Genomic DNA, 72,089 nt, shown 5'->3' with positions numbered 1-72,089 from the left:
CAGGTACTACCACAAAGAAGATTACTTGTAGAGATCTTCTTCTGTGCACGGAAATCCCAAACCCTTGGTTCTTCCATTGTTGCACTCTCCCCGTAGCCCCGGGTGGTACAAGGGACCACCTGTGTACCTTTCTGGGTTCTGCCGGTGTCATTCAGTGGTTCGCAGGGTCTTCCGACCTCTACTTTGGGTTTCTCTTCTCTTTTCTGTTCCCACGTCTGCTGCAGTGAAATTGCAGCAGTTGCTCCCTAGCGGGGTATCTGCCTTCTCTTGCCAGCACGATCTAGGCGCTCTGCTTGCCCCAAACCCCTACTCTTCCAGCTTCCCTGACAGCTTGCCAACATTGGACCGGGTAGAGCTGCCTGAGCATCCTTGCTCATGTCCTGGTCTGCAGCGCTCCCTTCTTTCCAGGATCCTCACGCTCACAGTTTTTATAGGAGGGTCTGACAAAAAGGTAAGTCTTTCCTCTCTTTGTATGTTGAATGAGCGATGACAGCTAGAATGATCATTCAAGTTCTTAGGAAGACTCTTCATTGTTCCACCCACCCCTCCTCCTCGTCTCAATACCTGTCAAGGAGATCGTCATTAAGTCCTCCCTACTCTTCCTCGTCTCAGTAACTGTACGGTATTCAGTCTCACATATACACATGGAAGTGTGTGGTTTGAAAGGGAGGGATGGTAAAATGGGCCCCATGGACTGAGGGCAGGCAAAGGAAGTGGGTGGAAGGTGAGTGTTGTTGTCTCGCGTTCTCTCTCGATAGTGCCTTGCCCATAGAGGTGGAATCTCTCCCCATGAGATCTGCCCACTGAGTACCACCCCCAGGGGGACTATCAGGTCATGGTTTAACCTCCTTGGCCTCATGGACAGGGGCTCCCCCTCAGGGAGAAGTGACGACATTTAAGGATTTGTCACAATACAAATAGATTCCGTCTCCTTATAACCTGAGCAGTATAGTCTGGGAAGATAATCAAATTTGCAGAGGCTCTTTGTACCCAACCCCCCTCATTGGAGAATTCTAAAATTTCCTCCCTGTGTCTAAAGTTCATCACTTTGGCAATCGATCTAGGAGGAGATCCCGGGGAGGAGGTTTCTTAACTAGTGACATGTGCGCTCTTTCGATCGTAAATCCATGCGACAGCTTGCTTGGGCCAATTGCCTGCAAGAGAAGGGTTTCAACATAGTTGGTGGGGTCTGTGCCTTCCTCTCGCTCCAGAAGGCCAAGCATTCTGATGTTATTTTAACGTGCCCTTCCCGCAGCATCTTCCACCTTACTCTCTGAGGCTGCCGTCCTTTTCTTCAAATCCCCCACCAGACTGCGCAATTACTTAGTAGTTTCCATCATTTCAACAATTTGAGTCTCTGAAATAACAACCCTCTCAGAGAGAGACCTGACATCCTGCCTCAGTAGGTTTACATCAATTTTCACCTCATCGATCTTAATTTCCAAGGAGGTTTGCAAAGCCGCCATTGCCACCACATTTTCCGTGTCCCCAGTGTGATCAAATGGCAGGGTTATTAGTTGTATGGGGTCACTCATACCCAGTTCCTCTACTTTATGCAATGGTCTCTAAGTGTATGACTACATTTTGGTTCGCTTGGCCCTGGCAGAGTGGTTAGTGTCTGGCACTGGTACCTATTCCAGTTTCCCAGATCCGGTTAGGATCAACTCGGAAATGTTTTCAAGCACTAACTCAAAATCTTTGTCTTGTACCCCGTGAATACTAGGCAGGCAAAGCTGCTTTAATTGTTACACCAAGAACAATCCAGTGTACGATTGCACAGCCCCAGGTCACAATAACTTTCCTGTGAAGGCTCTACGTGGGGACTCACAGCGATCTGCCTCCGCACTGATGTTACTTTCTTCCAGCTCACCATACCAGAGTGCCAGGGGCTACATGACTTCCCCAGTGCCATCGGCCATATTATCACGATGCAGGCTAGGCACCGCCCTCCTACTGCGACATCACCATAATCCACTGGTGACTAAGGTGCCACCCAGCACGGGTCATTGCAGGATCGGTGCCCAGTCGTTCTCCATACAGAGGATCCCCAGGACCAGTGAGTGTCTTATCTGGCTGGGAACACCGCCCGAAAGGACCAGAGAGATGGAGTCTGCTGGTTTGGAATCTCTGCAGCGTTGTGTCCCATCACCTCCATGTGCGCCGCGCTCCGTCAGCACATCGTAGGAGAAATCACCTTTCTTCCTGTCTGGCACGCCCCAGGGACTCGCCCATCTACCCTGGGCCACAGAGTAGATTTGTGGCTGCAGGCCAATTGGTGCATCTTGAAAGTACCTTGCGCTGTCCGCTGAGATTGGGTCTTCCTTGCGAATTCAGCTGCCGTTCTCATTCCTTATCGACCTGCAAACTAGGGGGCATCACCATATCATTATTGGAAGGATCCAGTGGGAGCTCTGGGATTCCAGATCCTCACACCATTGATGTTGGCATGGTCCCCTAAATAGCAATATCCTTATAATGTAAATTAGGGGATATTTTATAGGATCTATCAAGCTTATATAATATCTACATGCATCGCACTCTCAGCAGACACTGGAGGTAGATGATGGTAGAGGAATCTGTGGCAACATAGACATTTCAAAATCTTGACATTTTACAAGTGATAAAATAAAAACAATGTGAAAAAGCAAATGATCCTTCACCATTGAGTATAATGGCTACGGCTGATAGAAGTTGTAAATCAAAACATCCGGAGAGCCAAATGCTGCAGACCCCTACATTATAGCAACAAAAGGGCAACATAAAAGGTAGTTTTTCCCTTTATGTTACAAACCAAGTTCACTTCTTATCCAGCCTTATCAATAATATGAGTACCAACAGTTATTCCACTATTACCAGTAGCTGTACTATTAGTAATATCACTAGTACTACAAATACCAGTAATACTGGCAAACCTACTATGAACACCAGCAGCAGTGGCAGCACTATCACTTCAAATAGTAGTACTAACACTACTTCTACCAGTAACAACACTAGTCACAGTATTAAGTCTACTACTATTATTAGTGCCTCAACAGTACTAGTATAACTATTATAAGTACTCTACTATTACTAAATTACAATTAGAAATAATACTGTGAGCAGTAGCAGTAGTACTGCTAGAAGTCATACTAATGGACCACCAGTAGTGCTAATACTACTACTGGGTGTAGAATTGTTATTTCTAATAATGTTGTTGCTAGTAAAACTGGCATTTGTAATAGTGCTACTGATGACAGAGCTACTTCGATAGACCCTCAGGCCCAGGTAATCGAAGTCGCTTATCTCTTTCAAGTAGGTAAATAAGCTTGTTGGTGCAAAGTAAAGGAAAATGCAGGCTTTTACTTTGCCCCTTTGCTGCTGAAACAGATCCACAGACCATACTTCCTCTTCTCCTCTCAAGTCACTTTGTCTTAAAAACCTGAAAGCAGCTCATAAAATGACACCAATAGCATTCAAAATGATTTCAAACCCTAGCACTGTTAGGGCTACTAGCAGTACCAATAGCAGTACTACCAATAGAAGAAGTGCTACACGTATTTCTATTACATCTTTTGGAAAAATTGTTACCACATCTGATAGTAGTATGAAACCCACCACTACAAACAGCATTACTACTACCAGTAGTAGCTGCACCAGTATTAGCATTAAGTATTGATACGGTTATTACTGGTAGTAATACTAGTTGCAATAGTGCTACTAGTAGCATTACTACTGTCATTGCTACTGTAGCAGCACTGTTTCTGTCACTGGTTGTAGTGCTGCTACTGTTCATACTAGCGGCACTACCATTAGTGGCAGGAGTATTACTTCTATTCATTGTAGCACTATTACTCCTGGTACCTTTATTGGTGGGGTAAGTACATAATGTATGCTTTATTCAACGTTTAGTCATCGAAGCACACAATAGAACAAATACATACTTCAGATATGAGTTAAAACAGTCCATATTGGCATACCAAAGGTCCAAAGCTATAGTTTCCTAGAAAATAGTACAATTAATCAAAAAATAAATACATTTTCAAATGAAACACAATTTCTAAGGTAGCACAGTTACATTTTTGAAATACTGATCTAGCTTTGCAAAGTATACACCTTCTATGCCACCTAGTCTTTGTCAAAAAATCAAATGATGCAAATAAAACATCCAGGTTATATGGAGACTTGCAAACATGTTTCAGCAGAACAGATATTTTTCAGACCATATTTTTTCAGGCATGTCAGAGTAGCTTAGGCAGAGAAACACGATGGGCCTCATTACACGGTAGGCGGTAACCATGGTACTATTAGCGCCATGGTTGCCGCCGGTATTGTACTGTGTCCGCCTTGGTGGATGGCGGAATTACCGCCCTACTCCTAGGTGAGCGGGGGCGGAAATTCCCCATTCACCAAGGCACTTCCCCATTCCCATTTTTGCCCCAATAGGGCTCATTGTGAATGAGGAAGGAGGTAATTACGGTACTGCAAATTGCGGTACCGTAATTAGCACCAAGGTGCCTGTAAACCCTTACCGCCTTCCGTGTAATGAGGCCCGATATGTTGAACTGTCTGTCTGTGCAGGCAACACAAAAGATCTATAGCGGACAACTCTGGGTACCCACAATTGATCATAGTTCCAGCCAGTAGGTTTCCTAAATGGAGCTTCAAGTACAGAGCTCTTGATAAAGAGCTATCCATCATGGCAAGTTATTTTTCATAGCCAAAGGTTCCCCTGAGATCCAAATAACTGCTAATCATACAGCTCCTTCGACCCAATACACTCAGTTACAGAAGATACTGAAGACATTTTCCATTGACTAACAAAATGGAGTCTATGTCAACTTTACTTCTTTTTGTTTTGCTGGTGTCACTGTCACTTGGCATGTCCCAGTAACGTAACATATCTATTTCTTTTAGGGTTTCCCTACCAGGTCCAAACTAGAGTAAACCCATGCTTCCCACCCTATTCACGCGACCCTGAGGGCTCCCATGTAAGCTTCCAAGACATGGTGTGAACAAAGATTCATCCAGTAGAAAACTGGACACAATTGTAACACTGCTGACATTGGGGTCCATCCAAGCACCAGATATACCACCACTTTGTGAGAAGACGAAGAAAGACCGAGGTCCTGATTCATGGAACTATTTGCGTGTAAAACAGGGATTTGGGTGCCATTCTACCCTCACATCCCCATTCGTCAGACAGGGATTTGCGGGCACAAAGGCACGCAAATACCCGTTTTACACGCAAATAATTCCATGAATCAGGGCTCTAGTAACTACTTAAAAATCTAATCTCATTCCTAGTCAATGTACTCTGATGGCCGTAACCCCAAATCTCACCCCCGTATAAACCATCCATGCAGGCCTTGGTTTTGTAGATTCTTAAAGATGGACCAACAGCTTCACTGCCATAAATTCGTGAGGATCTCAGTACTGCACCTGCTGGGGCATTCAGGGAAGAGTCACGTTTTATAGTTTTCTGGCTCCAAGAGCCATTTTGATAGGACCTCAGGCCCAGTTAATCAAAGTCACTTACCTCTTCCAAGTAGGTAAATAAGCTTGTTGGTGCAAAGTAAAGTAAAATGTAATCTTTTAATTGTCCTTTGCTGCTGAAACGGATCCATAGACTGTACTTTTCTCCTCTCATGTCACTTCATCTTAAAGGCTTGAAAGCCACTCGCAAAATGGAGGACACCAATAGCAATCAAAATGATTACAAACATGTTGCAAATAACTAACTTGCAATTGAACTTGCAATTGACAAAACTGCCTTGGAACACTCTCGCACTTATCCTACTCCTCTATTTTGCTGAATTATGGTCCACCTATCATGGCTACCATGCACCCTGCAGCATCCATATCCCACTTTCCTATGCCCTGTTCTTCACCTTGTTCATTTTCTCTCCTCAGGTTGACTAAGGTCTAAATACCCCAGACAGGGGCAGAATGTTCCGTTCCATGAGCAAGCCTGGGTGTTCTGAGACATCTGCAGTTTTAATCAGATGCAGTATAAAAAAGTATTAACGTAACATAACACAACATAACATAGATAGAATATTTGTCTCTGGCCTCCACATGCATTGCCCAGTTGAGATCACCAGTGAGGACACATATGTGCTAGCAGTGACATGGTCCAGAGAAAAGCATTTAGGTGGTGAATGGGGCCCGAGCAGAATCTTTTGATGATTTGCCCCAGAATCTGCTTAAGTTCCACTGACTTGGAGCCAACATGTGGCACAAGCAGCGGCCTACCAAATCAAAATGCCTCTGTTCAAATGCCCACTGTATGCAAGAAGAGGGGGAGCAGCAAAGAGACTTTACTTTACAACATTTGTAATGCGCACATTGGACCCGGAGACATTTGGGATCGGACTTATGCAACCAACAGAGAACAGAAAGAGCCTTTATAAGGTCATGTGACCAGAGTAGGAAGTCAAGAGAGACCGTGTGCTTGCAGGAGTAAGGACCTTCCCACCAAAAGACCACGACTATAGGGACCTTCCTTTAAGAAGCATGGGCGCCGTGGACCAAACATGCTTTCCACCATTCCACACGCAGTCGCATGACCAGGAGCCCTTGTTCTTCCCATGTTTCCCAAAGTCTCTCCGAACATCTGGTATGGGGGCATTTCTTTTGTGAAATGTCTTCTCGTGTGGTGGTGGCCAGGGGAGCATGGATAGAAAGAAGGAAGTGAAAGAAGGTGGGGTTTGAAAAAAGCCTCAACTGTGTATCTCTTCATTCTTTTTTCTTATTTTCCTTTCGCTTTCGATACAGTATTCGAACAAATTGCTATGTTTTCATTATTTTAATGGGAAAATAACTGCTGCTGTATTATCACTTGGCAGTTGGCATTTAGCCATCAATGATGGTGCAAGGCAGTGTCCTAAGTAGTCTGATTTGCTACGCCGGCTTGGCAATTCTTATTCGCCTTCCTATGCACATTCCCTCTTGTCTTCTGCCACACCCTCCACAACCCACATGCCCATGCTAATTACGTCATCTGCCAGATTCCGGTGATTCGCCAAAGACACTGTCCTCTCTAGTACCGATTCCTTGGCTAATATGGAGATGGGAGACAGGCTCCCTAGCAGTGCCTGTCTGACAGTTCTGTTGTTGCCATCCATGATGCCGTTTTATTTAGAGAATACTTAGATCACTGATGCCGTGTGGGCTTTTTGTTGTGCAAAATAAGACTCTTTCCACCCCAGAGATGATACCGGGGTCACCTCCATATTAACCAACCAGGGGCCAGATTACAGAAACATTGCACTGGTGCAAGTGAAAAATGCACCGTATTAGCACTAGGGCAAAGTGTGCCCTCTTTTTAAAAACACTGGGACATATTAGAAAACTATTGCACTATGACAAGTGCAGTTTGGCATGGCGTAAGCACCAGGGTAAAAATCCACTCCATGGCCCGATCTCGTAAGTTGGCGTAGCGGTAAAATTGGTGGTAACTCAGTTCACTCAAAGTTTGTCATGCAATTTTATTGGTCGGAAAAGGTAAGTTAAGTGTAGGTTCTATATCTGTATATGGTAACAGAGTGTGAGGATTGGAAAACTCTTATCGGATAGGCGTCTAAGCCCATCCCTCTACATCGCTTGTGATAGACCCGGGAGGATAGCTCAGCAGCAACGTGCGCGCCTTGGAAGCAAGACGACACGAAGCAACACAGGTTCGATCCCCGGGTCCGTGCTTAGAAACCTCTGGGTGTTTAAGTGCGTTATAAATACGCAACTAAGACAAAAAAAACAAACAATTAGGCAACTAAAAAAAAAAACATTTCCTGTAACAGCGCCTCGATGCCCGCGGGCTGTGTGTGCGCTTTAAAAATGTAAATTAAATACAAATAAATAAATAAAAGTATGACGTCTCATTGGTTCGACTAGCTATAGGAGCCTAGATTATTTGGTCCATTGTGATTGGGTAGGTTACACCCCTAGACATAAATCTCCACTTTAATTAGCAGAATGGACACCCAGATGCGGTGTGCCCCACGATTCACCCTGCCTCCCTTCCATCAATCAGTACTTAAGGGCTATGTGTCAATTAGTTGGCTGAGGATGGCCTCGAAACTGTAGCTTCTTATCAGGAAAAGTTATGGCATCCTCTGGTTCTGGATGACATCAGACGTTGCTACCTCTTCGCGCTTGGCTGGTCACGCGTCAGTCCACCGTGAAACTGCTTCATTTTCCCTCCATTTGTGTATTTGATTCTTCCTTTACCCTTGCCACCTGCCTGGGCCCTCTTATCTCAACCTTCAGGGGCTGGCTGCTATGCTCTTAAGTTTCGTTTCTTCAGAGATGCTGCTCTCCTCCCTCTCTTGGGTGGCCTCTAATCCCCAGGCATGAGCTGCTTCTTGCTGAGTTTCGATTCCGCTCTTTCGTCCGGCTTTGTGCTGGTATATGAATCCTGGCCCGTTTGACCCCTACCTTTCTGGGTTTAATTCTGCTTTTGTAAAATGGAGTCGCACTTGTATAATGTGCTTCATTGAGGTAGATATATAGTTGGCACTTGCCGCTCTATTCTTCTACAAAGCATTGCAAGCCATACCATTTTCTTAGCTTCTTGCATTCCAAGCCTATTTACAGGCGTTTAGTCAGTTGCATATTTTCCTTCCTGCTTTATGGTCTATGTTTCTTTGCAGTTCAGCATTGTTTCTCTTTTTAGGTCCATTAAACATTATTCTTACCATTTCGTTTTTGTGTGACATCTTTTGATCAGCGTTTCGTTCGTCTGGACGTCTGTCCGGGCCCTTGTGTTGTTCACCATTCGCCTTCGATTAAGGCTCCTTGGCTCTCTTCGCGGACAGTTTGTAAACAGTCTTCATTTCGCGTCAGCTGCTGGTACGGTTGTCTTAATGGGTACCGTGCTGCCCAAGGTTGTCTGGTTATTGGCATTTCAACAGGTATTGCTCTTCTGATGGGAACTGGGCAGAGCCCCAGTGTTGCTCTCTGTTGGTTTATTTGCTCCTCATACGTCACGTATCTTGGCGAGTATGTTCCTGGTATCTCAAAATGGGGGGCTGTAGTGCAGGCCATATCTGGGACCTCCTCTACAACAGATACAAGAATTTTGAAAGGACCTTTGGGAGAAAAGACGGATCACATTTTGAAACAATTCTCTCAGGTAATTCCGTCAGCCAGAAGTGCAGATCTCCCCCAACCACCCGGTAGAAGTAATAGACAATAAAACACTGTTTTCAGGGCTAGCGATGTCCGAGTAATGGGACAATGACACCGATGCCAAGGTGGAAACCAGACAGAGCAATAGGGGTTGCTGGGAGAAAGCTTTAAATAAAAGACCCACCAGCACTTGTCCTGGCATTATGCTCTCCCTTGGATTTTGACCAGCTGCGACCCCTCGCAAACCCCAAATGACATCCCTGCTGCTCTCGAACCTCTTGCTAAATACGATTTCTGGCATATCAATCCAGGGACTATATTTCCAGTCTCTGGATGGGTAAGCATGTTGCACAGAGTACCTACAAGTAGTCAGTGGCAGTTGGTGAATTTGTGAAGTGGAGTGGCGTACATGTATGCGACTAATATGCGCGAGCAACCGAGCGCAGTATCTTTTAAAAATAATGGGTTAAAATGGTGCGTTTTACATTATTAGCTGTAATAAATTTGGTAAAATGCCACAGTTTGCAATCAATTCATATTGCAACACATTGAAAAACCCAATAGATGCAAGTCGATAAAAAAAGTGCACAGGACCATTTTCCAACACAAGCTCATTATGCTTTTGACCACAACATAACCAGTATATAAAAACATGTTCATGCTTGTTGTGCCCATACATGTCCATGCATGCACCAATATATGCCAGTATTTCCATTTAAGGACTCGTAGACGGTAAAAAATACCATGCCACAAAAAAAGGTATATCCAGACTGGCTGTACCAAGATAGGTCAGTGTAAATAAATTTTTGTTTGCTCTTATCCTTGATGCAAAGTACAAAAATGCCATGACACACAAATAATATATGGCTAGACTGCATCCACCGATGTAAGTAAGTCCAGCCACGTAATAACACTCATCATGTCTACTTTACCCTTGATGTCAAGTGAAAAGTAACAATGCCATGCCACAGTAAGAAAGTAAATCCACAGACACCGTAGACCAAGCTAGCCATGTAATAACACTTATCATGTTTACTTTACCCTTGATGCCAAGTAGAAAATGTCATGCCACATTAAGAAAGTAAATGTAGACTTGAACTACTAATGTAGGACACTAGTAGTGCCAGTCTTCATATACTTTCTCAATGTGGCATGGCATTTATTAGTTGACATCAAGGGTAAAGCAAACATGATAGGTGTTACTATGTGGCTAGACTGACCTACATTCAATGTGAGATGCTTTATCACTCACCCTCTATCAAATGCAGTGATCTGTCCCACACGCAATCTCTCTCTTAGCATGGCATGACATATGAGGTATAGCGCATCAATTACCTGGAAGTACCGTGGAAGACGGCGCATGTCAGGCAGGCTGAGAGCACAGCGCAGAGATTGGGGAGTCTTTTTCCTGGTCCAGTGAATGCAGGCGCTTAAGGAACAGTTCAGTGTAATGTTTCGTTTATTTTGGGTGACTAAGAATGCAGGGGGAAAGGCAGATCATTCGTCTTCTGTATTCAGGGGCAATGCGCTACTCCGTAGTGATAGCACCAAAACACTGATCCTCAGGCCTAGGATTCAGATGCCCTTCCTCTCGCATGTCTTTTGCTCTTGAGTGGAATTCTACCTCGTAGAATTCCACTCTTTCTCTGATGTCATGTTTACTTCTGTTCAGAGGGGAGATTCCATGAGGAGTCGTTAGAAGCTGTAGTGAAGAGGTGCTGTGTAGGCTGCGTACTGCTGGCTCAGGCTGGTTACCAATAAAGGATCTTCACTCACCTGCAGTGTATGCCTCCTTATTACACTGGCGACGAGAGTAACCAGCCTCCGACCCACGTTGCCTTGCAGCCGCCAGCAGTTGCCTACATTCCTCTTTTCGCCTTGGGAGAGTGCTTGCTCCGGAGGAGGAGCAGGGGGCTGTGTGGAGGTGAGCACGCCCGCCGATGCTGTCCGCGTCGAGTCACCTGTCCGGAATCAGCTGGGAGCAGCAGCATTTCCCAGCCCCAGCCTTCACAGTTCGTCCGTGGGCTGCAGCGCCCATTGTCCCGTGGAAGGGAGGCCCTCCCCGCATGTCGGCACCAGGACAGCCGACGTGCTTCCAGCCTGTGCTCCCCAGCCGGGGTTGAGCGCGGTGCGTCCTCGGACAGCAGGTGAGAGGGGAAGGGATCACTGTTTTCCGGCGTGTGTTCGCCCTGTGCGGCAAGCGGGACTGGGGACCAGGGCGAGTCCGTGTCTGCCGCCCCGTTCTCTTAGTGGATATTGACGCCTGCTGGAGGAGGGCGGGACTAAACGCAAGACGTCTCCCTTCTACTTCCTGTCTCAGGGGCGTTCCCTCTAGCCACTCAGAGGAGAATTAACCCTGTGAGGGTCTTCCAAGTATTTCGTGACTGTATCCTGGCCACATCTCTGTCCTTGCTCAAGGCACGTTGTATTGTACAGTGACACTCTAGCATTGTTTGCTCTGCCAGGCACGCGCGGAGGTTGCATAGAGGATACTAGTTCAGTACAAAGTTGCACTGTGCATATTGGTTCATTACAAGCCTGTCTGACTCCACCCTCCTCAACATGCAGCACAATAATGCATGTCCGCCACCTGCATTCTTGGCCAGTCCGGGGGAGCCGCCTATTGTGTGGGACTTGTGGGAGGACACCTTCAAAGTGCACCTCAGAGCCGCGGGTGGTGCCAAGTTCACGGATGATGAGAAGGAGGCGGCACTGCTCAATTGCCTGGGAACTGAGGGCCTCAGGGTATTCAGGCATCTACCCGGCCCCAATGTGCACGCTGCCCCCGCTGCCCAGGCAGAGGCAGTGAGGGTGGTGACGTGGTACCAGCAGTGGTGCTCGCTTATGAAACAGCTTTGGGCAAGTTGGAAGCGCGATTTGGTAAGAGAGCCAACGTTGTTCGCGAGAGGTACCATTTCTTCTCGAGGGCTCAAGGCTTCTGTGAGGGCCTACAGGATGCTTACGTGACTGCTCTACGCACTTTGATTGCAACATGCAAGTTCACTGGTACCGTTGATGAATACATCTGTGACCAAGTAATGATGCGCACGTGTGATGTACGTGTCAAGGAGAGACTATGGATTGAAAAGGACCCACCCCTAGAAAAAGTCATAGAGATTGCCCATGCAATCGAAGAATCTAGGAAGAGCGTGAGGGAAATGGCTGATAAAGGTGAAGCTGTACATGCTGTGATCCCCCGTAAGACTGTTGAGCCCAAAGTGAGGAACAAGGATGGCCGAGCAGGACCCTCATCGAAGGAACAGTGCAGGCGATGTGGTTGGCGAGGTCATGCAGCGGGTGCTAATGAATGTCCTGCTACCAATGTGGACTGCAGAAAATGCAAAGCCAGGGGACATTACGCCCGCATGTGCAGGGGCGTTGTCTCAACTAAAGAGTCTGTGAAAATGGTGGATGTGAATGATGAGGATGATGATGATGTGACAATAGTGGGATACATGGGTTGTTCTCACAGGGGTGAAGGAGGTGTGTCTGAAGGGACATTGCTGAGTGTGGGGAGCTGCAAGAAGAGAGCTTGGGCGACACTCATTGTCGATGGCGTTCCATTAGAGATGATGGTGGACACAGGTTCTCCGTACACTATGATATCCCCTGAACTATACGAGTCCAAGTTCCACAAGAAGGTGTCTCAACTCTCCCCTTCTGATATAAACCCGTGTGCCTATGGGCGAGTGCCCATCCAAGTTTTAGGGTTTGAATGGGTTCACATAGAGTTTGAAGGTAGAATGACTAGGGGTAAGTTGTATGTGGCCCACAAAGGTGACCCTGTACTGGGTTGGGACGAACAAGCTGCCCTGGAGCTGCAAATTAGACCGGAGAAACCTGTCCCTGTGATGAGTGTATGTGAAGGGAATGATTGTGCCATGTTGCCTGTGGGAATCACAGCAGAAGTTTTGCAGAGCAAGTTTCCCTCGGTTTTTACTTCAAAGTTGGGCAAATTGAAGGGTTTTGCACACAAGATAGTTCTCAAGAAAGGCTCTGTGTCTGTTGTACACAAAGTCATAAGGGTTCCGATCATGGCTCGTGATGCTTTAAACGAAGAGTTGCACAAACTCAAGGAGTCTGGGGTCATAGAGGAAGTAGAGTGTTCAGAATGGTTGGCCCCGGTAGTATTGGCACGCAAGGGTGATGGAGGAATGAGGATGTGCGTAGATCTCAGAGATCTAAACTCAAGTATTTGGGTTGACAGACACCCACTGCCCAACATCAATGAGATGCTTTCCCGGGTGTCCGGGGCTTCCTGTTTTTCTACTTTTGATCTTTCCTCTGCATATCATCAGATAGATCTGCATGTGGAATCTCGCCCGCTTACATCCTTTGTCACCCCTTTTGGCACCTTCCGTTTTTGTAGGATGCCCTTCGGCTTGGCCTCCGCAGCTGCGGTGTTCCAGAGGACAATGCAGAAACTTTTGGGGGGCATTCGGGGTGTAGAATGTTTCCAGGATGACATTTTAGTATGGGGTAAGTCACGAGCTGAACATGATGTGAGGGTTCTTGAGGTGATGTGTGTCTTGAGGGATTGTGGTCTCACCCTCAAACTTAGCAAGTGCAAGGTGGGCGTTCCCAGTGTGACATATTTGGGACATTCATTAGATGCCCAAGGTATTCATCCCAGGGCAGAGTTGGTAAAGCGTTGAAGGATGCACCGGCCCCAGTAAACAAAGATCAGTTGAGATCCTTAATGGGTCTCGCAGAGTACTACAGCAGATTTGTCCCGTTGTATGCCGACAAGACTGTTGGTATGAGGTCCTTGCTGAAGAAGGGTGTGCATTTTGCATGGTCAGACCAGTGCCAAACGGAATTTCTCAGGTTGAAGGAGGAGATTGAGCAAGCCCCGTCTTTGGGTTCCTTTTTACTGGCCAGGAAAACATATCTCACTGTGGATGCGAGTGAGTATGGCATAGGTGCTGTCTTGGAGCAGAGGGTGGAGGGCGAGCTTCGGCCCATCGCCTTTGCATTCATAGTGCTCAGAGAGGCTGAAAGCAGGTATGCGGTCATAGAGAGAGAGGCACTGGCTGCTGTGTGGGCCTCTAAATATTTTAGTACCTTCCTGTGGGGAATTGAATACACCTTGCGCACTGACCACAAACCTTTGGTGCATGTTTTGACGACCAAGGGCTTGTCCCATGCATCTTCAAGGATTATGAGGTGGATGGCTGATATGGCGGAGTTCAATTTCAAGGTTGAATATGTCCCGGGAGCGAGGAACGCGGTAGCAGATTGCCTGTCGCGGTTTCCGAGGTCTGATTATGTTGATGTAGTCCAAGATGTAGTGTGGGATGGTTGCACTTTAGTTGCGAGTGTGGTGCCGGCTGTGTCAGAGTTGGAATGGAGTGCAGGATGTTCTGCTGATCCTGAATTGATGGAAATAAAGACTGCGCTCAGCAGTGGGGTTGTTGGTACTGCGTTGTCCAAATTGTATGGTCACGTATGGGAGGAATTGTCTGTAGGTCCATGGGGTGTGGCCAGGGGCCTGAGGTTAATTCCTCCTTGTTCCCTTAGAGGGAAGCTCATTGATTTGGCCCACGAGGGGCATGTAGGAAGGTCCATGACCAAGAGGAGGCTCAGAGAAGAATATTGGTGGCCCCGAATGGACGCTGATGTGGAGGATGTAGTGAAGGATTGTGTGGCCTGCTCCATTAGTGACAAGAGCAAAGTTCCAACTCCCCAACCCATTTATTCTGTGGAAGTGACCCATGAAGTGTGGTCCAAAGTGGCACTAGACATAATGGGCCCCATAGATTAATTGGGGGGGGTCTAAGATTTATTGTGGTTTTGTTGGATTACACGTCCCGATGGGTTGAAGCCACAGCTTTGGCTACTGTTACTGCCCAGAAAGTGGTGGAGTTCCTCTCTGCGGTGTTCGACAGGGAAGGCGTGCCTGCGGGGCTGGTGACCGATAATGGCGCCCAGTTTGTGTCGGAGTACATGCAAAGGTTTTTGCATGATCTTGGTATACGTCATCATAGGGTTGCATTGTATAACCCACAGGCTAATGGTCTGGTAGAACGCATGAATCGTTTTGTCAAGGGTGCTGTTCAGTTGGCCCTTGCCAATGGTGATCCCTGGGGCAGAGTGGTATCAGAGTCACTGAAAGCATACAGCCTTACTCCTTCGGTTTACACTGGTCATTCTCCCTTCGAGTTGATGCGAGGGAGGAAACCTGGCTCCAAATTGAGAGTTCCTGCCCTGGGTGGTGGGGTTCAATCACAAATGGATATGCAAGAAGTCTTAGATCGAGTACGGTGCAGGCAGCAGCGGTTTCTGCAGGAACAACTGGCCCGCAGGAAGCCCTTGCTGGTCAAGGTGGGTGATTGGGTCCAGATTAAGAATCCCAGGTTTGCAGCGAAGGGATTTAGCAAGTATATGAAACCACGTTTAGTTGTCAAGTGTGGTCGTGGTTACGTCAAGCTTGAAGATGGCTCCAGATGGAGTCTCAGGCGTGTGGTTGTGGTGGACAAGGTCAAAATGGATTCTGCTGGTGGTGCGTGGGGGGAGCCTGATTGTGCTGCAGGCGATGCTGGGGCGATGGTTGAGTGTTCCTTGCCATGCCCTTCTACATATGGGGAGGCTGCTGATAAGGTGCCTCCTATGCTGGCCCCTTCTCGCAATTGTGAGAATGCTCCCGTTCCGGTGTGTGAACGTGATGAGGAGGCGTCCTCCCTTACTGGGCCGTCTGTCTCTGTCCAGGGTCATTCTCATCCTGTCAGGGTGAGGAAGGTTCCTTCTAAGTACAATGATTATGTTTTGGGTGCCAAAGTTCGTTAGCACTTTTCTAGTTCATAGGTTTTCCCTCCGTTGAGCTACATTAAGGTCCTTGTTCTGGTCCTTATCTTTCTTTCCCTCCACTAGCTGCATTCTGGCTCTCATTATGTGTTGTGTTGAATGTGTGCATTGGCTGTTGTGTGTGTTGCGGTAGCGTGTTTAGCTGTGTGTGTGTAGTTGTTTTGCCGTCAGTTGTGGGTAAAGGGAGGAGAAGTGTTGTAAAGTGTCTTTTGCTCTTGAGTGGAATTCTACCTCGTAGAATTCCACTCTTTCTCTGATGTCATGTTTACTTCTGTTCAGAGGGGAGATTCCATGAGGAGTCGTTAGAAGCTGTAGTGAAGAGGTGCTGTGTAGGCTGAGTACTGCTGGCTCAGGCTGGTTACCAATAAAGGATCTTCACTCACCTGCAGTGTATGCCTCCTTATTACAGACGGTGCATGTCAGGCAGGCTGAGAGCACAGCGCATAGATTGGGGAGTCTTTTTCCTGGTCCAGAGAATGCAGGCGCTTAAGGAACAGTTCAGTGTAATGTTTTGTTTATTTTGGTTGACTAAGAACGCAGGGGGAAAGGCAGATCATTCGTCTTCTGTATTCAGGGGCAATGCGCTACTCCGTAGTGATGTCACCAAAACACTGATCCTCAGGCCTCGGATTCAGATGCCCTTCCTCTCCCATGCATACCAGGGTCCCTTTATGCCTTACTGCATTCCCTCTAGATCCCACATTCCTGCTGAGGGTAAAAAGGTAGTTGGAAGTGCTGGAGATTGTTTATTTTTATTGTGGGATCCCACCAGCGACACAGGGGGAAGCAGGATTATAATTATAAGGTTGCAGCCACCTCCCAACCCCTGCTCCACATAACCATTTGCCTCTCAGAAGATGAATCACGAACGCATGGAAAATAACCCAAGGCAGGAGTGTTTTGCTATATTGTTGCAAAGTATAAAGAGTGCACATCGTTTAAAACCCTAAATATTTCCTGCAGAGTACAGTCTTAACAAGCGAGTTCACAAAGCTCTTCATCAGCTGCTGAAGTTGTATGGTGATTCAGTGTTTTCTCTCCTGATCCTACCGAACTCGAACAGGGCTTCGGTTGTGCCGCACAATTAAAAGCCGTCTGAACACACAAATAAATAAAGGGTGGAGATGGATTTCCTGGATTGGAGATCCAGGGAGACATTTTTGCCAGGCCCCGGATCCGGGAAAATCTGGCCCGCAAGCTAGCACTGGGATTGGGTATCCATGATTTTAGTACCACCACTCTAAATGAGGATGGCTTGTTCCAGCATGGGCACTCCGCTTGTTGCTTTCCCAGCGTCAAGGGCGCCTCGTCTCTGTGCCGACTTTCTATTGACAGTTTCAACCTTCAATGAATGGAATCAGTGCAACTTGGCATGTCAGAGACCCTAGACCTGGCAGTACAGAATTTACGGATGCATCCCCCTAAAGGATTATGCTAGGAAGTGGATTCTGGAATTTCTGAGAGAGAGATTTAACTTGGGTTGAGAGATCTCCACTCTTTGACATCATCTCGCAGCCATGAAGGCTGTTAGAGACCCGTGGGCTGGAACAGGTGAGGCGGGGAACCAGGCCACACACCTGCATATGTGTTTTCAGATTGTGAAACCTAATATGAACTCTACTTGTCCATCCTGGCACTTGACTTTGGTCCTAAGGGCTTTGGGGTCCGCTTCTTTATGAGTCTTTTGAGTCATTCTATTAGAGATATTCATTTCAAAAGACACTTCTACCGTCACCTCTACTAGGAGATTTTGTGAGTGCCTTACTGAGTTCACCTCGTTCTTTAGTTTCCTGCCTGGGGTTTGGTTCTTCAACTGTCACCAACTTTTCAACCTTAGGGTTCCTCCTTCCTCTGAGGACATTGTGCTACTTACTGCACGTCTGCCGGGCGTGCTGGATTCTAGAGCACAGGAACACCCATTGGTTACTGGTAGGACTGTCAGGGCATATGTTGGAAAGACTCGTTCTGTGCCGTTACATTGTCATTAGTGCCCGGACATTTTGGTTCCAACCCTACCACTTCCACTCTTAGTAGATATTTGTGAGTGACAATCTGCAGGGCATATGATACTGCGCTGGGGCCACTGCCCCAGGGGATTCAGGTGTTTTTGACTAGAGGGGTGTCCAGCTGTTGGACTGATTTTTGAGGTATCTCTTTGCCCAATATCTGCTGTACGGCCATGTGTGATTCTGCAGACACTTTTGTGAACCTCTGCAAGTGACATGTTGGTTTTGAGCGTCTTCTTTCTGTTCTGCGGTGATGCATTCTGTGAACCACTGAGGTGATGGTTGATTAAAGAGATTCTACTTGTGTGCTTTACACCTATCTTGGGTGTGACACTTCTTTGTTTCTGATATCCCCAACACTGCTTGAGATAGCCTCCTTTTTCCGGACTGGGGCGAGAAAGGTGTACAAAGGTGTAAGGCATGCGTTACTTACCAGTAATCTGCCTTACCGCTAGTCCAACTCTTCCTTCTCCATGTCCTGCTACCAATCTTTCCTACGCAAGGAGATTTTGTGGCAAGGGTTACTACCCGATAATGTATGGGTAGTAAGGCTGAGGATAAGACCATTTATCCCTTTCAATCATGGGGCAGAAGGGATTTTGAAAATAACACATTTGTTGTTGCCTGTCTCAGGGGTGTGGGTTACCACATTTTTAGGACTGTCAGTAAGATGTGTAGGTCTAGGAGGAATGAAGTGAGTAATCCAGGCAGTCTTTCCACAAGGGCCGTTCATCCCTCCCTCTCTCCGCTGTCATCTCTCTTTGTGCCTAATCACTTTATTTAGACTACATGTGGAAATATCTACCAATCCGGGGCCCACCGGGATTGAAGTGGATTACCGCACTGCGCCACTTGATAGAACATGTAACATCTCTTTATACTTCTCTTTCCACAACTCGACTGCCCGCCCCAACCTCACTTCCCATCCCACCCCGCTCCCCGGTCTCGCCCCCACCCAACACTTAACTCCCAACTTCCCTGATGCCACAAACCGCCCCACAATTTTAACATGCAGTACTTTACTCTAACCCATTTCTTCAACAAGTCACCTGGGCCTCATTCTCGCCCTCACCTCACACTGTCCACTCTGGGCACTGGTTCAGTGTCAACTCGCTCCGCCCAGTCTGACTCTTCTTCATCACCTTGAAAGGACTCATTTGAAGAGTACAGGATCTTAATCTCAAGAGACATGCTCCTCTGCTTGTGACCAACCATCGGCTGTCTCTTAAACTGTGAGGAGTTTGGAGTCTCTTGGTACTTATCCCCTTCTGTCTTCATCATAGAACCTTTCTTTCCCATTACGACCAGAGGATCTTCATGGAAGGTAGCAGTGTGCTTAATGACCTTCGGTTGTTTCAGGATAACCAAGTCACCAAGGACCAGTGATGATTCCTTGGCCTTTTTGTTTTTACTTTTTTTTTTAATTATTTGTATATGGTTATAAAATAAACCTTTACAAAATAAATTGAATTCCGTAAAATGTCCATGAAATAAATATGTTAAAAGACAAAACATGATATTCCGTACCAATCAATACAACTTAAAACGAAAAGTCTTGTTCAATAAAACAATTTTTAATATACAAATTATTATCAACAAATACAATCTACATTTAATCCCATTTCAAGGCATTTTACAATGTAATCATCATTATTTAATAATCAATGATATCTCTGCTTCGATCTTTTTTAGCAACTGTACCAATGCAAAAATTAGGGCTTTTTGATTACCTAACATCATCCTGTTGCAAAATGAGTCCAGGAGAGTCTCATCATCTTTATTAATAAATCACTTCAACAAATATTCTTTTGGTATTCGGAAATGTGGACATACCAAAACCAAATGTTTGAGAGTTTCTACGGATTCGCTACAATTTGGGAACCTACAATTCATCTCATTGTCCTCATCATTTTCTTTTCCCCAATCCCTAGTTCTTTCCAACGTATGGAATTGGTTCAATTTGAATCGCATATAATACATTCAAGTGACATTACATGGGAATATGATTAAATAAGAACAACAACCATCTCTTTTATGAACAAATGTGGCATAGCCTCTGTAAGTGTTATAGCTTTTCAAGGCTTCTTTTGTTAGGATCCATTCACGTTCAAACAATTTTTTTTAACAAACCCAGGGTGGAAACATAGGCCCTTAGGTAGAACTCCAAGCTCTACAAGTATGTTTTTCATCCTCTTTCATCCATACTTCACAAACTGATGGCATCTGTCACCTAGTGTCTTCGAAAAAGATCATGGTAGAGAGAATTTTGTAGCTGGACCTAAAATTCTCACATAGTTCGACAGCATTCTCCATTCCCATCTGCACGATAGTGAGATTAACCCCAACTCATGCCGAATAATGCAATTCAGAATGGAGAGTGCTAGTCGTAATGCAGATTTTAATAAACGACCCTGCAAAGTGTTATGATACATATTTATGTCAAACAAACACATATCTAAAGCATACAAAAGGATTGATTCCACTTTCAGACACATACATTCTAATAACGGGACCAGCGAGAATCTGCAATATTTTCAAAATATTATCCTCATTTGCCTAAGTTGAGGTCTTGCTTTTTCTTGAAGGTGATCTCTCCAAAGTTTCCTTGGCCTTTTTCCGGGTGTTAGCATTCTGCTTCATTTTCTCCTTTGCAGATTCATCGCAAGCCCTCATGACGTCATCATCAGCATATTTCTCAGCCTTTCGCTTGTGTTGTGGTAAACGCGTATGAACACTGCGGCCAAACATGACCTCTGCAGGGCATTTCCCTGTGGAGCTGGGGGAGTGCTCCTGTAGTCTCAAAGCAATTGGTGTAGCACTTGTTCATATGGTTGTCCAGTTAGGTGAGATATTTGAAGGGCTGTCTTCAAGTTGGCCATGAATCGCTCAACTGTCCCATTTGCCTTGGGCCATAAGGGAGTTACCTTACTGTGGCTGAACCCCATGTATTCTGAAAATGTCTTGAAACCCTGACTCGTAAGTGGAGAATTTAGAGGAGGCATGGTATCACAAGTATGACACTGACACAATGGGTACAATTTGAAAAACCTTTATTGAAGTTTCTGGGGTCGGAAAAACTCCTACTTTGCCCTATAACTAGGATGGAAGTAGTCATGACCATCAAACGATAAACAAAACAGTCCTAGTAGAGTCTGTCAAATCAAAATGGCCTATGCTAACAAAATCTAATACCTGCCCCCACTCTTGTACAAACAGTGTATAAAGTAAAAATGTATGTAAAACAGAAATCAGTGTTCAAAAGAATAAATGCAGCTGAATCAGCTCTCCTCCCCACGTTAGACAACACAGAGTAAGGCTGTCCTTGTAGAGCGTGTTTTCAGTACAATTAACAGTTCCAAAATGTGGGTCGAGGCACACCTGGCCTTCCACGTTAAAGTCTCTCTTTCATACCTCCAAATAATGTTTCAACGCAAAGTTCATGTAGGTCCCCCTCTGTCGGGTTCAGAAGTCTTTGAACACAGTTCAAGTGGGTCCTCCTCTGCCGGGCTCAGACCTCTTCAAACATAAAGTACACATAGGTCCCCCTCTGTAAGGCTCAGATCTCTTCAAACACAAAGTTCAACAAAAACTTCCCAGAGCTTATTATACTTTGGGTCTCCCTCAACCGGGGGTCAGACAACTTTTGGATGTCGAAGACTTTCAAATGTGTGTGGCTTTCTATACAGACCTCCGCAGGACCACTTCGACTCAAAGTTCAAGGTTCAACTCTCACTCTCCCCTTCTCTAGGAGTTCATTTTGCTTATTTCGCTTTTGCAGATCATTCATTTATCGTTCTAAACAATGCAGCTTTCATGGAGACTTTCAAGTGAGCTACTTCCTTTCGCCGGACCACTGTGTTACTCAGTATCGCTGATTTCACAGCTGTCCTTACTTCAAAGTTCATTCACAGGTCTGCCTTTCTTCACGTCTCATTGACACTCAATCAGCCTTCATTTGCAACAGCCTTCTGATGTGGGCTCTGGCCTACTCCATGTGTCTTTCACTGCTTGTCGGAGGCAACGACCTCCAGTAGGGTACTCTTGGGGTTTCCGATCCGCTGCTCTCATCCCTTGATCCGTTGCTTTGCTCCAGTGGGTTTGCCTTTCCCTCAGATGTCCTTCACATACTTGTGTTCTGCTTGCTCACAGTGTGTCTCTAGGTGCTGCCTTTTATCTGTGTGATGAGAGCTAACTGGTATCAGGTGTATGCATTTAATGTCAAGTGCCTGACTTTGCCTGATCTGATTAATGGGACATGTCCAGTATGATGTATGAGAGTTAGGGCCTCATTACGAGGTGGGCGCAAAGGGATCCCAGCACCGTTAAGGACATTGGTGCCAGTAATCCCTTTGTGCCCTATTCCGAGGTCCCTTAGCGGGTCCCTTCCTTAACGCATGGTTTTACCAGGCGTTATGGACGGGGCCCGTTAAGGGACTTCAGAGCTAATAACGGTACTGCTATTTGCGGTAACGTTATTAGCGCCTACCCCCTTCCCATTGAGCCCTATGGGGGCTGAAATGGGAATGGGGAATGGCTTTTTCAATGGGGACTCACCGGTCCCGCAAAGTTCGGAATAGACCGGTAAGTCCCCATTGAACGAGAGCGGACTCGGTACCGGTTTTGGAGGTAGTCATGGCGCTAATAGCGCCATGACTACCTCCAACCTCGTAATGAGGCCCTTAGTCTTGTTACTCTCAGTCACCATCTGTGCTTCAGGGAACCGTGAGTGTTTGTCCATCATGGCTAAGGCATATTTCCCCCTTTCAATAGGTCCAAAGAAGTCAACTGCCACTTGCTCCCACACCCCTTGTGGCAGCTCAGACATCTTCAGCGGTTCTGGATGCCTCACCAGGGCAATTAAACAGCATGTAGGCCATTCCTTAAGTAGGTCCTCCACCATCATGTCTAGTCTCGGAAACTACACCTTCTGCCACAGCATCCTCTTCATGGACATGATCCCATGGTGCCCTTCATGCGCCAGCTCCAGCACCTGCCTCTTTAAAGAAGTGAGCACCAACAGCTTGTTCCCTTTGAGTAAGGGTCTCATCCGACATAGCCAATCTTACCATCACCAGTAAGAATGCACCTCCTCCAACTCAAGACGACTTCTCTCCTTTACTCTCCTCGGTTCCATGTCATTTCATCATGGGATGAAATTTCAAATTTTTATTTATTTTTATTTTTGGGGGTTTCCCCCTCATAACACCCATCCTCTTTAATTTGTTATATATTCCCGGACACCCACCCCCCATATATATACTTTTCTTTCCCCCTTAAAAATTTTGATTTGTTTTTTTGTTAAAATATCCGCTGAGAAAAACCCAGTGAAATTATATCCCGTGATGAAAGGACGTCATACCCACTCCTCCACCTTCCCAATCAATAACAGTCCCTCAGTGATGATTTGTATAGCCACGTCATTTTTCACCTCCTGGCTGGGCGAGGTTCACCGGATCCACCCCTTGTGGTATCGCTTGCTGTACAATGTATCTGATGTAGCGATCTGCCACTGAGGGTTCCGGGGAGTCAGATTTCCTCATAGGTGGGACAGAAAGTCGGACGGATTCTCCTCTTTCCTTGGCCGTTAATGAAATCGAATGCATAGTCCTGTAGCCTCAGGCCCAACCGAGCTATGCAGGTGTCATTTTCCCTTGTGGATTGCCATAAATAAACAATAATGGCTGGTGATCTGTGATGATTGTAAATGACTTCCCGTATAAGAACAAATTAAAATATTCACAGGCCCATACAACGGGCAAACCTTTTTTTTCAGCCCGTAAGTATGTTTGTTTTGTCTTCGACAGGCACCTACTGGTTTATGATATGATGTGTCTCTGTTGCGAGTTGTCTTGCACCTCTGCACGAAGAAAGTGCCAAGGCCCACTGGGCTTGCATCCACTGTAAAATCTGCCTCTCCCGAGATATCAAAGTGTGCCATATTTTCAGTCTCTGCAATGTGATCACGAATGGCTATGAATGCTGTCTGGCACACCATCAACCAGTGAAGTGGCACCTGCTGTTTTGTGGGTGCTTTCAAAGGTTCACTAATGGTGGCAATGTCTTTAATGTATCTTGTGCAATAACTTGCTGAGCCCAAGAATGATCAAAGCTCTGTGACATTCGTTGGAGGGGACGTTTCGTTGGGTGCCGCCACCTTCTCGGGATCTGGTGTCATTCCCTTTTCCGCAGTGGTCAAGTCCTAATAATAAAAGTGGGGGGCTCATTAACATACGCTATCGGATGTGATGTCACTAGAAATTAGCCTACAAGGTTAAATATGCACATTTCATTCAATTGGCTTTGCATAAACATACACATTGCACAAGACGAATGTCATTTGCCTTTCATAAAATCAATGCACACAAAAAACGAAAAAAAGATATGTTCTTCCAATAGTGGTTTGAAAACTTGAGTTACTTGCTACCTTGTGTCAGCTTATCTGGTGCAGTGGTGAAGTGCCTGGCCTCTGAACCTGATGACCACGGTTTGAGTCCCGAGGATGTCATAAATTTACAAGTTTGAAAAAGAAAGGGAATTTTTGCTCATTTTATACACAGCCTCTAAAATACCCAGTCGGACGGCGTCCACCCTCTGGAAAAAGTGGGTGGACTCCATCCACTTTTGTGTACCGTCGACTTGAGCCCTGCTTTTCAGAGAAGATGTGCCCAGAAAACCGCAAGATGCCCTTCCTGAATTCACACATCTCCCTATTTAGGGTGAGATTTGCTGCCTCCAGTGCCATGCACACTCTTGAGAGCATGTCAATGTGCATCTCCACGATAGTGCCAAACACCAAAATGCCATCACTGTAGTTTATGCAATTTGGGAATGTGCTTTATTACGTTTTGTATCTCTGCCTGGAATTTCTCCACCACCGAAGAGACATCAAAGCTCAAAGCTCAATCGTTTGTATCTATATAGGCTCTTGGGATTTATGAACAACTGGTGATTGCCCTAGTTGAGATCCAGGTTTGAAAAGACCTTGGCACCATTTAGTAGATGTATCATTTCCGTGAAAAGGGGGGCCAGATGATGTTCTCTTTTGATGGCTTGATTTGGCCACCTCATTTCCACGCACTGCTGGATGGCATCTGAGCCTTTTTTGGCACTGGCACGATGGGTGACACCCAAGGAGTTGGTCCACGGCTGGCTCTATGATGTCCTGTTCTAACAGTTTTTGAAGCTCTTCCTCTACCTGTCTTTGTATAGACAGGGACGCTTCGGTAAAGTTGCGCCACTGGCGGGGCATCTTCATCACTGTGGAGCTGGATCTGTTAGTTTTTTAATTTCCCAATTCCTTTAAAGAGCCTGGAGAACAGTTGGTTTATCTTGTCCACCGTGTCTATGTACTTTTTGACTCAGTCTGTTTATCACATGCATAAGCCCCATGTCAATGGCCATTTTAAAACTCAGAATGCACCTTCACTCGGTTGCCATTAATATTACATGCAATGGAATCTTCCTTTCTTGTGTCTTGTATTGGCACATCGTTTCGAACTGGCCAATACATGTTAGCAGTGACTTGGACCCATATGGGTAGATATACACCTCTGATGGGTGAAGACTGGGTGTTTATGGAAGGGCCTTGTATGTTTGTTCACTGATAACATTCACTGTGGCACCTGCATCCGCCAAGAATTTCACCTGCTGCTCACTGGTGTGCATGAGCGATGTGGGACTGTGTTCTGTGGCCTGTTTGTTTCCTAAGGCATACAGGTACCCTTTCCATCATTGCTCTCCTTCTGAGGAGCTGAGCTCTGTTTCTGATGGAGACTGCTCAACCAAATATCTAACATGACGTCTTGACCTACTTACTGGCCTTAATGGTGAGATCCAGTAGCGTCTGTGATCCTTCAATTTCTTGTCTTCCTCCCATCGTCCCCCATCACTGGACCCGGGGTGCGACTTGCGAAGCCACCGAGGTGGAATTTGATGCACAATCCATGGGTCTGCTTACAGAGCCACCTTCACTGTCCCCTTTCACTGGGTTTCTGGACATTCTGCAGACAGATTTAAAATGTTTTTCACCACTGTCCTAGGGCCCGACATGTACACTTGCTGGGAAATTTGTACCAGCATCAGTAATAAAATGGCTCCACTTGGATCTTGCGTGAAGCTCCACAAGCTTCTGGACCGGTCATGGTGTGGTGTGGAACTTTTCGGGTTGCCCATGGCCTCCACCTGTGCTAACTCTGCTCTCGCCAGCATAAAGATCTCTTCCAGTGTCCTTGGTTTTTGCAGTAACTTCCTCCTGAAGTCCTGCGATCCGCACCCAGCGATAATCTGAGAGCGGAGGGCCTCAGTGTTTGAGTAGTTATTGAAATCACAATGTTTGAGCTTAACCCTCAGTCTCATCACAAATGTGTCCATTGTTTCACCCTTCTGCTGTTTGTTGGTGTGAAAGACATGGAGCTCATAGTCCACATTCGTGCGTGGAGAGCTGCCTTCAGTCCTTGGATGGTATCTATGGACTCAGCTGGCAGTTCATCAATAAAGTCTCCAGTTGTGGGACCTACTGCCAATTTCAGCAGGCACTGTTGTCTTTTGATTTCCATGGGCCCCATGGCAGCCACATGAAGGTCAAAATCCTTGACTCACCGGACCATCTGGGTTCCATGTTGCGGGTGTCTGTGAGATCGAATACCCCAGGTAGCTGCAGCGCCATGGACTCCTGAACTCTTTGTTGCACCTGTACGGGGGGCGTGACAGGGACGGTAGCTGGAATTTCAGGGTCAGACATTTTGTTTGGCAGGACAGACTGTATTTGTGATCAGGCTTTGGGACACCCACCTTGTTCCGGGGCCTTATCTTCTTGTGGCAGACCTTGCCACCAGCCACACCTTCCTCATAAGTGGTGGCCGGCTCTGCAGGCACAGGCACCGCTGTGCGGCAGACATTTGGATCTACTTTGTTGATCTGGGGCCTAACCCCAGTCAGCTTGACTCAGGAGGGCCTGTTCCCCCTCACTCCCTTGAGCCAACGCACTGAGGCCGCTGCCTGTGATCACCTCAGCCCTCCATCCGCTGTCAGACGCAGGAAGCATGCTTTCACTGCCGCACCTTTGGTGCACCTGCTCATCCGCGGAGCAGCCCGACATGAGCCACCGCCACCAGTAATTGCGCGGGTTCACCTGCAACATCATCAATGTAAATATCTACCAATCCAGGGCCCTCTCGGATTGAAGTGGATTCCCGCACTGTGCCACTTGATAGAAGATGTGGACTCCGGAGGAATGTTTAACACCTCTTCATTCTTCCCTTTCCACAACTTGACTGGCCGTCCGAATGTCACTTCCCTTCCAGCCCCGCTCCTCGGTCCTGCCTCCACCCAACACTAGACTCCCAACTTCCCCAATGCCACAGTGTGCTGTGTTGAAGTTGGTAATATTAATTTATGTGTTTATTTTTGTGCTTTAGAAAGCGCCAACGTGTCAGTTAAGGTCCACCTGATGGTGGGACAGTTGTAAACAGGACAGGTGTTTCCCTGCATGGTAATTGAGAGGCTTCATGGTAATTGAGAGGCATACGTGGCATATCTTGGAAAATGCAAAGGGTCTGTTTCTGCCTGAGGGGCTGATCCCCTGAGATAAAGGTGGATGGCCAAAACTAGAGTTCTCAGATTTTCAAAATGGAAAAACGAGGGCACCCACCAACATAAAAGCAGCACTCCACTTCAGAGGCGGTCATCAACAGGAAAGAAGGACCCTGCAAGGGTAAAGGTTGGAGAAATGCTACGTAAATGTTTCCTATTTGCAGATATTGAAACTCGTGCACATCAGAAGACCTGTACAGAGCTATTACTGCATTCTGACCTTAGAGAACAATTACCAAACTGCAGACTTTGAACGCTTAAACCTTTTGACTGAAGCATGTATTGCATACATATGAGATTATAAACAGCAGGAAAAGTCTGCAGTGTTGCAGGCCCTGCTCCAATGTTAGAGCGGCGCTGAAGAACCACAGGACACGCGAATGATGGTGTCGAGATCACTCCCTGTGCCCCGGCGTGTCACGTTCTTTTATTCCTCTGGTGACGCTTGACATTCTCTGTCACCATCATCCCATCCAACCTATCATAAACAAATAACTTAACACAACTGGATGGCCTGCGTTACATGCATAATACATCAATGGTGCTGTCCTTGCTATGGTCAGTCCATTACATAGTCATCGAACCGCACAGGTGGTTTCCCTCCTCAGACTTTGGGGGTACCTTTTTTTTCTGGTCATCATATCCTCTGATCCCTGCTTAACTTGAAGGTTTTCGTCCTCCAGCTCCCTCTCCGTATGTCCATCAGACCTTGGCAGCTCCACTTATTCCGGTCTTTCCTCACTTTCATTCGTGGTCCCACTCAATTGATGAAACAAGCTACAATTTCATGTACGCGATGCATTCCCTCTTTCAGCTTTGACCATCGACCCCTTCTTCAGAGTGACCATCAAAGGGCTGGTCTCAGTTGAAAGGCACAGCCTGGAGCAGGGGTTATTTGTTTCGGACAGTACAATGTCTCCTCCCACCTCTAGCGGAATGCCAGTTAGGCCCCTTCGGGCAGACTCTTTCGCATTGACCAACCCGTGGGTGGCTCGTAGTTCCTTTGGATATGGTAAGGCTAGTCCCCTGGACTCGTGCTTGGGAAGTAGCGAGCGCAACTTCCGTCCGAGAAAAGCTTCCGCGGGGACGACTCCCGTCATAGTATGAGGAGTTATTCTGTATGCTATCAAGAATGATGTGAGGGCCTCTTCCAGGGGGTGTTGTCGATCCTGAGCAATGCGGAACGCCTCATAAATTGTTCAACATCCCCATTGTCCTTTGGCCAGCATGGAGCAATGTATCTATGTTCGACTCTATAGAACTTCAGGAATCTTGCAAAGTCCTCTCCTCGAAAGAGCGGGCCGTTATCGGCCCTCACTGACTCTGGTAATCCAAGGGCTATGAACAGTTGTTCACAGGACCGGGATGACTGTACCAGCCGCTGTGAAGGCCACGAAACGTACCAGTGAGCACCTTGAGTATTGGTCCAATACCACCTGGCAAATGCTGTGACTGGGGAACTGTTCCGAAAATCCAAACTGGGTGCTTTTCAGGGCTCGTGGCTCATTCCGGGGATTCAATGGGCTGGGTTCTGGCTGCCTAGCACTGTCCACGCTGACTTCCGTGTCAGGGATCCATACTTTCTCTCAGAATCAGGTCTTTGTTTTGCTTGCCCCCTGATGTCCTACATGGTCTAGGTCTAGCACCTGCTGCTGCAATTTTGGCGGTATCACCAACTGTAGCTGATCCATGAGCCCTTTTTTGTTTGTTTGTTTGTTATTGAGCTTTTGTTAGGCGCTTATACAACAGAATTGTGTTTCAAACAGCCACAAGGCTAAATGGGAAGGGAACAGGGGAAAAAATAACAATGGCAAACACAGTAAAATATAGTCATGGTCCTACGAGGCCTTGTGGTATTCGTACGTGCAAGTACAGTGAGGGGAAGTGCAGGGGATAGGGAGGGAGGGAGAGGGGAGCAGAGGAGTGGGCAGGCGTTGGTGGAGGACCCAGGAGGGAGCCAAGGAGGAGAACCTCAGGCTAAGTGCTAGTGCAGCCGATTCACAAGGGTGGGATGCAGAGCCGCCAAGCAACGGCCCACAAGGACAGTGCATTGGGGGCTTGGGGAGATGCTGGTTTCGACTGGGAAGAGGGGCCTGGAATCCTGTGAGATTCATGAGGATCAGGCCACCAGTCACAGCAGCAGTGGGGTGATTAGCAGGGAAGGAAAAGAGGTAAATAACAGCAGAGTTTTCAGCAGTTTCAGCAGTTTCCAGAACGTAAGCCACCGGATTGCCAGCAAATACACAAGGGTTGCCACCAGACGGTCGATCTTGAGGAGCACATTGAGACCAGGCACTCAGTGGGGAGTCCATGATGCCATCTCCTCATCTTTGTCACTCATGGTAGTTCTACTGGTGGATCAGTGGCACAAGCACCTTGCCACGGGCTGCCACTTGACACCACTGGTTCACCTGGTAGCACCTCCTTAAATATATGTGGGGTTTTCCTAACCTGTCAGTCGGCCCGGGGGGACACCTTGGTCTAGCGGCATGAGCCCCCCCTCCTGTGGCTGCCAGGCTTCAGGCTTCCTGTTTTGCAGTTGCTGTGTGGACCAAAGCTCCCATTATTTTTTTCCCTGTGAGGCTTGACAGAACCTAGTTCAAACATGCTGTGATACCTGCTCCTCACCTGCAGATCGTGCACAGGGATTAGCAGCACTGCCCGAAGTGTTTTCTGACGCGACAGTGCGTTCGTCCTTGCTATACTTCTTGCATCTCAGTATGGACCGCCGATATGCACTTCAGTTGGTGATCCGCATTGACGGATCACTGTCGCAGCCGGTGGGGGCTCTGCCAACAGGGCCGGCCTGAGAGACAGCAGCGCCCTGGGTGATTGGCGGCCCCCCTCCCCTTGCACCCCTGGTTGACAGGGAGGGGTTAAGGAGCCTTGCACGGGGTTAATCACTGGAATAGGGCGCTCATGCATGCTAATGAATGAGCGCCCTATTCCAATGAGAACCTCCTGGCTAACGCGTCGGCAGAGCATCAGCACCCTATTGTTATTAAATGCGCCCCACCGCTGCGGGCGCATTTAATAACAAAGGGAGCCTGCCGCACCTTTTCTCACTGCGCCATCTCAGGGGAAGCCCTTAAAAGACTCCCCGACCTGGCATGAGGGGGGGGGGCAAGGTGCCCCGGGTGGTCGCCCAGGCCCCCTACCCCACAGGCTGGCTCTGCTCGCCAATGTAAGAGCAACCCCAAAGAACCACACCATAGTACATGATAATGATGGTGTCGGGATCACTCCCTGTGCCTAGACATGTCCCGGTCTCTTATTCCTCTGGTGACGATTGTGGCCAGGGACGTCATGCGTCATAACACGCCACATCTGTTTTTTTACATCTCCCAGGCATCTCCCAGCCGGCTAATCTCGAAGGACCCCGAGAAGTCAGGATGACAATGCATTGTCATGTGAGAGCGGGCAAAGCCCCGAAGGAGTGTGAGCATGTGCTCACTTCACCAGACCCTCACGCCAAAACCAGCGGCATTGCTTGAAAAAAGTAAAGTAAAGACATGTCTCGACAGTGGAAGAGAGTCGCATAAACAGGAGCACATCCGGGAAAACCGGAACCTCCAGTAGCCTTATCTGAAATGTCTTTGTGGGTGACTTAAGTCGAAGATTCGATCGTGATCTTTTGTTCGGTCCAATCAATTAAATTGGGCAACACATCCTCTAACATGGCAGTTTCCAGGCTCTTGTAAGCTGGAACATTAGTCATGGCTCTCAGGATGGGATTCCAGGAGTTCCTCTGGTGAATATGACTCAATCCATGGATCAGTGAACATTGGTCCACAATGGCCCCACACATGTGCAATGGCCCTTTTTTTCCTGCAACAATGGTTAAAGCTTAGTTGAAGGATTGCCGCCCACAAGTCAACGACTTGCTTGATTTACCATGTGCGTCAATCTGCCGGCCCAACACTTGCAATGAAGATACCTGTCAGCAGCAAAAGCATTCACCGCCCCCAGAGCTACAATGCGGTTTATACATTAATTTGAAAAAAAAAATAAGAAAAGTCGTTCAAAAGATGGCTTAATCAAAATAAACATCAAACAGGCTGGATAGGCCCTCTGCCTTGCGTTCTGTGGTCACGAGCTATTTTGCTGTGTTTGTTTGTGCCAATCTCGACTCAAGTGAAACTGCCAACCACGCCAGCTCAACCCAGCCCTTTAGACCAACAAACCTGCACGATTGGTTTATTCCTGGAGCAGCTAGCAGGAGGCTCCCTTCCGGCCTCAGGTGCTGTTCCAACCATTACAACTCCCTGTTTAATGGACTATATCCTCCCTCGCGGAGCCCAAACAGGAAGCCACCTGGGAAAACCTCACTGGCGAGCTACGGGAGATAAACATCACCCCTGCCTGTTACTAATAGGCTGCACTCCACGCACAACACCGGAACCCCTGCCAATGGGCTGTAGGTCATAATAATCGCATGCGCCCCCCAGTGGTGGGCTACATGTCACAAACAACACATGTGAAACCTACCAGTGGGCTATAGGTCGCCCGTTCCTGGTTGCCTACACGCTATGAACATCACCTGTGCCTGTTAATAGTGGGTCACAAACCATACACATCACCTGTGCCCCTTAATGGTGGGCCACAAGCCATGCACATCACCTGTGCCCCTTAATGGTGGGTCACAAGCCATGCACATCACCGGTGCCCATTAATGGTGGGTCACAAGCCATATACATCACATGTGCCCCTTAATGGTGGGTCACAAGCCATGCACATCACCTGTACCCCTTAATGGGGGGGTCACAAGCCATATACATCACCTGTGCCCCTTAATGGTGGGTCACAAGCCATGCACATCACCGGTGCCCATTAATGGTGGGTCACAAGCCATGCACATCACCGGTGCCCATTAATGGTGGGTCACAAGCCATATACATCACCGGTGCCCATTAATGGTGGGTCACAAGCCATGCACATCACCGGTGCCCATTAATGGTGGGTCACAAGCCATGCACATCACCTGTGCCTGTTAATGGTGGGTCACAAGCCATATACATCACCTGTGCCCCTTAATGGTGGGTTACACGACATGCACTTCACCTGTACCCCTTAATGGTGGGACATAAGACATACACATCGGTTGTACCCTGTACAGGTGGGGGACAAAAGACACATGCATCACGGCCTTCTACTAGCTGAATTCAGGTCATTTATAGCACGTGCACCCCCTATTGGTGGGTAGCAAGCCATTACACATCACCAGGGATCTTTTTTGTGATCTAAAAGCCATGCCCACCACCAATGCCCTTATTGATTGGCTTCTATAGATACCCAAATCCTGTGGCTCCGCTGTCGTGGTACAAGCCATACACATCACCTGCTCCGCCTCCGGGTGAGCTGCACACCATACTCATTTGAGCTGCCCTTGGGAGCAACAAGTCATACACTTCACAACTGCCCCTGCTGGTGGGCTACAAGCCAAGCACACCACCTGTGAGTCTTAATGGCAGACTACACACCATGTGAATCACCTGCAAGTCTTACTGGTGGGCCAGAAGCCACACACAAGCGTGCCCCCCTACCGATTGTATCACTACTGAGTGATACACATCACCTGCTGCTTCTACTGGTGGGGTAGAAAACCATGCTCCTTAGCTCTGTCCCCTATTTATTTTATATTTATTTGTATTTATAAAGCGCACTGGCAGACCAAAGGGTCTACTAATGGGTGCAATCCATACGAGGCACCCATGAACGCCACTTGTAGGATACCTGGCATACTCTTCACTACCGTACCCTACTGGTGGGCTAAAAGAAATGCTCATCACTGGTGCCCCTGGGCTACAAGTCATACAGACCACCAGTACTCCCGCCTGCTTGGCTACAGGACACACATAACCTCTGCCTCCTACTGGCGATCCAAAGAATGCAGACATCCCTTGTAACCTCTATTGGTGTAGCTGCACACAATCCACATCACAAAAGGTTCTTAGTGGTGGACTACAAGCCATACAGACCACCTATGCCCTTTCCTGGTGGGCTACAAGAAATACACATCACACGTGCCACCTACTGTCAAACTGCAGGTCATACATACCACTTTTGCCAAAAGAATCCCCTGTGCCACACACAGTGCATGTGCCCCCTACTAGTGATCTAAAAGTAATACACATCGCCTGTGTCCCCTATTGGTGGGGTGCAATCCATACACCTGGCGCGGCAACTGCCTGTGGGGTGTAAGCCATACATATCACCTGGCCATATACTAATGGGCTACAAGCCATACACTTCAAATGTGCCCCCTACTTGTGTATTACAAGCAATATGTATCACCTGGCCCCCTACCTATTGGCTTGAAGCCATACACATCACATGTGGCCTTTGCTGGTGGTGGGCTACACGCCATACACATCTCCTGTGCCATTTACGGGTGGCCTCCAAGCCATCCACATCACATATGCCCCATGATGCTGGGTTTCGAATCAAACATCACATATGGCTTCTAGTGGGTTTCATGTGTTAAATTCGCAGCACAAATGGCAGCTTACACAAAATAATTGCAGCAAAAAAAAGGCTGTGGTTTTGCCTCGCAATCCATGTAATGGATGCATAGGACACCCCAGCAACCGCCGGACCCATTATACCATTTAAGTGGTGCGGGGGGCACCTCTGCAACCCCGCTCACCTTAAATGGTATAATGGGTACATATTTTTTTACCGGCAATTTTTTTTACAGACGACTTTTTTTGTCTGATTTTATTACTGCACATCTTTTAGTGGGCTATACGCCATGCGTGTCAACTATGGCTTTTACTGGTTGGCTGCATGCCATACGTGCCGGATTTGGGTTGTTTTCCCAAAGTAGAAACAATCAAGGCCGAATTGACCGCAGTTGATTTTGCCACAAATCAGTTTTTTCTTCAGCAAAACAACCCAAATTTGCCTGTAGACCAAACTCCCCCCTGCTTACTTGTTCTCTGGCTGCCGCTGCTTCTCCTGTATCCCCGCGGAGTTAGTTCAGTCCCTCTAACACGGTTCGGATCTGATGCTGCAGGGTCCCTTTTTCTTTTTTGATATTTTTTTGGGGGGGTCCCCCGCTTCTATGGTTTTTACTGGTGGGCTGCAATCTATGCATAGGACTTACTCTTTTATGTGGGTTACAAGTCAATCACGTCACTGGTGTCTCTTAACGATGTACACAAACTTGTGCACCATACTAGTGTACTACAAACGATACCTGGCACTGATTTCTCGCCATCGTGGGGTATATGCAGTGTGCCCCCACTGTGCCTCTCGCTGGTGGAAAGGAGGGGAGTTGCTAGGTCTGGAAAAGACCCGGGGCTAAGCTGATGTCGGAACTGTTGGGACTGGGGGCTAGCTAGTCTTTTGGCTGTAGCTCCTGAGATTCTATCCGGGGCTACAACCAAAGGATCAGGGGCTATAGCCCCCTTGGCCCCCCCTAGCAACGCCCCTGGTGGAAAGCAAGTCAGACAGGCCCCTTGTGTCTCTTACAGGTTGGCTGCATACCATACATGCAAGTCACTGCTACCTCCTAGTAGTGGGGTGCAAGCCATCAGGTGTGCTTTGTATTTGGAGAATACACTTGATTTGCTTTCTGTTGGCTTAAAAGCCAACCCCAAGGAAGTGTGGTCATTTAATGCCTGCATGTGTAGGTTTGCAAGACACATTAGACCCTTATTTTACTTTCCTGTTGCATAAACTCCTGAAGGTGAACTGTGCTTCCTGTTAGATGTCTACAAGCCATGCAGGTCACTCCTGATTCTTACTAGAGGGCTGCAGGGCATACCCCCCTCCCCTACTGTTAGCTCCCCACTCCCTTGTTTCGCTGCTCCCCTCACCATGTTCCTCCTCCTATGATTGTAGAAGCTAGACCCGCGCTCAAAGAATACCTTATTGATAATCAATAATAATAATAATAATAATAATAATAGTAATATTAATTATACAGGTTATCTGGGTCCCCTGTTTACCAGTTCCTGTAGGCCATATATACTACCTGTTACTTTAGGTTACTTGGTGCTTGTAAAGTGCCAAACTGGCACAGGGGTGCTCAGGGGTGCAACACCATTGACCACATTGGGCTCTCTACCCCCCCCCACCCTCCCAACATTTGGGCTATGTTGGGTTGCCCTGGCTGACCTACAGCGCTGTGGCTGGACAGAACAGGACACAGTGTCTGGGTTTAGCGATTAACAAAGGCCCTGCATACATTTGTAGGCAATTTAAATCTTGATGTGAGGTTAGCACTTGCATGCCAGGGGAGTGCATGGAAGGGTACAGGGGACAGGAGACAGCTTATTCTCACAGCAGTCTTTCAGGGGGTGCTTCCAGAGGTAAATGGCAGTGTTAACTGCTTGTAATATTGACGCTTCACCAGAATAGACTCATTGGAATGTGTAAAGAAGTTAGATGCCCCCCACATATGTAAGCTTACCCCTCCCCAGTAGTCTCTGAAGTTAGTGGCTCGAACAACATTTGAAGGGTGAAGACCCATCCCCGAAATGTTGGCCTAGATGCACCCCAGGTGGGGCTCTTTCTTGAGAGCATGTGCCTCCTTTGCTGCTGAATCCAGGTCTCCGCCTTGACAATGTTTGCATCTATAAATGCAAACAGTGTCAGAAGGTAACTGAGTAAACAAAGACGAAACCAGCTGGTGACGAAGCATTTCAAGCCAAAGAAAAGAGGCGAGTTGCTAAAGGAACTTCACAAACGCTTGCAAGTTGCTTCAAAAGGATGAAGTACAGTACACGAAACTTAAAAGGCAAAGCATCTAATGTGCAAACCGCTCCCTTTTGAAATAATCAAAATCTACACGTTTATTTTCAAATCAATATTTCTTGAGCTTTTGTTTGCGCTTCTTATGAAAGTCAGAGTCAGAAGCGGTAGTTGCTCAGCGCCATTTTGAAGCACACCCTTTTAAGCATGGTGTTATTTGTGGGATCACCTAGACAACGGTTCAGGGGCTTAAGGAAGCATTTCACCAAGGGAGGCTGGCAATTGTTGGGGGTGTCCCAGAGGCCCCAAGGGCGGAATGTCCCACCCCTCTCCTTATCTGTCAACACCTATCGTACGCACGCACAATTACATTCACAGACAAAAAAAGACACTACAGCTTGGCTTGGGGTTAAGATATGCGCAACCTGATCTCCGCCAATTCAGTTGGTTACGTTTCGCTCAGCGGGTCCATTTGTGACACAGCACGAGCTTATCATCCCGGTTCTCAATGGGCAGACCATGGTAGATGGCAAAATAAAAGTTTACAGACCCTGAATAATGGCGTTGGTTGACCTTTCGGTTCCTTTTGCTAGATGTGCCACCCTGGTAGCTGTCCAAATAAGAACCTACAGAGAGAAGCTGGTGTGCCCCAGAAATAATAAAGCATGAATTTACAAAGATGCAAAATTATTGCAAGAAATAATAGAGTGGGTAATAAAAAATATCTACCAGCAGAAAAACGATCGAAATAAAGACTGGAAAATGTAATGATATGGGGTGGGTTTTAGGTGTAAAAACCTCCAAAAAACAGATTTAGTTTAAAATTGGGATAAAGAGGAGAGAGACCAGGAGAGTTTACAAGTAGGAGAGGTAAGGGGGGTTTAGGAGCCCCCCCTCCTAAAAACTGTATTTTTACAATGGCCAATGTAAAAGGCTTGTCGATATTTTTTCTTGCAATATTTAGTACACTCTGTAATTGTACATCACTGTTATTCTATGCAATAAAATCCCAGTGAACCAACATCTACCACAACAGCTGCCAAGCCATGAAACCCTCCCTGGCTGGGCGCCAGCACCGCCAACTACCCAGACAATCTAATATACTTACATCCGCCATTCCACTCAAAAGAGCTTCAAATGCCACCCTCGAGGGTGGCAATCCTATTTGCCCAATGTGCCCCAAAACCTCTTGGGCTAAGAGGAAATATTGTGCTTCCAAAAGCATTCTGACACAGGAGTGTTCCCAGTCAACTGTTGCCAACAATGCCCCTATAACCCACTCATCACCGTGCTCGAAACCTCCCCAAAAATCCCTGCCGGAAGTGGACGAGTGAGAATTCTCCTGGGCTCAGTTGGTGTTGACCAGCCAGCTGCCCCAAGGAGATGGCTGTGCTATATGAGTACTTGTAGAAGGAATGATTCCCGGTGGTGGGTTGGCCGGGGGTCGAGCGTAGACTTGTCCCTGGCAGATTGCCATTTTTTTCATTTGTTATTGCTTCATCCCCAGGCCTGTTTATGTAGCCAGAAATGTTGCACCCATGTGTTGCTTAGCTATTTTGGTTCAGTCCAGTGCACCCCAAACTCCATTTTAGCACATTGCTGATCTTCGCAGCCCCACCTGTTTAGCATCTGGTAGAAGCTTCCACCCATCTTCTTTCAGCACGAGAGCTCTCCTCATTCGCCCTCATTCTGGAGAACAGTAGCAATTCTCTGAGCTCACAGTTGCATGCTATGCTATTGCAGCCTGAATAAAGCTTACCCTCAACGTCTCAACCACTGTAAGGTCTACGACGCAAGAGCTCTGTGGGTACCTACTTAGTTAACAGTGACTGGTCCCTTGCACTGGCCACCTGATGTTTGCCACTTACCCTTGCACTCGCCACCAGCTGGCTGTACCTTATTTATTCTATTATCCTATGTACTGCACTGTTCCCTCCCCGACCCCCCCCGCACTTTCCCCCTTCCCTTTCCCCTTCCCATGCACTTGCGCGATCTGAATGACACCTGGCCTAGGAGGATCGTTATCTGTCTTCCCTCTGTTCCCCCTCCCTTGCCTCGTCGCGCCTTGAAACACTTGTGTATAGGTGCGATAGAAATGCCATATGATATCATATTATGGCCGGAACCAGACATGCAGGGCCAGAACCAGACATGCAGGGCTGCAAATTGACCTGCACGGTTGGAAATAGACTGATGCTTGTATTGGCATCTTGTGGCCTTTTGGGGAAGTTTCAAGATTGCACAACCACTGGAGGCTAACATGTTCTGTAGGGTAAAGTGCAGCATTGTGATTGGTCTCCTTCCCTACCTCAAGGATGGTAGTGTAGTGCGCAGAGCAAAGGCTAGTCATAATACTCAACTGGGCAAGGCATGGCAGTGGAGTCGAAAGAGCAGATGAGTGTGCAGGTAATGGTTGTGATCTTATCACCTTCCCAAACAAAGAACCCCATTTTAAATTAAACTAGCAAAAGTACCGATTTTTCTAACGGGTTCCGTGGACAGACATGACATCAATTTTGAAAATCAATGAGGCTGTAGGTCGCTTGATCATGTAGGCTGCTTGATCCTGTTGGCCGCTGTTCTCATTCTGTGTGTCTTCTAACTCACCCTATGCTGTCCCTCTGCATTGTTCACAGGGCCTTCTGGGGCCTGGGGCCTGAATACCTTCAACTCTCTCTTCCTAAATATCTTGTTTCTCGAGCTCTTCACTCATCCGCCTCCAACTCCCTCAGGGTCAGCCGCTTCTCCAAGCAACGAGTTGGGGGTAGATCTCTCTCCGCAGCAGGGGCCTCCCTCTGGAACAGCCTCCTTGCCTCCCTGAAACTTGAGGAGAACCATCTCCGGTTCCGGAAGCACCTCAAAACCTTTCTCTTTGCCTCCGCTTTCTCTCCCCCTCTCCCCTGCTAAAATCACTGAAACTGCACTGAATCTGCAATCGGGCCACTCACTGATCTCGGTCCTTGGCCCAGCCACTCTACCCTGCACTGCCTCCCTGACTACCCCTGCACTGCGGGACTGTCTCTGTATCTCTACAGCCCCTCCTGCCAGCACTTGTCTGCACTTACCTTGCACTTGCCACCAGCTGGCCCTTATTATTTATCTTGTATTCTACTAACCCTGTACTGCACTTTCTTTATTAATATTTATCTTGTAGTCTACTAACCCTGTATTGCACTTAGCATTTTCCCCTCTCCCTTCCCCCTGCACTTTTCCCTTCCCCTCTACCCTTGCAGTTGCGCGATCTGAATGACACCTGCCCTAGTAGGATCGTTGTCTGTCTCCCCTTGCCCCCCTGCCTTGTCGCGCCTTGAAACACTTGTGTACAGGCGTGTTACAAATGCCATATCATATCATATCTTCCCACTCACCTCCAGACGCTGCAGCTCTTCACCGCCCCAATGGAGTTAACTGGAGACCACAAGCAAACAAAAACAAACAAACAAATTCCTCACAGTGCACCACCAACTGAAAGGCCTAGTGGTCCATAGCAACCACACAAGCACCATGGTGCAGTATGATAATTTCATTATGCCAGGCCCACTTATCCTACTCTGACCCTAAGAGGATGTCCGAATACCTAGGTGTAATCCAGATGTGGACCACTTGCTCTCTGTGCTTGGAACGGCACAGCTGCACCTCCCTGATGAGGCCCGACTAGGCCGAAACACATGTCTGGGGTTGCTGTAGGTTGCTGGAGTCATGTCTAGCATTTCGGTGCTGGACTTCCCAGGTGGGTGGGACCAGACTGATATGCAAATGGTATTTCTCCTCTGTGAAAGGTACAGTGAGCAAAAACCTGGTTGTAGACCCTCCAGAGTGGGATCCTTCCCATAGAACAGGTTACTTGGCCGTGTTTGTTCTCGGTAAAGGGGTTCACAGACTTTTCTTTGTGTACATCGCACATTGCCCACAAGTAACGTGTGGTCAGGAACAGGATTACGTAATTTGTAAATTTGCAGAATTATAAAAGATTTATTCAGAAGAAAAGCCCATGCACTGGTGGTTTGAAAAAAATGTCCTGCAGGCATTGGGTCGATAGCGGAGCAGCAACGCAAGTCATCTCAATGCACAATGGGGCACCTCAAGCAATGAATTTACATGAACATTCCCATCACTTTTCAGAGTCGCCAAGCAGGGTGACATCTGTTTTTGGTGGGTAAGACCTCTTCTAAGTGGGTATCCAGTATTTGCATCGAAAAATGTTTATATAAACATTTTTCATCCAATAATCTGCAACTAAAAAATGTTCATCTAATGCATTTTTGTGTCGGGTAAAGGTTTAACTTTGTTTGCGAAATGTTTGGGGTGGGTTTTTAAGGGTTATAAATGGAGTGTTGGGGGTAACCTGCAACTGCCCCACCCCCCCCACAGCGGCTGGACAGGAAGGCGTGCTAAGTAACCTGCAATACATAGGGTCCAGTGTCATAGGAGATGGGCTATGCCACACTCTTACCATACTCCATTCACAGAAACACAGGCACCGAGGTGGATTTTGTAACGGATCCCACTACAGGCCTAACCATTACTAACTCTACATTACATAGGCTCCTACGCTTTTCTTCCCCTGGCGTGATCTCCCTCTAAGGGTTCCACGCCCTCAACCCACCCACCCTGAAAGGGGTCAAAGGTAGAACCTTAGGGTGCGGCTAACAGGCCCTACGCCCTACCTGGCCCCACCCACTGTTTAAGAGAGCCAGGGGTTGGCCCCAGTGAGTGACCCCACCCCATGGTTGACCTTTAGTGGGCCGCTACCTCTCCTCCTTATCTCACGCCAGGGCATCCCTACGCTTAACTCTCCTTTTGCTAAAATACGATGCCTAAGTAACCTTGTATACACACACATATAACCCTATAAGCCTAAATGCTTACCATCATAAATAATCCTAAATAAATACACTCTCATATACATACATAGCTAAACACTAATTATTAATTGTATACACCATAAAAGCTAATACTGAACACAAATAATAATTAGGTACATGTAAGGGTATATACCGTTCAGCCTATATACCTCGTAGCTTTGACAATTTTGAAACTATTATACACATGAATGTGCCTGCTGTAGTCAGCCATGCCCTCAGCCCTTCACAGTATCTTTCACAGTATCTTTTTCTTGAAAGTTGTTTTATGACCTATTTATTTAAAATTTTAATTTATTGTTCATTTAAAACGTGCTTAATACCAGCAAGTGGTTTCTAAGTGTGGGATCGGAACTCAAACCTGCGCCGCGTTGTCCTGCTTTTAAGACAAATGCGTTGCCCCAGAGCTATCCTTTCTCCCCCTATGGGGCGGGGCATGCGCCATCAGCTTGTTTCTGGATCTGGCTTGCATCAAGCCCTGTTCTTCCTCACACGGTGCTCAGTCTTTCTCGTGGGGTCACTGAAAAGTCTGCTGTTGGCCCAGCATGCACTTGTCGTCTTCGCGGTGGCCCCGTCCACCACATTGCACCACGCATCACCTCCATACTTCACTATGCTTCATTCTTCCCAGCAGTGTCCCCGTTGCCGTGGGAATGCTGGTGCAGCCACTGCCGCATCCCAGGCACACTTTATGAAGAGCAGGACCTGCCCTTTTCTCTTCCATGCCTCTGGAGCACAAAGGTCTAGCAGGGATCCTCCAGTGCTGCAGCAGATTGCCAGAGCGCTTCACCCAGGCTGTGAATACTCGGCAGCCCGGAACTTCAGATCTTCATCGCCCTGCCTGCCTGGCACGGGCTCGTCCTCAATTCATCCTGGACCACTTCTGGAATACATGGCGAGTGAGGGTTTCTTTTCTAATTCCCCCCAACCCGTCTGGCCCGATAAGAGCCAACATGGTATTCGGCCGCGCCGCCTCATGCTGGCCACCTCACACAGGTGGATTGGGCTGAGCGGCCCTCATCTTCCTCCCAGGCCGCTCTACACATGTGGCCTGAGGACTTTACTGTTGGGCAGGGGAGTTGCTAGGTCTGGAAAAGACCCGGGGCTAAGCTGATGTCGGAACTGTTGGGACTGGGGGCTAGCTAGTCTTTTGGCTGTAGCTCCTGAGATTCTATCCGGGGCTACAACCAAAAGACCAGGGGCTATAGCCCCCTTAGCCACCCCCTAGCAACGCCTCTGCTGTTGGGCCCACCTTGTCTGGCTCCCGGATGGCCAACTGCTCCTTAGGCCAGGCCTCCTGTGAATAACAGTGATTTCTCCCTGGGGCGCCCGAGGCCACAGCCCCTCAGGGAGCTGCAAATTGTTGCCTCCAGCTCCTTCTTCCTTCTTTAACCGTTCTCAACAGTAACTTGTTCAAGGTTTTCTAGCCTCAACATTCCCTCCCCTGCTCAGCCCACTCCTGGGTAGTGGGAGGCTTTGTCCATTGGACTTTTCCACCTTCTTTATACATTCCATCCAACCCCATGGTAGGCTGGATACTTAAGTAGCACGCTACCGCAGGTAAACTAGGAAACAAACACTAAATAAATAAATTGTTATCACTCCTCAATGTCTTTATTTTCATATTTTCCTCAGGGCACAAGCATATATCCCACCTAGCTGAGCCCAAATTGGGCCAGGGGCTACGCAGTGTATGGAGGGGTATGGAGCTTGATGTGAGAAAGAACAGAATCCAGGGCGGGTACCACCCTCCAAACGCCAAACGAGGGTGTGTTGAGTGGTATGCATGAATGGAGCACCTCGGAAATATGCAGAGAAATTCCTGGTTGTTAACTTGCTTTCTTAGAAAAAAACAGGCCATTGGGCTGTGGAATATGATTTATGGGTGTAATGTAATAAAACCTTTCACTTAGAAATGCACCTGGGCGGAGGCAGATACATCTTGTGCTTGAAAAAGGTGCTCCTGGTAAATACCGCCAGCACTTTGGTATCACGTGATCATGAAGAAACAATAAGGAAGGTGCTCCTGGTAAATACCGCCAGCACTTTGGTATCACGTGATCATGAAGAAACAATAAGGAAGAAACCCAGTATTTCAAAATGGTGAGGAAAAAAATAGCAATACATATAAACTATATAAATATATACATATATAGATTCACTTAAGTTGCACTAATAAAAACCTATGAAATTCAATGAAAAACTTTGTTAAAAGGATGTTATGGTTACAAGTAAAACTGAAAACCCCCAGAAATTCACCAGTTATGATAAGCTAAGCAGCCATAACTCGCGCCACCACTGTGGACTGCTAAGACTAACACCCAGGACATCACTGATGACATCACATACCTGGTCCACTTATTTTTGGTTACTGACATGATTAGGCTAGTTTTTTGTTTTGACTGACAATGGGAATTTCCAAAATGTATAGGTTCTATATATCTACACATGAACCTTTTTATATGTTCTTAGAGTACTTTCCTCAGAGTGTAATCTGAGCTCATAGTGCACATACATGGGGCAATAAGCACACCTCAAACACACAATTCATTTGTGTGCATGATGATTACCTCTAATGTTATTGTCATTTTCTGCTGCTTTTGTTTCTTTCTTCTTACTTTAGTTTTCCTTTATGTGCCTCTAATTTGTATGCATTGTGCGTTTTTATATGTTTTTATTCTCCTATCACAAGTGTGTGGTATGTTTTCAATTGTTACCTGTTTATTCCGTGTTTAACATTACTCAAAACACTGATAAGGAAATGACCTGATTAAAAATATTGTCCATCTATGGTGCATGCTGCAATCATTGCATATATGTATGTATGATTCGGTTCCTCTACTACCAACAACACTTGAATATAATGATGTGTTTACATGAGTACATTATTTAATACATTAAGTAGTTCATGATGGTTCTCCCAATCCCCCTAACATCTTGTTTCCAACATTATAAACTCAACCCTTGTAGGGAATGTTTATTAAAATTATTTTAATATGTCATGTCATCAATTATGTCATTGTGATGCTGGAACTGCATCGGAGGGACAGGGCCTCCGTATCCTTGTCTTAACTGCCTTTTATTGTGTGTTCTGATGTGTTTACCGTGCAGGAGTTCATGTGGGACTCCTGGTGGTGCAGCTCTCTCTTTTGGTTTTGGTGAACGGACCCGCGATACCCTCATAGCACCCATGGGTAGGGGTATAACCCTATGCCCCTAGTGTATGTTTTTGGGCACTTGTGTGAGGCCCACAGAGCAGGGTATGGGCTGGTGGCAGCTCCATGCTGAATTTGACAGGTGCTCTGAGTATCCTCCATTTTGGGATACCCAGGCACTGCCATTGGAACCAGTTGATTCCTGATAGGAAACAAGATGGCCCCTGTGGCTTCATGCTTTCTATTGCCTGTTACCTTGTTTTCCCCAAGTCCTGGGAAGCCCTACCTCCGTCCCTTCCCCCTGACTGGCTGTTGGGTGGAAGTTCCATATATGGTGTTGTTGTGAAGTCCAGGCCAGACTGGCTGGAGCCTTCCCAGTGACTGTATGTTGTGGGTACACCCTGTGGGTGGGACCTGGGTGAATGGAGTATGTGACACATATGCATTCTGTGTTGTGGATGTCTAGTATCTGGTGTTTTACACAATGACTGAGACAGCCCTGCCCGAAACTGGTATGAATGCAGTGTGAGTGTTGAATGGCTGGGTACTTGTCCCAATACACATAACTTGTTGTGAGTGTCTGGAGAGAAGTGAGTGGTCTTAATGCACTATGCACCTGATTGGCTGCCTGCCTGTATGAATGCCCTTCTGACCGATTGGTTGCCTGAGTGTGACCCAGCAGAATGAATGGAAGACCAACTAGTATATCTGGGGGCCTCTCAATGCTAGAATTGGTGTTCAGAAGCTGAAGAGTAACTGGAGTGAAACTGAATCTTGACCTTGAAGCCCTGCTGGAAGAGAAGAATTGCTGTTGCCCTTCTTCATCAATCAGAAAGCTGCTGTGTCTCCAAGGACAGACCCAGAGAGGACCTGGTAAGGCGCTACGAGGGACCATCGTGCACCAGCTGATCTTTTCAAAGCTCCCTTGTAGACAGACCTACTACAGGCTGCTGACCCGAGACGGGTGCGGAATCCCAAGTAGAAGCGCCTGGACTGTTGTCCGCCACTGTCGACGACCGCCATCGCCGACCGGAGCTTCCGTGCCCCCACTGCCTAAGAACTTCATTTGATCCAAGGACGCTTTCGTTTTGCATCGTCGCCCGTCTTATCCTGCTGGAGAAGGCCTGACCGTCAACGTGCCGAGGAGCATCCGCCGGTGGATTTCCTGCCACCCGAAGACCACAGAGACGCTGACGACTCGACGCCCTTGCTGGACCACAGTTCTTCAAACTCTTTGCAGTTCAGACCTATCGACACCGAGGTGCCCCGCACGCCTCTTCCTTGCAGGACGTTTACGCTTCCCTGTCAACGAGCACCGCTTGGATCGAAGCTGCCACTTCACCGGCGTAGCTCACCCTGTTCTCTGTCAGACGTTCGATGACTCGTGACTCCTGCCTTAAAGGGAGAACACTCAAGAAGGGCCGTCGATTCCCCGACGAGGAACGCTACAACGCCAGGTACTTTGGGGTTGCAGAACTATTGGAAAGTCTTGTGTGAACAATATATGGACTGGGCTTGTGATATATCTTTATTCTACAGGTTGCCCAGGTGGGGGGATCTACAAACAGAACTGTGTCTAGTGGTAGGGGCCAGTATTCTGCCTATTGTTCTAACCAACTTCTTTCCTCTTATATCTATTGTTGGTTTCCTTTACGAACTGATTTATGTGACATTTAACCGTACAGTTGATGCACTTTAAAGAGATCTAATAGTAATTGTGGTACCACGTAAAACTGTATATATTTGCCATTATTGATAACTGAGTACAAAGTGAGTTATTGTGATATTGTACATAACCTTGAATATTAATTATATAAAGACTGTGTTTGAACAAATACAGTGTGCGGACATTCCTTTGTGGGTGCTTGGGGACTACACTGTACTTAAGAACCAGCCCGCATCACCTCCTGAGAAGCTAGGCCTTGATTGCTCGATCCCGTACCAATAATAGAGAATCTTGGCTGGGGTCCTCTGTGCCTCTCCTCTACCATATAGAGAGCAGAAGTACAGACACCCCCCTCCAGTCTTCACAGTCATCAATGACATTTGATATGTCATCTTTCATGTCCTGAGGTTTTTATTAGTGCAACTTAACCATAACATCCCTTTAACAAAGTTTTTAAGTGAATTTCGTGGGTTTTTACCAGTGCACGCTAATTTCCTACAACTTACTGATATCATACTTACCCCTATATAGAACATTTTCTGTCCAATTTACGAAGTTACACCTTAAACTTCTGCCATTCCCCACCCTCTAGCATCATTTTTAACAATTCTATACACTTTTAGCTACTTTTTTCACTGTTTTTGTGTTCGTCAAAGTTCACAAACATCTGACGTCATCGCAGACTTTTTGGACAGTGTCACGTGACCATGATGATGTGTCCACGAAAACGTCCGCACTTCGCGAACTGATCCATGCTCCGTGTAAAGTTTGGAACTGCATTTTTACAGCTCATCTAGGGACTTTGAAGCTCAAAATGTACCCTTGCACAGCTCCTTCACCTAGTCTTACTCATTGTCCATTAACAATTTAGCACACAGCATATATGTATTTATTTATTTATTTATTTATTATTTATTTGTATTTTTAAAGCACGCAGCAGCCCACAGGCATCGTGGCACTGTTACAAAGAGTTAGTTGCAATAGCATGGTGAGGCATAGTTGCGGGTTATATGGAACAAGGGAGCAGTTTACACATAGTAGTAAGAAGTTGTAGGTACAGTATAGAAGAGGTGCATACTTGGTTACATTTATGATTACAGTGCATACTTAGTCACATTTGTCGGCGGTCATGGGTGTGCCAATTAAATAATGTGGTTTTAAGGACTTTGCGGAAGGTGGAGAGGGAGGTTTCAGCACGGAGTGCGGTGGGGGGGCATTCCAGAGTTTGGGTGCTTGATAGGGAAAGCCTATACCTTCAGCTTTCGCTCTTTTTACTGAGGGTATGTGTAGTAGGTTGGTGTGGGGTGTCCTTCTTGGACGTGTGGAGGTTTCTCGTTTGATGATATCGGAGATAGGGGGGGCAGTGAGGCTAAGGTATTTATGGGTTAAGGTCAGAGTTTTGAATGTTATATGTTCCTTAACCGGAAGCCAATGAGCATCTCTTCTGGCTTGGGTGATATGGCCCCTTTTAGGGATATTGAGGGCCGCTCTGAGTGCATTGTTCTGTACTGTCTGTAACCGGATAAGGTTTTTTTCGGAGGTGCCTACTAGGAGGGCATTACAATAGTCGAGTTTGGCGCCAATGGTAGCTCTAGCTATTGAGAGGCAGTTCTGTTTGGTTAGGTAAGGTTTAACTGCGCTTATTAGCTTGGTGGTGTGTGCGGAGGCGGAGGCAATAGCGTTGACCTGGTTGTTCAACGATAGAGTGGCGTCTAAGTGGACGCATTGGGTCTTTACGGATGTGGAGACTGGGATGGTCGTGTTTTCAATATACTTGGAAGACTATTAGCAAAACTGCTATTTAACTTAAAAATGGCATCAGCTATTGCCATCCCTCCTCCTCAAGAGCCACCACCACCAGCTGGAGGACTCACAGAACCAAAGAAGTACAGTACTTCAAAAGATAATGAAGAGGACTAAGAAGATGAGGTAGAGGAAGTGCCTACCACTCACACCCAGAGATAATCATGGGTGTGACAGTCCTTTACCACTGTTGGGAAGCTACCAAAGTGAAATGCACTGAGTGCAACGTTGTACTCAGTCATGGACTACCTGGACAATACTCCTACAGGACCACCTCCATGCTCCGCACCACCCAATCCAACCATCGCAATGCTCTCAGAAAGGCTTTTTTATCAAGTAGTAGGCTGTCTTCCTCCACCTCATCTTCCTCAGCCAATACTGTAAACACAGCCTACTTCTGTGGGACACAAAATCCCACCAGCTACCTTGCAAGCAATAAAAGAGGATGTTGATCCATATCTTTTGAAGACAACAGTCCTCTGTATACACTGCAACACACCACTCTGCAAGGGGGAACAATGGCAAAGTGCTTTTGAAGCTATAATCAAGGAGCATGAGAAACACTGCCCCCTACCTTAGATGTAACACATGCGCAACATCTTCCCCTGTCCACCTGCTCCTCCAAATCAGTGCTTGGTTCCTCTTTCCTCATTTACCTCCCCACCTTACGTTCTAACCTCTCCTAGCATTTTGTGTTATGCTAATGGGAATAATGTGGCGTTCATCCCCGTACCAAGGACTGATATGGGGGTTAACGGACTGCCAGCCAAGTTATTGCCCAGGTGAACCAAGGGCAGATCACAAGGGCTCCGGACCATTATTCCCCTGTTCCAGACCCTGCAATAGGGGAGGTAGGCCATTAGCACCCCTGGTTGTTAAAATGGTAACCTGGGGTGCTAAAAAAAAAGACTTTTCTTCTTACACTGGGACGAGCGTTGCGTCACATTGTAGGAAGGAAAATCCTTTTCCAAGATGGCCACCATGGAAAGGGAAGGTGGGGCCCCGTACAGAACCCCTCTTCCATTATCATGGGGGCCTGCAGATGGCGAAGAGAGAATCCTATGACCATATTACCACAAGTACATTTTTTTTCCCTTTCACACCTATCCCAATTTTGAAAAACGTTACCACATAGCCGGTCCTTAGTGGACATGGCCACTTTATCCCCATTGGTTGCCCCTCGTGGTCATGGCCAGTAGCCAGATTGTCTGGGTCATGACCTTTTGCCATGACCCGGACAATCTGTTCATTGCCAATGGCCACAGGCTATATATACTTCAGTCACTAACTGTATTTCACGATTTTCTGTACCTACTTTGTGACACTTGTCAAAGAATTAAACACTGACACATTTTTCCAAACCCTGCTTTCAGGTCCTCGCCAATGCTCCTTACACGAGTTTCCATATTTTATTTTTTTAAAGTGTCAAAATGTACATACATACAATAGTCATATAACTTAGTGAAAGGTAGCTCATACTTTCCAGGGTACCCTTTAAATACAGGTATCCCTATTCACACTCACACCAGATTAATAGTTCACCTCTCTAGGGTATTAAGGCCAAGAGTCTTTATCTTGCAAGGATAACACATTTAATCTTTACAGAAAATGAGGATGGGGGCAAAAGACTCTGTTCCCTGACTGGCATTCTATCCTTCTTCCGTGGCTGGCTCCTCCAGACTGGTGCTAAGCAGGCACCTTATATACTGTTTGACTGGGTCACTGGATACGGGCATAGCTCATATAAAACTGTGCTTCCTCCTTACAAGGGATGCTGTAGTCTTCCTTCTTGCATGGCCGGGTTTCCAGTTAGGCCAAAACTACTTAGCATACTGCTGCCTAGTTGAGGATAAATTGTTGCTCCTGTTTATCATCTTTTGCTATATTATAAACATTTATATATAAACACACCTTCCCACCATACTCTCCACACTACACTCAATACACTCATATTTTATCTGGCCCAGTAATTCTCCTTAAAAACTCATTTTCCCATACTGTTACATCGTGTGCATGAGCCCCTGGGTGTTTTGATGGCAGAAACAGCTGCTGAGTTACCTTGTATGCTCTGCCAGAGCTAGCCGGGCACCACAAAATGGCTGTAGTCTATTTTTAGCACAGGCTGCATTCCATTTGGCACAGAGCTCTTTACCGTGCTTTGAGATTTTAAAACTACATAGAATAACATTTACAAGTGTTTTCAGCTAATGGTTTGTACCTTATATTTAAATGCTAACTATCTTCATTTAGTGGCTGGCCACGTCTGTGTGTGATTATTTTTGCATGAAAAAAGCTTTCTCAGTGCTCTAGTCTTTAGAGAAACCTAATTGTAAAACACTTGGGGGGTGCAGGAAGGAGCTAGCCAAGGCAACCCCACTTGACAAAAACCATTCAGACTCTGCACAAACATTCAAGGTTGGTTCTCAAATCTTTCTGAAAACCTTTGTCCACATTTGTCAAACGTTATTAAAGTTATAAGCCATCTAAAAATGTTAAGATCCCCCTCTAATTAAGCCCCCTCTTGACAGAATCCCAGGAAACCTTGCAAAAACATGTATATCTCGATCCAAAATCATTTTGCAAACTTTTGTACAGATTCATCATATGGCACCACATTTATAAGCCATTACAATATTTTGAGACACCCCGTGTGATTTTATTCCCTCTTGACAAAACAGCACCACATTCAGAAACAAGTCTAGAAAGAAAAAACAAAACTTCATGCAGTTTCATTGAGTAGCGCCAAAGTTATAAGCCATCAACAACTGCTTTTCACCAACCCTGTAATGCACAAATAAGCATAGATGCCCTCGAACATCTAAAATGTTCGCGGACAACAGAGGACTTCCCCGGACTATTTACAGCCACCACTGAAGAAAACGCCTATTTTTTGGCTTTTTAAGGCTATATCCCATCGCATAATCATCACCCCTCACCTCTCCAAAGATTGTTTGATATGTTTGGCAAGTGCAATGTTGTGTTTTCCAATATGCTTTTACTGCGATGTCTGCGGACAACGGGCGTTGTCCGCGAATCCAACATGGCGGGCGTTTCTAAAAATCGGACACAGTTCACACTTTTCACCATCCAATTGGTGGACACGTCTGATGTCCGCAGACCTCGCATCGTCCCCTCGACCAATCGGAGGTCCGTCCATCGACCGAACAGCAAAGTGAGTCAGCGGACCAAACCCAGATATCCCACATTTTTTTAACCTACTTTTTGGTTGTTTAAAAAAACTACTGGACGGATTTACAGCAAATTTACAATAGTACGCTTTCGAGACCAAGCTGCCACTCCTGCCACAAATTCAGGGAAAATCCGTCCTGCGGTTTGGGCTGTAGACATGAGCACAATCATTTTTCCATTGTGTCTATGGGAAAAACCACCCATTTTGGCACTCCTCTGTAACTTTGCCCCCGCTTGACTAAACACCTCACCAATGTTTGCAGGATCGATCTGACGGGGCCAAATACTTTTGTTGAAAGGTTTTGTGAGGATTCCTTAGGGGGGGTGAAGTTATAAGCCGCCCAAAAAGTGCTCTTCCTATGGGTTGAGCAACTTAACCATAACTACAGGGCCGCTACCGCTATATTATGCATTACATAATTCAAATGAACTTAAAATAAAAACAACAAGTTAAACTGCAGACTGAGTGATGTTTCAGGCAAATAATGCTGATGGTTATTTTTGGGTCCTGGAATTTAATTTTATTTCATTTGAATTAAGCTTTGAGGGTTGTGTGGGTGGTCCTGGGCTAAGATATTATTCTTGTTTAATGCAGAAAATATTACAGAATAGAATAGGATACAGTGTTGTGAAAATGTTTTAATAATTCTTTTTTTTCCTGAAATAAACGTTATTTTACTTATAAAACAATGAGGCTTCCAGTTGTGTCCTCTGGATAAAGGACAACTCAGTTCGTCATTTATGTCTTTAAAAATAGAATTCAAAAACAAAAGTGCTCAAAAAGAAAAAATATATTTTGAGTGATCAAACCACGATGAAAACTTGTCTGAATTCTGCAATTCCTCCTAATTGATTCTGCTTATTAACTTCATCTTGCAGGTGTTTCTTGATAAATGTCTTCTCCATAATCCTACAGATACCTTCCAAAAGATGATCTCGGTCCATCTTCCATCTGTAAATGGTGATCGTTTCATAATTAATATTTCTGTAGTGGAGTCTCTCCCGGATCTTCTAGTTTCTGTTTGCATTGTGTAAATTATTCATTATTATTGCACGTTTCAAAGGTTCTTCCTGGAAGCAAACGCCGGCATCGGCGAAGGGACGTGACGGCTCAGGTATGTTAGGGTGTGTCAGCTCTGGACGTCAGGACACATGTGGTTTTATTTGCTGCCTGTTACAATACCATTTCCAACGTCCTTATATGTAGAACTCAGAACAAACAAACTCTTAAGCTAGAAGAGGAACACATGCACTTTGGTAAACAAAATCAGACAAACTAGAGACGTGTGAAGGTACGTCATGGTTTGCTGTGAATGTGCACAATAACAATTAGTAAGACTGTCTTTCTGGAAAGCTCTGCATTTGTAAACTAGTGGCAGGCGGGAGTCCTGCTGGCCCGAATGACGCAGCAAACAACCGAACAATTTTCAACACACCTTTCATTAATACAGTCCTTTGAGCACTGTATCTACCAACAGCTACAGCCGTGTGTCAAAAAATAACAGCCTGCCCCACCAGTCAGAACACAGATTCAGTCCAACAAGAGGAACAGAATCCACGTCACGCAGGGTCGGACTAGGGCATAAAAGTGTCTCGGACACCATTGAAAAAAGTGACCCACAGTCGCAAATGGCAATTCATTCCTTTTGTGACAGACTTTCTAGTGCCGTAGGCTGGGAGGGTTTGATAAAATCTGATACAGATTGTGCATTTTAAAGACTATGTAGTCAGTAATACTGGTCATAACTACTAGCCGCATGGTGAAGTAACTTATCAAACTGTCTCATATGGGCCATAAAAGTGGGCCACTTTGACCAGAAATACTGCCCCACACTAGCATTTTGTGTTTTTTGGTTCAGGCCTTGCCCTGTTGCCATATAGGCCAGCCCGAGCCTGTATGTACGTTACGGGGCATCCTAAAAAGCATCGCAGACACCAACTCACCCAGCAAATTCATCCTGCTGGACATTCTGGCCGTCTCCCCTGCTATCAGTCAGGAGATACAAGTAAAAGGAGTAGAGGACATTGGAGTAAAAGGAATTGCCCTATTCTGGATCGCTTCATTCCTGCACGAGAGGATTGAAACAATACAAATAGGCCCAGTGGTGGAAATGGAACAAAGGCAAAGGGGAATCTCACAGGGGCTGAGGGGGGGGTGGAGTTTGGAGGAGGGGACAGAGTTCCGAGGAGGCAGAGTTCAGAGGGGGCAGAGCTGGCAGTTGAGCTTGTCTCAAAGGAAATGTTCAAAATAATAGTTTACAAATGGTGCAATTTGTTTCATGCTGCTACTTTTCCAAACTCCACACTGCGCATCAAATCCACCTTAAATCACTTCCATGGCAGTCATGCACCCAAATGAATGTTATCTTTGCAAACTTTAAAATCGCTTTGCGGCCCCATCATCTGAGGAGGCACAGTCTCCAGGATGGCAAGAACGCTTGCCACATGACGTCCTCAGCAAATATTGACAACTCACTTGCACTCATCATCACACCTCCTCACACCCTGTTTGGCTTACAACAATGTTCTGCTTTATAAAGATGACTTCAAACGTACACAAATCATAGTAAGGTACACACACAAATGTATAAAAATAAGGATTCATATATTTGTGTGTGTACCTTACTATGGGTTGTGTACTTTTCAAGCGATCTTTTATAAACATCTTTTATAAACATAGCCACCCCATCTTGGGAGACTACAAAAATGACAGAATCCATTTCAAGGAAAAGGCACCAATCATCGAGTCCCCAGCTTCGTGTGTGTTAACCTGGTCCAGCGGAAGCTGGCGGCTACACGCGAAGCTGGGGGCTTGGTAATGTATACTGTCCTTTGTGTGCTCGCACAGAGCAGATTAGATCACTGAGCCCAAGTAGAGGAGGAGCCAAAATCCTCTACCGGAAGTCCCGCCCCTAAATTGCCTATATGTTGGGAACAGGAAATGGTGACAAGCAAGACACCTGTAATGATGGCAATAACACAAGCAGCCTTTGAAGCAAATTACACATTGAGAAAGCCGTTGTTTATGTATCCACGAAGAGCTGACAATCTCTTGGGGAAGATGGGGAAGATGCCTGAAGAGCGAGAGAAGATGGATTAAAGAGCAGACTGGTGACGTCACGTGACGTAAAGTGGCACACCGAGAAGAGATAATAGAAGAGAAAGTAAAGAGTACATATAGAATCCGGTGACGAAGTAAGAATCGAGTAAACGTTCACATGTAAAATGAAGATTACACATGCAGAAATGCATGGAAGAAAAGGCATTATAATTGTACAGATGCTGTAATGCAAGTTCACTAAGTAATCATAAAGGCTGGAAATATGTAGTGAATAGATTGCGGCGATGCGCCATGGTATATCTTTGCATAAGAAATCTAGATGATTCCACATCGTGTTTTAACAAACTGGGACCCCATGAGCAGGAAAGCTGTAGTGTGGCGCAGTTAATAAAAGTAGCTGATGAGCAAGAAAGAATTCAAGAGGGCTTGGGTGGTCCAGTGTCCAAAGGCCAATGCAGCCGAGAACTGGTTGTCGAGCTTCAAGAGATGCAATGAATAGAAGAGATGGGCCAAGCCCCTGCCAAGGTACAACAAAAAGACAATGGGCCTCATTACGACCCTGGCGTTAAGGGTTTAACGGCGCCGTAAAAGGTGTCGGCGCCGTTAAACCCTTAATGCCTGATTACGAGGTCCCTTTGCGGGACCCGACCTTAATGCCTGCTTTTAGCAGGCGTTAAAGTAGGGTGCCGCAAAGGGACCTTGGTGCTAAGTACGGTGCCGCAATTTGCGGCACCGTACTTACCGCCTTCCCCATTCCCATTGAGCCCTATGGGGCAAAAATGGGAATGGGGAAGGGCCCATGGTGAATGGGGAATTACCGCCCCGCCAACCTTGGAATGGGGCGGTAATTCCGCCATTCACCATGGCGGACCCCGGCATGGACCATGGTGCTAATAGCACCATGGTTTAGCGCCGGGGTCGTAATGAGGCCCAATGAGTGCCAAGTTTTATTCGCTTTAAAAACATTAAATACAGAGAAGAAGCTCGAAACGTGGTCTCCAGTCAGATGGAAATAGATTTGGGTGGACGACGCTGAGGCGAGAAGATGAGAGCATGCTCACACTCCCTTTTTATTCCCAGGAGTTGTGAGACTTGCAAGGCTATGTTCAAAGGCTAATTGAATGACAGAAAGTAAGAGTGATGATAGATGCTGTGTTAATTGGGTGGGGTGGCATGGTCAAGCCCAACCCACCAACACCTGGGGTACCAGCTTGCGTGCTGCTAGCAAGCGGAATATTCCAGAAGGGTACATGATTGCCAACCTATTATATAGGGCCACGTATCAAAGAACCCTATAGTTTATGAACCAATAAATCGTTGTGTATTTTATAACGATGAAGATGACTTGCACTAGAGGAGGGCTTAGTTGCCAACGTGACAATAGAGACCCAATCACACCTCAATACCCCATAGTAAGTATATGTAGATGTTTCCCGTCATCCAACCACAATCCAGTTTAAGTTTTACAGTTTGCTACATAGTGTGACGTCAGTGATGATGAAGTTTTACTATAAAAGCGTGCTTTTATGTAAATCGTTGAGACCTTGGCATGAGACGTCCGTTGATGTCCGTTGTACTCCCTGCTTTAGAGAATTGTTAATAAAACAGCATACCTTTTGCCAACTTCCTGAATCAATCTTTTTTAAGATTGAGTAAATTCTGCATCCCCAGCTATCCTATAGGAGTGCCAACTCGTCTTAGAGGGCCTTCACATGTTCACATCTTTGTCCGTCGGCAAAGCTGGGGGCTCGTTAATCTAATCTACTCTCTGCACTGCATAGATTAGATCACTAAACCCACAGGTTCGCTGAGGGTCAAAGAAGATTCAGTGACCTGGAGAGAGGGTGCATAAATGATTATCATGCAGGCCGGGTCATGAGATTTGGTTAGACATCTGTTGCTGGTCCTCAGACCCAGCGAGAGCCCGTCCATTGGCCACCGCTGCAAAGGCCATTGCAAGTCACTTCCTCCCAACCTGACATGCAAGGTACCACAGGGATCAAGTCTCTCACCTCTGCTCTTCAACAGTTACCTGACCCCGCTACTGGAATTTATTAACAACTGAGACATCAATTGTTTTAAGGATGCAGGTGACACACACACCATGTAAAAGCTTGCAAATTACCCTACAACCAACAATATGGACCTCAGGATATGCCCTGCACATTTGGAGACTACAAATATAATGAACCCAACCAAAACAGAGGATAGCATCTGCAGAACAACACCAACAAAGCCCACACCAATCTACTGACCAGATGAAATGGGTACCTGCCCTCTCCCTGCAACAACTGGAATTACAGCGTGAAGCCATTGTAAGAAGCTGCTTCTTCCAGCTGTGTACTACCTAACACATCATGCCCTACTTGGCCTTTATGCAAAGGACCATGGCAGTTATCACACTTTACTCTCAAAAGTAGACTACACCATCAGTCTCTCAACAGTCTCTCAACAGGCTATAAAGAGTTCAAAATGCAGCAGCCAGTGTGCTCTAGAGATACAAACACATCACCCTTCTTCCCACGTACCTCTTATCAAACAGAGGATTCATTGCAACACCCACTGCATCTTTCATGACAGGGTCCTTGAATCCATCACAATTTAATTTGCTCACTATCAACCACCGGAAGCGCTTCGATCCAACAATAATGCTTTGTGTAAATTGTCTTTTTTACACAGCCACATCCAACCAGCTATTAATAAGCCAGACAAGTTTTTTTTCAATCGTCAAAACATTTTCCATTCCTCCCTGTACAATTCAGAAAACCTTCAATTCAACTCTCTAATGAGGTCAATGTTTTTTTCAATTTCCAAGATCATGACAATTCAAGAAAGATTACATTATGCTGGGTCATTGGACTCCTCATCGGAAACCACTGATGCCTCCCAGCCTAGTTGAGCCTTAACTTTCAAGCAAGTATATTCCTTATTACAACAGTTGCAGCCTACAGTGACGAGCTCAGGAGTGTTACCTGCTTTAGTCATTCCTATGTGAATGTTACACAGATAAAATGTAAGTCATCTCAACCCCAGGGGGAGTTTTTTCAACTCCCGCTATGCCTTGAAGAAATCAAACAATTACTGCTGATAATAAAATTCAACTAAATCCATGCAAGACCTAGATAATGCTGATGCAGCCTACATATCTTTTTAATGTTAATAATGCTTTCTTATATTTTCATAAAACAGCACATACAAATCCAACTCAATAAACAGCCCATAACCTTTTTATCCTACCCCACACTCCATGGTGTAGAAATCGCTTCTGGACAAACTCTGTACAGGGTCCACATGTCTCTAAAATCTAATAAACGGAACGCCTGTGGCTACCCCTTTAACAACAGGGTCACGTCTGATCTTCTGTTCAAGGTGAGCTACAAATCCTCAGAAGGAATTACAATGCTCTTAGAACAGTATTTTAGTATGAATAGTGACCATTCCAGATCTCTCGGTGTCTGGTTGTCATGCAGCATAACCGTGATTTTCTCCATCTCATATATTTACCCTGTGTTGTGGGCCCACTCTCTATCATTAGGTAAGGTTTACCTTTTTCCAAGTAGTCCTGAAGCAAACCATGGCTGCCAACAATGTAAAATTGGTCATGTGAGGAATAACCTCCCACCCATCTTCACCTTTTTCCAGCCCAAATAAAGCCAACATGGGGTCTACCTCTTTCTTCCAATTCCTTGCTTCATCCCAGGACCTCTTTCGAGCAACACTGTACTCTACCACATGATTTGATATGGCATTTATAACATGCCTCTACTCAAGAGTTTCTAGGAGCGACAAGACAAGAAGGGGGAAACAGAGGGAAGGCAAAAACAACAATCTTACCAGGCCTTGTGTCATTCAGATCGTGCAAGTGCAGGGAGGTGGGAGGGGAGAAGTGACAAGGGGGGATAAGGGAGAAGTGCAGGTAACTCATTAAGTGCAGCCAGCGGGTGGCTCATAAGTGCAGAGAGAAGGGACTGTAGTGTTGCAGATACAGACCATAAGTGCTGGGGGAGCCCGGAGGCAGTGCGAGGCGACTGGACGTGCACGAGCCTGGGCCCTGGTTTCGAGGGTAGCCAGGTGACCAGTGCTTGGAACAGTCGGGACATCAGCAGGGGAGAGGAAGAGAGAAAGCGGAAGTGAAAAGGAAGGTCTTGGGTTGCTTCCGGAACCGGAGGTGGTTCTCCTGAAGTTTGAGAGAGGCAGGGAGGCTGTTCCAGAGGCAGGCCCCAGCCAAAGAGAGAGATCTGCCACCCACTCTCTGCTTGGAAAGTGGATGAGCATAGAGCTTGAGACGGGAGATGTTCAAGAAGAGAGAGTTGGTGGTAGTGCAATCCCAGGCCCCAGAAAGGCTTGTGGACAACACAAAGGGTCCTGAACTTGATCGTTGCCGCAACATGGAGCCAATGCAGAGATTTCAGAGCTGGAGAGATGTGATCCCTGGGCTTGAGGTCAAGGACAAGTCTTGCAGTCCTGTTCTGGATAAGTTGCAGAGGTCGGAGAGTAGAGGCAAGCAGATTTAGAAAGAGGTAGTTGCAGGAGTCTAGCCTAGAGAGGACCAGAGCTCTGGAGACAGTGAACTTCTGGGGGAAAGTGAGGAAAGGAAGAATACCTCTGAGGAGGTGCAGCTGATAGTTTGAATTCTTAGAGAAGTCAGAGATGTGTAGAGAGAAGGAGAGGGTGGAGTTGAAGATGACACCAATGTGCTTAGCCTCAAAGGTAGAAGCAGGAAGAGGTCACAGAGGAAGAGTCTAAAGCCAGACTGGTGGCCGTGGAGACAACCAACAGATTCAATGTGCAGATTAGGCTGGAGATGGCCAGCATTTCCAAGAGTTTGCCCAGGAAAGGAGTGATGGAGGTAGGGCAATAGTTAGCCAGAGAGGAAGGATCGGCAGAGGGCTCCTTTAGAAGGGGTGCACATGTGGCAGAAAGTGTCTCTCTCCCCACCTTTTCTCCAGCATAGGGGTTCACCCATAAGCCGGGAGGATAGCTCAGAGGCAACACGTTTGTCTAGGATGCAAGACAACACATAGCAACACAGGTCCGAATCCCGGGCTCATGCTTAGAAACTCAAGTTCCATTCCCAGAACCATTTTTCCATCTATTTTCTAGTTCCATAGTATTCTCCACTTTTGACACAAGTAATGTTGAATTAAGATTCAATACTTTTTCCATGGGTGTTAACTCCCTCTGAGTTTCAGGCTTCTATTTACCCACCATAATCACCCCCTTCAACTGTAAATAACGGAAAATTGACAGGTTCCGAATTTTAAGGAGAGACTCTAATTCCTATATGGAGATAAATGTTACCCTCACCCCCCAACAGCTGGCCTATCCTCTATAAACCGGCCTCAAACCACTTTTGAAACCTCAGGGGTCCGGGAAGGAATCTCTGATGGGAAGAGCCCATATGTCAATCAGCATCAAAGACGACATAGTGTCCCTCCTCAGGGAGCTCTGTTTCCTCCAAATACCCCAGATTGTGCCCAATGTGCAGTGCTTCCAAATTCTTTTTGGTATTCGCACCAGTGGAGGCCCATTGCCACTCTCCTACTGTCATAAGTCTCATGCAATGATCAACCAGTTAGTGTGATACCAGAGCTTTCATTTACGTGGCTACATAGTCAGTCTTTAAATCTGGCAGACCTACACCCTCTAAGTCTTTTGGAAGAATGAAAGTGTCGTAAGGGATTCTTTGCTTCTTCTCCTGCCAGAGGAAATTCATAATCCAGCCCTTTCCTTCCTTCAGCATCCCTTTTGGGACCCTTGCCGGCAGCATCTGAAACAGGTAGAGGATTCTAGGTTGCAAATTCACTTACAAAACATTAAGTCTGCCCATTCATCTTAGCCCAAGAGTCTAAATCCTGGCATATTCTTGCAAATAATGGGGGAAGTTTGCTGTGACCAAACCATCCAGGGTCCTCGTCACTACTACTCCTAAATATATTAAAGTATCACTTTTGATCTCTAACGTGAGTGATTCTAGATTCCTTCTATCTGTACCTGGCTCCCTGCTGATGGGTAAGAGAATCAATTTGTTCACATTTATCTTGAACCCGATAAGGCCTCACATTCGTTAATGGTCGTCTCTGCTACAGGAATGGTGGTGGTGTAACAAAATATCAGCGCCATACATTTCCCCCTTACATTGTCTATCGCCCACCTCTATCTCACCCCTACTACTACCCCAATGGGGGCTGCCGTTCCTTGTCCCCAGCTGGAGGATGTACCCGACTGATCTTCTCTGATTCACTAGCACTCATGCTCCTCGGGTCTGGATATAGCGCCCTTATTCCATTCAGGGCCCTCTTCCCAAAGCTGCATTTCTTCATTACTTCATAGAGGAACCCACAGTTCACCCTAATGAAGGCTTTCACTGCATCAATCGCATGGAGCACCGGGTTCCCTATTCCCCTTAGCCAATTCCATCATATTTAGAATTTGTCTCGGTGTATCTGCACCCTGCCTCCCTGGTATGAATCCCACGTAGTCGGAGTGTACCAGTGTTGGTATCAGCCCCTCGAGTCTAGTGGCCAGTGTTCTAGTGAAAGTTTCAGCATCCACATTTATGAGAGATATTGCTCTATTGCTCTATGGGAGATACATTTTATGGGGTCTTTACCCTCTGTTATGTATCACTGAGATTAATGCTTGCTGAAAAGATGGGGGCGTTCTTCTAGTGTCAAGGAGATAGTTAAACAGTTTAGTTAGACCGGGCACTAATGCTGTGCTATATCCTTTGTAAGACCCTATTGTGAATCCGTCTTCTGGCACTTTTGTATTTGTATTTATTAATTTTTATATAGCGCTTTACACCAAAGCCCTTCACATTACACCAACAAAATAACAATGGAAGCATGAATATGAAACTAGAATCAATAAAAACCTTTCCCGCCAGCATTCTCCTATGGCTACTTTAATCACTTCACATGTAATTTGGGATTATAATTGCGTATACTCTTCCAGATTCAAATTTGTTAGAATGATCTTATCTAATTATTCCCTAACACTCCTCGCTGAAACATCTCGTTTCCTTTTGAATAGTTCTGTATAGAACCGTGCAAAGCCGCTAGTTATGTCTCCTGGAGCCAAGTAGACTCCCCAATGTTGATCCCTTATAACACATCTTTCAACTCTCTGTGCACTATGACTGGCTACTAGCAGTGAAGCTGCCTTATCACCCTTTTTGTAGAATGTTTGTTTGAGGGCCCACAGTTTCCTTACCATATCACCAATTCCCAGTGATTTCAACTATTCTCTCTTCTGCCTAAGAACCGGAAGGATGTCTCCTGTATCCTCCTCCCCTCCCTGCACCCATGCCTCCAAAAGGCCTATCTCTCTGCACAACATATCCTCCAATAGGGCCCCCACCATCTTCTTCTTAGCCCCCTCCCTTATGAGAAGGCTGCTCCAGGTTGCCTTCACTGCCTCCCAAACGCTGCAGACATCCACCTCCCCTGTATCATTTAATTCAAAGTATACTCTTCTTTTTCAAGTTCCTTCGCAAAGACCCGATCTCTCCAGAGAGTGTCATTAAACCTCCACATGGAATAAAGTCTGTGAAGACCACTTACAGCAACTTCCATGGTAATCAAATCATGATACGTCCAACCTACTGATTATATAACACCATTTCTTACCCTTCCTTCCATCCCTTTCTCTAGCAGCAAGTAGTCTATTCTAGTGTACGTGCTATGCGGGGCAGAGAAAAAGGTAAATCCCCTAGCCCCTGAGTTCATAAGTCTCCAGATGTCCGTTAAGCCACGTGTGAAAATGATCTGAGTGCAGAGCTTTGTGTTGACCTCAGGGTCTGCCTGTCCATATCTGGGTCTGCCGACATATTGAATTCTCCCGCTTTAATAATCAGATCCTCTCCCATTCTTAGAGTAAGATTCAAGGCTTGTCCCCAGAAGGCAACCTGCCCTTGGTTTGGGCAGTACATTGTCATCACTGAGATCTTATCCTCAGCCATAGTGCCCTGTACTCTAAGGGCTCGGCCTTCCATGGCTCTAGTGACCTGCATCCCCTTGAATAATTGGATTGCCTTGTGCCACCAGTGCCCCTGAAATTTTCAGGTCCTCCCCCGCTCTCAGCCTTGTTTCCTGCAATAATATGTCCAACCTCATTCTTATGAATTCCTTGCAACCAAGGCTCTCTTGGCAAAATAATTTAAGCCCTTGATGTTCTATGTCCCCACCTTTAATTCCCCTCTTTTTAAACCTACTGCTATAACTGCCATCGTCAAATTACTTCACCCCAATCCCGTAGATCTATCACATTTCGTCCATGTATATGCACATATATTCTGCTTCCAAAGAGCTCATCGGCTAATGATCTGTACCATTTCCTTTCTCCCTTCCCATCCCCCCACATCTCCATCCAAAAAGTGAACAAACAGTCCACATAACATGAGGCACCCATTTTAAGATGGGCCACTACACTAGGATCTGCACCCCTTTGCTGCCAATTTACTTATTCAACTCTGTTCGTACCTCACCGATACTTCAGAGTGTCCAGTGCCCCTCCCCCTCTCTTGTCTGCCATCGCCAACCTGATTAAATCATCCAATGGTATCAGATCACATTTTCACTTCTTGGGGGGCAGTGTTCCCATTCTCATGAACTTCTGATAAACAGTGTCAGTCCTCTCAGAGGCTCTTATTTTTCCATCATCCCAACACCAGTCTCAGGGGTTCTCTTTTTCCTCTTCACTGCTTGAAAGGTGATGAAGTGTTTGTGTCGCCTCTGTCTCTGCGATATCCATCTTCATATACTCGAATATCAATAGAAAGGGTTAGGCTAATCGATATCTGATGCCCCTAGCTGCCAGCAAGAGCGTAGCTGAAGGCAATCCATTCTCCTTGAAAGCATGAGGCTCAATAAGTCATGGTATAGCCTTATTGTCTCCCCTTCAAATTGATTTCCCTATGTAGTTTTGCTTTAGCCGACCCATCTGCATTTTTGACTGAATAATGGAACCTCACCACCATCGACTCTGGACCTTTACTGCTGTGTGGACCTCTTCTATGAGCTCTGTCAATCTTTATATCTTTACCACTTTCCTCCTTAAATAGGGCCTCCAAATTTCTTTAACCTTTCTTTTCACATCCTTTGGCTTTTCTCTCACCTGTTTCTGTTCACCTGTTCCTTCAGCCCTAAAATCCACAAGTTGTGTTTTCTTTCCCTTTTTTTCAAATCATCAATTTTCAATAACACCTCTGCTTCCCTAGCTTCAAGTTCCAATAGTTGGGTATCATACCTAATTTCCAGCAAGTTGGCATTGAGATGATTACTTGCAAATCCTTCCACTCCATTCTCTAGAGTGTCCACTCTCCTATGCAGGTCTTCTATAGAGAACTGGATATCACCAATAGCAACTGAATGTCCTGCAATATGCCAATGAAGTCATCCTTCATAGCAAGATGATTACAGGCTGCATTATTAGATACCATCAATAGCGACACAGCCTTTATGGAACTCTATCCGTTTGCTAAATGATTAAATGAGCAGCAAAGCTCCAAACACCAAAGCTCTCAGTGGGGCCCTCCTCATGAGTCATACCTTAATATAAATAAATTTGTCGTACCACTCCAATTGCCGTCGATCAGTGGGTGAGTATGCTAGTTATACGTCTCCTGTGTGGTCGGTGGCTCACCTCAAGGCCTGACCTCACCCGCCAAGGCACCTGCCCCTGCCGCTCATCACACTGTGTGCCAAAGGATCACTACTGCTGTAGTGATACAGAAGCCATGCTGTACAGAAGCCATGCTGTAGGCACTATTGCTTCGTTAAACCAACCTGTCTGCTACGGCTCTACAAAGAGACCACACTGCAGGTTACCCAGCTCGGAAGACAGTTCTCTTCTGCACTGTCATTCCTGTCAGGGGTCTGCACTTGTGTGTAAACACCATGGATTACATCATCCTCTGTCCGTGTGTTCCACAGCACAGATTCCCGGAGCACGGACAGCAGAGCCAACTTTTCCCGGCCTCATTTTTGATTCTGAACACCTCCTCTGTGTTTCCAGGATCTCAAATGAACGATTTTCGTTTGGGAAGATCTACGCGTCTGGTACCACTCTCTCCCGGAGTGGAGAGTCCCTTTTGTGGCCTGCTTCAATACGTAAGCCCTGTCAGTACTGTCTATGTATCAGACCATTAGTTTCAACTGTTCAATCCCAAATGGAGGATCGACTGGACTTTTCTCATCCACCTCTGCACCTTATAGAGAGGGTATAGCTCGCTAAGTACCTCATAACTCGGCAGGGAGAACTGGAGCTGCGTTTCATGCAACTATTGATTGGTTGATTGATATGGTATTTATAATGCACCTATACACAAGTGTTTCAAGGCGCAACCAGGCAAGGGCAGGGAACTAGGGAGGACAAGACAAACGATCTTACTAGGCCAAGTATCATTTAGATGAAGTGCAGGGGAGAGGGTACGGTGAGAAGTGCCCCCAGAACAGCAGGGCTCTGAGTTAAGTGCAGGGAATGCTAGGACTCCAAGGGGAATCACAACCCGGTAGTGAAAGGGAGGCCAGGCGGCAGTGCAGGAAGGCCAGCAGGCAAGTGCAGGGTGACTGGACGGGGGAGGGAGCTGGTGTCCTGTAAGACTCAGAGGAACACCAAGCAGCCAGTCAGCAGAAAGCTGCAGGCGGAAGAGAAGGTTAGTAGGAGAGAGGAAGAGAAAAAGAAGAGGAGAAAAAGGTCTTGAGGACGAGGGCAGAGAGAGGCAGTGAGGATGTTCCAGAGGGAGGCACCTGCAGAGGAGAGAGATCTATGCCCCAATCTCTGCTTGGAGAAGCGACTCACCTGCAGGGAGTTAGAAGTAGACGAGCGGAGGGCTCTAATAGGAAGGTACTTGGGAAGAGAGAGTTGGAGATAGCGAGAGCCCATGCCCCAGAAAGTCTTATGGACGATGCAGAGGGTCTTGAACTTGATGATCCTTGCAGCCACCGGGAGCCAGTGGAGGGATTTCAGTGGCAGAGGGATGTTGACATTTTATTTGTATTGTGCTCATACACAAGTGTTTCAGAGCGCGACGAGGCAAGGGAGGGGAACAAGGGAGAACAAAAACAACAATCTTACTAGGCCCAGTGCCATTGTGAACGTGCATGTGCATGGGAGAGCGAGAGGGGTAAGTGCAAGGGAGGGGGGGGAGAAGTGGAAAGTGCTGAACAAAAATAAAAAATAAGTCAATAAGACTTGAATAAATAAATACATTACAAAGGCAACAAACAGTGGTAGTGCAGCTAGCAAGTGGCAAGTGCTAGGAAAAAGGCAACAGACTGGGTGTGTCTGAATAAGTGTAGAAAAAGAAAGAGGGGTGACTCTAGGGTTACAGATACAGAACCCAGTGCAAGGGATTGCCTGGAGGTAGTGCAGGTGGGTGGCAGGGTGAGCAGGTACCTGGGCTCTAAAGACAGAGGGAGACCAGGTGCACAATGCCAATACAGAAGAGATAAACAGGGCAGAGGAGGAGAGAAGGCAGAAGCAAAGAGGAAGGTCTTGAGGTGCTCCGGAACTGGAGGTGGCTCTCTTCATGTTTTAGAGTAGCATGGAGGCTGTTCGAGAGGGAGGCCCCAGCTGAAGACAGAGACCTAACCCCAGCTAGTTGAGGGAGTTAGAGGTGGAGGAGCGAACGGCTCGAGAGGGAAGGTATTTACGAATGGACAGCTGAAGGTATTTTGGACCCAGGCCCCAGAAAGCCTTGTGGACGATGCAGAGGGTCTTGAATTTAATCCTTGCAGCGACTGGGAGCTAGTGAAGAGATTTCAGGGCTGGGGAGATACGATCCCAGGGCTTCAGGTCAAGGACAAGTCTAGCAGTCCTGTTCTGGATAAGGGCGGAGGGTAGAGGCAGGTAGATTTAGAAAAAGGCTGTTGCAATAGTGCAACCTTGCGAGAACCAGGGCTCGAGAGACAGTGAACTTCTGGGGGAAGGAGAGGAAAGGCAGAATACCTCTGAGGAGGTGCAGTAGGAAGTTTGACTTTTTTGAGACATCAGAGATGTGGGCAGAGAAGGAAAGCGTGGCGTTAAAGATTACCCCAAGGTTCTTGGCCTCGCAGGTGTGGGTAGGAGGAGGGCCAAGGGAGGCTGGCCAGAAAGTGACAGGAAAGGAGGTTAAAGGTGTGCCGATGAGGAGGATCTCAGTCTTGCTGGCATTCAGGCAGAGATCATTGGTGGCACACCAATCCCGAATGGCAGATAGGTAGTAGGAGATGAGAGAAGAGGTGGCAGAGGGAAGCCTGAAGATGAGTTGAGTGTCGTCAGCATAGCACTGGAAATTTGAGCAGGAAAAGGTAATGCAGTGGGCGAGAGTTGCCAGGTATTGGTTAAAGAGTCAGGGTGAGAGGTTGGACCCTTGGGGAACACCGCAGGTAGAGAGAGAGAGATAGAGGAAAGGGAGGACCCAAGTTGGACCTGGGAGGGTCGGTCATAGAGGAAAGAAGTCAGCCAGACCAGAGCCTGATTGGTGATGCCCAGGTTGTCACTGAGACGGTTGAACAGGATGGTATGGTTGACCGTGTCGAAGGCAGAAGAGAGATCGAGTAGGATGAGGACGGAGGGAATGTTAAAGTCAAGGTTGGATAGCAGATCTTCATGGATGTTCAGGAGAGTAGTTTCCATGCTTCTGGCAGCTGTAAAGACAGGCTGATGGTCGGTGGAGACAGCCAACAGAATCAGAGTGGAGGTTCAGCTGAGAGATGGCCAACCTTTCCAGAAGTTTGCCCAGAAGAGAAGCAATGGAAATTGGGCGATAGTTAGCCAGGCAAGAAGGATTAGCTGTGGGTTTCTTGAGAAGAAGATGCACAAGAGAGTGCTTCAGAAGGCAGGGGAAGGCTCCTGAGGCAAAGGAGAGGTTTCAGAAGTTGGCCAGGGTAGGAGCGAGGGTGTCAATGTGGACCTTTATGGTTTTAGAAGAACAGGGATGAACCTGTTTTGACAAGACTTTCATAGATTGGACTTGTCTAGCGACCTTGCCATGGGAGAAAGAGGAAAGGAGGAAAAAGAGGGTGGAGGGGTGGCTGAAGGAGGGTCAGAGTTCATAGAAGGAGGGAGGAGAGGAGAGGCAGGGGAGGAGAGGGTGGACAGGATGCCCTGAGTTTTTGAGATGAAGCGAAAGGCAAGGGCCGTGCAAAGGGCCAGGGAGGCGACAGGAGAGGTAAAGACTACAGCAGGGTTGGCCAGCTCGTTGCAGATTTTAAAGAGTTTGGCCCGGTAGATGCCACAGAGAAACAGGCTTGGATTTGGGCTCTCTTCTTAGTGTGGACAGAGATTCGGTATTCCCTTTGGAGAAGGCGACAGGCCAGTTTGTCAGAGGACGAAGAAGAAGCCCTCCATTTCCTCTCAGCCACCCTACATTTATGTTTAATTGCACTTAGCTTTGGGCTTCAAACGGATCCTCGTGGCTGGGGCAAGAACATCAAGAGTATTGGAAATGAGTAGAGCATGACTAAGGCTGTGTCAGGATGTGAGTCAGCCAGAGGTGGAGGGGGGAGTAGGTGGCAGTGAAGGCCTCCTGTGACACAAGCTTATGGGCCTGATGTCCGAGAAGGTAGGTGGCAGTGTTGGGGTAGACTTGGCCTGGGGGGCAGAGAGGGAGAGATGAGCGGACAGGAGGGAGTGATCGCTCCAGGAGAGAGGCGTGGCCAGAGGGATGGAGAGGGGGAGGTCAGAGGAGATCAAAACAAGTGTGTGACCTACAAAGTGAGTCGGGCCAGAGGGGAGGATAGAAAGGGAGAGGGAGTACCAGAGGTCACGGAAAGTACAGAGGAGGAACAAGGAGTGTCAAGATGTGTATTGATGTCACCAAGAAGGAAAAGTTGAGAGGTGGAGGCCAGGAGGGAGGAGGAGAGGTCCTCCCACTCAGAGAGAAAAGAAGTTATATGACCAGGTGGCCAATAGATAGTAGCCACGGTGAGAGAGTGGCTAGGAGAGAGAGAGAGCCTGCAGACAAGGCATTCAAAAGGGGAGTATGTCTGCATGGGAATGATATAGGCAAGGATCCAGTCAGGAAAGATCAGGGCTATACCCCCTCTGGACCAGGTGGATCTGGGTGCAGAAAAAATCTTGTAGCCACCAGGGATGAGAGTGCCAAAGCTTGTGACAGAGCTGGCTGTGAATCATGTCTCAGTAAGACAGAGGACATCAAGGTAAAGTTCTTGCAGGAGGTGGCAGATGTCAGAGCAATGTTTGACAGCAGAGCGAGAGTTGAGAGTGGCTAGATGAAGGAGGTTGCCAGCCTTAAAAACCTTTTGGGAAGGGGTACAAATCAGAGGTATACCCTGCGAAGGTGAAGAAGGAGCCCGAGGTGGGGCAGAGGAGGAGGGAAGAGAGGCCAAGGTAGCCAACAATGAAGAGGGGGGGCAGCAGGAGATGAAAGGAAATTGATGAGGCGAGATTGACCTGAATTCCTTGGACCATGGCGGTGCCATTAAGGTAGACATTAATGATGACTTAGAGGAGTTGAAGGCAGCCGTGAGAGCTTGCCATTGGGTGCCTCAATTAATGGAAGAGGAGGAGACAGGACAGAGCACAGAGATCATATGAAGAGTCCATAGATCAGGCAGAGGAACGAAAAAGAGGATGTCGGTGAGTGTCTGTCTGGCAGAAGCACTGGAATAAGTGGGAGCAATAGGGAGACCAGGTTTGGAGGCCAAGATATCCTTTTTGAACTTCTTCCTACCAGATTTAGTGAGAAGGGAAGGATAGTCAATGGAGAAGCACTTGGAAAAGATAGAAGAAACAGAAAGCGCCATGGCAGTGGTAGCGTGAAAAGGAGGGACAAAGGAGGAATGGGGAAGGGCAGTTAGGAGTGGAACAAAGAGATTGGTGAAGTCACTGGGCCAGCAAGTTACAGAGAAGCAACAGATTACAGGCAGAGTACAGAGCAAGTTTGCAGAGTGCAGCAAGATTTGACTTTTAAACCACAAGCAAAAACAGCAAAAACAACAACATCACAAACTCCTGCAAAGGAAAGGTATGGTTATTACTATGCACTCAAGGTCCACAGAGAATGGTCCCTAAATTAAATTGTCCAGCCCTAAATTGTCTGGGGCATTTTGCCCAATAGTTCAAGTAAAGTTCCACAGAATCTTTGAAGAAAGAAACAATGCAGGTAGGGTCTCTGGGGTCCAGTGAACGGTTCTAATTGTCAGAGTACAAGTTAAACCAGCTAACAGAAATAGCCCCAACTTTCAGAAGTCTTGCACAAGCAAACTATGGCAAAGCAAATATTGTTATAATAAAGTTTATCATAAGCCTACAGGCTTATAATGGGAGGATAGGGGTAGGTAAGAATCACTGTAACTTACCCCTGTACTCTGATTTGCTTTTCCTGCTGATAGTCACAGTCCTCGATGCACAGGGCTCGCAGGTTCTAGCTGATCTCCGGTTGGTGTCTTTTACTGTTGCAAGGACTCTTGAATGAAGATAAAGTAAAAATAAAATGGTATATTCAAGACTGGATTTCAACTCAGGAGGAAAGGACAGTCTTTGAAACTTTATGGGACCTCTTTCCAAAAAGAAAGCTGAACTCATTACCCAAATACCTTGAGTTCTTTCCCAACTGGTACTACAGGGATCAATTCATGAGATTTAGATTGAACCTATTCCCGACCAGAGAGATACTGAGTCGAAGAAGAAACAGCACATGTGGGGCGGCCTGCAGATTATGCAAGGAAGATGAATCTCTGGAATCATTAAAACACCTGGTACTGTTCTATGAAGGATACAAGACTGAGTCTGATGACAGAAATATCCAAGAAATATGGTTCAAGATCGATGGAAGACTGGTGGCGAGAATTTTTATGGGGGAATAAAATCCCACTTACCTTGGCACTAGTGACATTACTACTGATAGTTTTCTTTAGAATTAGAGTAGCAAATGATGAAGTGAAGTAGCACGAGCCTGTGCAACAAAGAGTGACAGTGGAGTAGTTTGAAAGGATTTTTGTGTTTTATTGTATTAAATGGCAAAAAGGTTTTCTATATTGTAGAACCACATAAAGCCAATAAAATTAATATAAATAAAAAAAGAATGAAGAATGCAGCAGAACCTGATGCAGGACCACCCTCAGGAATGTCTCGGGTCAGGAAAGCGATTTCGGATGGTGGTCACCACAACACAGTGATGCAAAGGGACTCAACTGCCATGGTCAGACTTTCCCTCTTATCTCGGGTCCCCTTAAAGCTGGGATGCTGAAATTCCACAGAGGTGAGTCTTGTAAAGCCAGCCTAAGATCCCCAAAGTTCCAGGTCAAAACTCAGAACAGTGACTTCGGCAGCATGGTAGCACAAACTCGAAGCTCGTCAGCCACAGGAGGGTCCAGAGACACTGCTAAAGGCTCTTCTTTGCAGGGTACCGAGCAGACGTCAGGAATGGATGTTCCTGTCACGCCTTGGGGGATATGACGGGTTTGGAATCATTGGCGCCGCGGTCCGCCATTGAATGTTCCTTCACGTCTCCCCGTACGACCTGTGCAGGTCTAGTTCTTTTGCTTCACGCACGTAACCGGTAGCACTTATTCTGCTGCTTCCGGTTCACGGACACGTTGCAACGTTTCCTTGATTTCGCCTTTGTTGCCAGTGCTTGTGCACTTTCTTCCGTGCGGTTCTCCACTTCCTCCTGGTCCTTTTCCTCTGTATTTCTTCCCTTTGGTTTCCGCTTATTCCTGCCGCCGGTCCGCTCCTTTCTTTCCTTCCCTGCCCCTCCTCGCTCTGTTTTTTGCTTTCGTTCCATTTCAGACTTCTCGTCCGTTTCCTTGCTGCCCTTTGCTCTTCGAGTTTCCTCCTCCTTGCTCTTTACTTTCCCTCCTCTTACTTTCTCTTTTGGCCCGCCTGTGTACCGGACCCCTACTTGCATTTGGACTGCCTCTGCTATTCGTATTGCATCATCTGCTCACCTGTGTATCGAACCCCTGTTTGCCTTTGGAATGCCTCTACCATTCGAACTGCATCTTTTTGCTTACCTGTGCACCGGACCCTTGTTTGCCTCTGGACTGCCTCTGTCATTCGAACTGCATCCTTTTGCTCACCTGTGTACTGAATCCTTGCTAGCCTCTGGATTGTCTTCTATCACGTCTTGCATCTTCCTGCCTTTCCGTGGACCTAAGACCGCTCTGCTCCAGCCTGTGGAATTCTCATAGGGGTTTTTTATGCCATTGGCTTTTTCCCCTCTTTGACGGTCACGGAGGATCGTCCACCGTCCCACCTATACGGTGGCACAGTGGCGTCCTTCCATGGACGTCCCTATCTGCATAAAAAAAGGAGAGACCCAGGAGCAAAGAGAAAAGGAAGCCAGAACAAAAGACAAAGGTGAGGTGGAAGGGGAGGGAGTTGAGACAGAGTCCTCCTTTGAGGAAGAGGACATAGCAGACCCTTGTGACAGTTTGCAACGCTCAGAAATCAGCATGGCTACACCTCAGCAGATTCAGGAACTCGTAGCAGCCATACAGAACCTGAATTTAGAGGTACAGAATCTCAAGAGTGCCAATACTGCCTTACAACAACGCCTGACGGAGAGAGAGCGCCCTTTGACAGATCTACCACCACTTCCTTTGGTGTCCGGTAAATTCGATGGAGCACCCAAAAGGGTTAAAGAATTCTTAGATGCTTGTAATCTTCACTTTTCATTTCGTGCTCAAACTTTTGCTTCAGATCATGCCAAAATTGGGTTTATGATTACCCACATGACCGGCAATGCCCTGGCATGGGCCACCCCTCTAGTGAATCAAACGGACCCAGTCATGCAAGATTACAGCGCCTTCAAAACACTGTTACAGCAGACCTTTTTGCGTACTGAGAGTACTTTTTTAGCGTCTGAAGATCTTCTAGACATCCGTCAAGGAAATTCTGATCTACTAACCTACATAACAACCTTCAAGCAAGTCGCAGCTGAAGCAGGATGGCAAGAGCAAGCGCAGATTGCCATCTTCCAACGAGGTCTAAGGGAAGACCTCAAAGACGAGCTGGCCCGGAGAGCTCGACCTACTACCTTTGATGATCTTGTCACTGCTACTCTCCGCATCGACTTGACGGAACGCCGAGCAGAGAAAAAGAAGTCCAAAGCCTATGGATCTCCTCCCTTGGATCCCCTTCCTACCATTTCTTCGTCTTCCTCGCAACCAAACAGAGAAGAACCAATGCAGATCGGGA

At 46.8% G+C, this 72,089-nt stretch overlaps 1 protein-coding gene across 1 annotated transcript; it reads right to left on the bottom strand.

The window, feature by feature from the left end:
* Window positions 1–20,471: 20,471 nt before the first annotated feature.
* On the bottom strand, window positions 20,472–70,797 carry LOC138480982 (uncharacterized). Its single transcript, XM_069612849.1, has 3 exons — window positions 70,443–70,797; window positions 69,767–69,843; window positions 20,472–20,705 (listed from the first exon to the last, which is right to left on the bottom strand). Exons 1-3 carry the CDS (start codon window positions 70,795–70,797, stop codon window positions 20,472–20,474), a joined length of 666 nt encoding a protein of 221 aa, XP_069468950.1.
* Between the last annotated feature and the right edge of the window lie 1,292 nt (window positions 70,798–72,089).

Source organism: Ambystoma mexicanum, chromosome 1p, assembly GCF_040938575.1.
Source record: "Ambystoma mexicanum isolate Mex_15411 chromosome 1p, UKY_AmexF1_1, whole genome shotgun sequence".
Classification (NCBI taxonomy): Eukaryota; Metazoa; Chordata; class Amphibia; order Caudata; family Ambystomatidae; genus Ambystoma; species Ambystoma mexicanum.
This window is presented reverse-complemented; position numbering and strand designations above follow the sequence as displayed.

What these genes read in the sequence shown, in the direction of transcription:
- LOC138480982 (XM_069612849.1), bottom strand. Translation starts at nt 70,797, where the DNA reads ATGCAAGTAGGGGTCCGGTACACAGGCGGGCCAAAAGAGAAAGTAAGA. An exon ending in GAATAAGTGCTACCGGTTAC is followed by an intron (nt 69,844 to 70,442) that starts GTGCGTGAAGCA and finishes TTTGTTGCACAG; the next exon opens with GCTCGTGCTACTTCACTTCA. An exon ending in GTAATGTCACTAGTGCCAAG is followed by an intron (nt 20,706 to 69,766) that starts GTAAGTGGGATT and finishes TTGAGACTACAG; the next exon opens with GAGCACTCCCCCAGCTCCAC.